The sequence below is a fragment of the Oncorhynchus gorbuscha genome, linkage group LG13 (genome assembly GCF_021184085.1).
Source record: "Oncorhynchus gorbuscha isolate QuinsamMale2020 ecotype Even-year linkage group LG13, OgorEven_v1.0, whole genome shotgun sequence".
NCBI classification, from domain to species: Eukaryota; Metazoa; Chordata; class Actinopteri; order Salmoniformes; family Salmonidae; genus Oncorhynchus; species Oncorhynchus gorbuscha.
Window position 1 is genome coordinate 6,288,313 of NC_060185.1, and position 70,667 is coordinate 6,358,979.

Sequence of the window (70,667 nt, forward strand, 5' to 3'; positions counted from 1 at the left end):
TTGCATTATTACATTTACATTTAAGTCATTTAGCAGACGCTCTTATCCAGAGCGACTTACATTCATTTATATTAATTTTTTCTTCGTTTTAAAATTTGTTTTAAAATGATTTTTTGTCATGTGTTTTTATTTGTCATTTCCATAATAATTTTAGATTTTTTTTTAACCCCGTTTTCTCCCCAACTTGGTAGTTAGTCTTGTCTCATCGCTGCAGCTCCCATGCGGACCCGGGAGAGGCAAAGGTCAAGAGCCGTGCGTCCTCCGAAACCCAACCCGCAAACTGGTTTTTAGAATAAAAAAAACAACATTTATAAAAATAAAATAAAAAACAGAAATACCTTATTTACATAAGTATTCAGAGCCTTTGCTATGAGACTCAAATTGTCCGTAGAGCTCCGAGACAGGATTGTGTCGAGGCACAGATTTTGGGAAGGGTACCAAAAAATGTCTGCAGCATTGAAGGTCCCCAAGAAGTTTAGAACCACCAAGACTCCTCCTAGAGCTGGCTGCCCGGCAAAACTGAGCAATCGGGGAAGAAGGGCTTTGGTCAGGGAGGTGCCCAAGAACCTCATGGTCACTCTGACAGAGCTCCAGAGTTCCTCTGTGGAGATGGGAGAACCTTCCAGAAGGACAGCCATCTCTGCAGCACTCCACCAATCAGGCCTTTATGGTAGAGTTGCCAGACAGAAGCGACTCCTCAGTAAAAGGCACATGACAGACTGCTTGGAGTTCGCCAAAATGCACCTAAAGACTCTCAGACCATAAGAAACAAGATTCTCTGGTCTGATGAAACCAAGATTGAACTCTTTGGCCTGAATGCCATGTGTCACATCTGGAGGAAACCTGGCACCATCCATACGATGAATCATGGTGGTGGCAGCATCATGCTGTGGGGATGTTTTTCATTGGCAGGGACTGGGAGACTGGTCAGAATCGAGGGAAAGATGAACGGAGCAAAGTACAGACAGAACCTTGATAAAAACCTGTTCCAAAGTGCTCAGGACCTCAGACTGGGGCGAAGGTTCACCTTCTAACGGGACAACGACCCTAAGCACACAACCAAGAAAATGCAGGAGTGGCTTCGGGACAAGTCTCTGAATGTCCTTGAGTGGCCCAGCCAGAGCCCAGACTTGAACCCAATTAAACATCTCTGGAGAGACCTGAAAATAGCTGCGCAGCGACGCTCCCTATCCAACCTGACAGAGCTTGAGAGGATCTGCAGAGAAGAATGGGAGAAACTCCCCAAATACAGGTTTGCCGAGCTTGTTCCATCATACCCAAGAATGCTCGATGATCTAATTGCTACCAAAGGTGCTTCAACAAAGTACTGAGTAAAGGGTCTGAATACATATTTAAATGTGATATTTACATTTTTTTTATTTGTAATACACTTGCCAATAATTCTAAAAAACAGTTTTTTCTTTGTTACAATAGGTATAGTGTGTAGATTGAGGAGAGAAAAACCCTATTTAATCCATTTTAGAATAAGGCTGTAACGTAACAACATGTGGAAGAAGTCAAGGGGTCTGAATACTTTCTGAATGTAAGCATGGTGTTACTTATGTGTGTGTTGTGTGTCAATGTGTGTATCTGCATGCCTACGTACTGTTTGTTTGTATTTGTGTGTGTGTGTGTGTGTGTCACGTGCGCTCCCTCTCCGGCCTCTAGGTCACCAGGCTGCTCGTTATGGCACACACCTGTCACCATCGTTACTCTCATTATGACACTCACCTGGACTCCATCACCTCCCTGATTACCTTCCCTTTATATGTCTCTCCCTTTGGTTCCTTCCCTATATATGTCTCTCCCTTTGGTTCCTTCCCTATATATGTCCCTCCCTTTGGTTCCTTCCCTATATATGTCTCTCCCTTTGGTTCCTTCCCTATATATGTCACTCCCTTTGGTTCCTTCCCTATATATGTCCCTCCCTGTGGTTCCTTCCCTATATATGTCCCTCCCTTTGGTTCCTTCCCTATATATGTCCCTCCCTTTGGTTCCTTCCCTATATATGTCACTCCCTTTGGTTCCTTCCCTATATATGTCACTCTCTTTGGTTCCTTCCCTATATATGTCCCTCCCTTTGGTTCCTTCCCTAAATATGTCTCTCCCTTTGGTTCCTTCCCTATATATGTCACTCTCTTTGGTTCCTTCCCTATATATGTCACTCCCTTTGGTTCCTTCCCTATATATGTCCCTCCCTGTGGTTCCTTCCCTTTATATGTCACTCTCTTTGGTTCCTTCCCTATATATGTCCCTCCCTTTGGTTCCTTCCCTATATATGTCACTCCCTTTGGTTCCTTCCCTATATATGTCACTCTCTTTGGTTCCTTCCCTATATATGTCCCTCCCTTTGGTTCCTTCCCTAAATATGTCTCTCCCTTTGGTTCCTTCCCTATATATGTCACTCTCTTTGGTTCCTTCCCTATATATGTCACTCCCTTTGGTTCCTTCCCTATATATGTCCCTCCCTGTGGTTCCTTCCCTTTATATGTCACTCTCTTTGGTTCCTTCCCTATATATGTCCCTCCCTGTGGTTCCTTCCCTTTATATGTCACTCTCTTTGGTTCCTTCCCTATATATGTCCCTCCCTTTGGTTCCTTCCCTATATATGTCACTCTCTTTGGTTCCTTCCCTATATATGTCCCTCCCTTTGGTTCCTTCCCTATATATGTCACTCTCTTTGGTTCCTTCCCTATATATGTCCCTCCCTTTGGTTCCTTCCCTATATAGGTCCCTCCCTGTGGTTCCTTCCCTATATATGTCACTCCCTTTGGTTCCTTCCCCAGGTGTCATTGTTTCTGTTTCATGTCTGTGTGCTGTTCGTGTTTCTTGTTTTGTATTATGGTCCATTTATTTTATTAAAACACTCCCTCCCTGAACTTGCTTCCCGATCCTCAGCGCACATCGTTACAATGTGCCTGTATATGTGTGTGTGTGTATGTATGTGGTTCTGTGTGTGTGTGTCTCTGCCGGTGAGTCCGTTCCTGTGCGTGCGTGCGTATGTATGTATGTATGTATGTATGTATGTATGTATGTATGTATGTATGTATGTATGTATGTATGTATGTATGTATGTGTGTGTGTGTGTGTGTGTGTGTATGTGTGTGTGTGTATTTGTGTGTGTGTGTCTCTGCTGGTGTGTCCGTTCCTGTGCGGGTGTGTGACTCACGTTGGGAGGGTCGGCAGGGGTCGCTGTGGTTGCTCACTGTCGTTTGGTTGCTGGAAACCGAGGAGACACTGGAGCTGCGTACAAAGCCGAAGGCGACCAGACGGGCAGGTGGCAAGGCCGAGAAGCCTGGGGGTCGCAGACGAGACTGACCCGGTTTAGGCAGCAGGGTCCTGGCAACGGTGGTCTCTGGACCTGGCGTCCTCTGGTCTGCTGGAGGGGGAAGGGGGTTTAGTGGAGGGGCAAAGTCATATACTGTATAAATGATCATGTGCAGATCTGAAAGGATTGAATAGGGATATGGAGGCAAATGGATTACAGAAGACAAGGTGGAGGGCTACTTGTGATTTAATCCCACGATTGCTAACACATCACTCCCCCTATCCATTCATTCATCCTATCGACTGGCCCCCTCAGGCCCTTCACCCATCTGGAATAGGGTTTAATTTGGGACGCAGCCCTGTGTGACCCCACTAGGGACCTGTGATGATATTCGTAGCTTCTACTCGGCTGTCGTGAGACCATGATCATCATCACCACAGATTATTCTGTTATAGGATGGAACGATTCACCGAAACACATCGATTCACCTGGTTCATTCGTTTTAGAATATAAGGGACTCCAAACTGATCCAGCACACAGAAAAATCGATTAAAACGAAGTTGGTTCACTATCATCTTTTTGCTCAAATTATTTTTCTTTCTAGCTCTCGAAAATAACTCTCATCCTTTGTGACAACTGATGTGTCCCCTCTTTCAGTGTCTAACTAAGCATGTCGCCAGTCATTGATCGACACGTCATTTTGCATGCCGAACAACCCCAGGCAATTTCAGTAGCACGCTGTACGCATCTTCCCTCATCAACTCATCTCTGACCACTGGCTGCATCCTGCATTCAAGATGGCCAGAGTCGCTCCCCTCCTCAGGAAACTAACACTCGACCCCTCTGGCGTTAAAAACTACAGACTTCTTTCTTTTCTTTCCAAAACCCTTGAGTGTGCTGTCTCTGACCAACACTCTAGTTATCTTCTTGACCCTAACCAGTTAGGCTTCAAGATGGAGTATTCAACTGAGGCTCGCCACTCTTTCAAAGCTGACTCTCTCTCCTCTGTTCTCATCCTCCTAGATCTATCCGCTACCTTCGACACCGTGAACCATCAGATCCTCCTCTCCATCCTCTTAGGGCGTCTCAGGCTCTGCACACTCCTACATCCTACCTGGCAGGACACTCCTACCAGGTGACGTGGAGAGGATCTGTATTTGCACCACGTACTCTCAGGTCTCCCCCAGGGCTCGGTTCTAGGCCCTCTTCTATATAAACACCGTCATATCCCCACATGGTCTCTCCTATCATTGCTATGCAGATGACACTCAAGTACACTTCTCCCTCCCCCCAACACTCTGTGTGCCTGGCAAACATCTCACCTCTGTAACATCTGCTTCCAACTAACAACCTCAAAAACCTAGATCCCCTAAACGCAGCTCACTCTCCAGATCCCCAATCACCCGATTTTCTGATCACCTGTTCACACACCTGTATGTCATTATCACGCACTGTTTAGTTCAGTTCTTTGCACCCCGTCACTGTGAGGTATTGTTTGTTTTGGGACACTTCTATTCTGTTTGTCCCGTGATTTACTCCTCCTGTGTTGATAGCTTTGACTGCCTCACTAACGACGCCTTTTGCCTATTCCCTGCCTGTACTTTAGCCTATCGGATGTCCTGTTATCAACCTCTTGCCTGATCTCCCAGACGACGTTACTAATCTTTTCCCTGCCTGTACTGTTGCCTTTTCTGTGTATGACCTTCTGCCTGCCCCTGGACCTGGACCCAGCTACCTGCCTCCTCCTGTGTATGACCTTCTGCCTGCCCCTGGACCCAGCTACCTGCCTCCTCCTGTGGTCCTTTACAAATAAACACCTGCTGTGCCCTGCGCTTGAAACCAGCTCTCTGTCTCCCCTCGTGTTCATTGCAGCCTCAAGCTCAACCTCGAAAAAACAGAGCTACTGTCCACCAGGCGAAGACCTGCCCGCTCCAAGACATCTCCATCATGGTTAACAACTCCAGTGTTGCCCTCCCAGAATGCAAAGAACCTTGGCGTGACCCTGGTCAACACCCTGTCGTTCTCTGCAAACAACAAAGCAGTGACTCGCTCCTGCAGGTTCATGCTCTACAACATCCGTAGAGTACGACCCTTCCTCATACAGGAAGTGGAGCTTGTCAGGTTCATGCTCTACAACATCCGTAGAGTACGACCCTTCCTCATACAGGAAGTGGAGCTTGTCAGGTTCATGCTCTACAACATCCGTAGAGTACGACCCTTCCTCATACAGGAAGTGGAGCTTGTCAGGTTCATGCTCTACAACATCCGTTCATGCTCTACAACAGTACGACCCTTCCTCATACAGGAAGTGGAGCTTGTCAGGTTCATGCTCTACAACATCCGTCAGATGCTCTACAACACGACCCTTCCTCATACAGGAAGTGGAGCTTGTCAGGTTCATGCTCTACAACATCCGTAGAGTCAGGTTCATGCTCTACCCTTCCTCATACAGGAAGTGGAGCTTGTCAGGTTCATGCTCTACAACATCCGTAGAGTACGACCCTTCCTCATACAGGAAGTGGAGCTTGTCAGGTTCATGCTCTACAACATCCGTAGAGTACGACCCTTCCTCATACAGGAAGTGGAGCTTGTCAGGTTCATGCTCTACACCAGAGAAACATTGCCTTACTGATAGTGGGGGGGTGGTAGATGCCCAGTTTACATTAATGTTGTCATGTTTGGTATTACAATCCTTGTAGGGACCTAAAATGTTTTTCCATTCAAAACCCTATTGTCCCTAACCCTAACTCCTCACCCTAATTCTAACCCCCTAAAACCTAAAATAGGTTTTGTTTTTGTAGGGAACCTGGGAAATGTCTCTAACGAGGGAGAATTTTCCTTGTTTTTACTATCCTAGCGGGGACTTCCGGTACCCACAAAGGTAGTAACACACACACACACACACACACACACACACACACACACACACACACACACACACACACACACACACACACACACACACACACACACACACCCCGATTCACTCCTCTAATCAAACCCAAATGCACAGAATCGTTACAGTGTCGTATCAGAGCCCATGTATCTATACTGAACAAAAAATACTGTATATAATAATAATATATATATAAAACGCAACATGTAAAGTGTCCCATGTTTCATGAGTTGAAATTATCCCAGAAAAAACACAAATGTGTTTACATCCCTGTTAGTGAGTATTTATCTGTTGTCAAGATAATCCATCCACCTGACAGGTGAGGCATATCCAGACGCCGATTAAACAGCGTGATCAAATCAATGTAAATAGTCCAGGTGACCATTTGATACATTGTTCAGAAGTCTAGCTTGGGGGTAGAAGCTGTTAAGGAGCCTTTTGGACCTAGACTTGGCGCTCCGGTACCGCTTGCCGTGCGGTAGCAGAGAGAACAGTCTATGACTTGGGTAACTGGAGTCCTCGACAACTTTTCTTTACCTTCCTCTGACACCGCCTGGTATAGCGGTCCTGGATGGCAGGAAGCTTGGCCCCACGGATGTATTGGGCTGTACACACAACCCTCTGAAGCACCTTACGGTCAGATTCTGTGCAGTTGCCATACCAGGCGGTGATGCAAACGCTCAGGATGCTCTCGATGGTGCAGCTGTAGAACTTTTTGAGGATCTGGGGTCGCATGCCAAATCTTTTCAGTCTCCTGAGGGGGAAAAGGTTTTGTTGTGCCCTTTCAATGACTGTCTAGGTGTATTTGGACCATGATAGCTTGTTGGTGCTATGGACACCAAGGAACTCGAAACTCTCGACCCATTCCACTACAGCCCTTTCGATTTGAATGGGGGCCTGTTTGACCCTCCTTTTCATGTAGTCCACGATCAGCTCCTTTGTCTTGCTCACGTTGAGGGAGAGGTTGCTGTCCTGGTACCACACTGATCACCGACTCTCATCGTTGTCGGTGATCAGGCCTACCACTAATGATGGTGTTAGAGTCGTGCTTAGCCACGCTGTCGTGAGTGAACAGGGAGTACAGGAGGAGACTAATAACGCACCCCTAAGGGCCCCCTGTCTTGAGGATCAGCATGGCAGATGTATTGTTGCCATTACCAACTGGGGGCGACCCGTCAAGGAAGTCCAGGATCCAGTTGCAGATGGAGGTGTCCCAGGGTCCTTAGTTCAGTTTAGTTTATTAATTCGCCCATAAAAAAAAAAAACAAGCACACATAAAACTTAAAAGCCATACATGCACATGAATAAAATCATGGAGGATAACACACAATAAAGTCTGGGACTTATTTCCATTGTGGTCCTCTTGAGACAAGATGGCTGGACAAGATGGAACACAGTATGGCAGTGAAATAATAAAGCAAAAACATAGAAGAACATTTATCTCATCAAAAACAGAGAAGAAGAACATCTATCTCGTCAAAAACAGAGAAGAACATCTATCTCATCAAAAACAGAGAAGAAGAACATCTATCTCGTCAAAAACAGAGAAGAACATTTATCTCATCAAAAACAGAGAAGAAGAACATCTATCTCGTCAAAAACAGAGAAGAAGAACATCTATCTCGTCAAAAACAGAGAAGAAGAACATCTATCTCATCAAAAACAGAGAAGAACATCTATCTCATCAAAAACAGAGAAGAAGAACATCTATCTCATCAAAAACAGAGAAGAACATCTATCTCGTCAAAAACAGAGAAGAAGAACATCTATCTCATCAAAAACAGAGAAGAAGAACATCTATCTCATCAAAAACAGAGAAGAAGAACATCTATCTCATCATTGCAGTTACATCTTAGGGGATATTCATACGGGCACAGAAGACATCAAACATATTTTTAAAGCTGCCCAGAGAGGACGTTGTTTTTATGGACAGAGGCAACTCATTCCATTCTTGAGTTCTCCAGTATACAAGAAAGTACCTTTCCCAGCATTACTCCTGAACCTGTATAAGCACACCTCAGCAACACTTGATATGGTGCTGTGATTGTGTGTGCATCCCTAACACGGGGAAAGTAATCACTTAGATATCTGGGTGCAGGACCATAAATACTCCTGTACACCAAACCTAGTCTAATCTGGGACACCCTATCCTCGACAGGCAGCCAGTTTAGTTCCTGAAAGCAGCTCCTGCCTATGTGAGTACGTGGACTCACCTTCAACACTACCCTGATCAGCTTATTCTGGGATATCTGGAGCTTCCCCTTCAGAAGTTTAGATAAGCCCCCAAACCAGGAAGTAGCTTAGTGATGAGCTTTGTGGGCACTATGATGTTGAACAACTGAGCTCGAGTCAATGAACAGCATTCTCACATCGTTGTTCCTTTTGTCCAGGTGTGAAAGGGCAGTGTGGAGTGCGATTGAGATTGCGTCATCTGTGGATCTGTTGGGGCGGTATGCGAATTGGAGAGGGTCTAGGGTGTCCGGGAGGATTCTGTTGATGTGAACCATGACCAGCCTTTCAAAACACTTCATGGCTACCGACGTGAGTGCCACAGGGCGGTAATGATTTAGGCAGGTTACCTTCGCTTTCTTGGGCACAGGGACTATGGTGGTCCGCTTGAAACATGTAGGTATTACAGACTTGGTCAGGGAGAGGTTGAAAATGTCAGTGAAGACACTTGCCAGTTGGTCCACACATGCGCTGAGTACAAGTCCTGTTAAACCGTCCTTCCCCGCAGCCTTGTGAATATTGACCTGTTTAAAGGTCTTGCTCACATCGGCTACGGAGAGCGTGATCACACAGTTGTCCGGGACAGCTGGTGCTCTCCAGCATGCTTCAGTGTTGCTTGCCTCGAAGCGGGCACAAAAGGCATTTCGCTAGTCTTGTAGGATCGCGTCACTTGGCAGTGCGCTGCTGGGTTTACCTTTGTAGTCTGTAATAGTTTTCAAGCCCTGCCACATTTGACAAGCGTCAGAGCTGGTGTAGTAGGATTCAATCTTAGATGATGAATATTGATGCTTTGCCTGTTTGATGGTTCGTCGGAGGGCATAGCGAGATTTCTTATAAGTGTCCAGATCAGTGTCCCATTCCTAGAAACCAGCAGCTCTAACCTTTAGCTCGGTGCGGATGTTGCCTGTAATCCATGGCTTCAGGTTGGGATATGTACGTACGGTCACTGTGGGAATGATGTCATCGGTGCACTTACTGATGAAGCCGGTGACTGGGGTGGTATACTCCTCAATGCCATTGGATGAATCCCGGAACATATTCCAGTCTGTGCTAGCAAAACAGTCCAGTAGCGTAGCTTCCGCATTATCCGCACTTCCGTATTGAGCGAGTCACTGGTACTTCCTGCTTTAGTTGTTGCTTGTAAGCAGGAATCAAGAGGATAGAATTATGGTCAGATTTTCCAAATGGAGGGCGAAGGGAGAGCTTTGTATGCATCTGTGTGTGGAGTAAAGGTGGTCTAGAGTTTTTTTCCTCTGGTTGCACATGTGACATGCTGGTAGAAATGAGGTAAAACAGATTTATGTTTGCCTGCAATAAAGTCACAGGCCACCAGGGGTGCTGCATGTGGATGAGCATTTTCTCGTTTGCTTATGACCTTATACAGCTCGTTGAGTGCTGGTCTTAGAGCGAGTATCGGTTTGTAGCGGTAAATAAACGGCTACAAAAAATATAGACGAAAACTCTCTTGGTAGATAGTGTAGTTTACAGCTTATCATGAGGCACACTACCTCAGGCGAGCAATACCTTGAGACTTCCTTAATATGAGACATTGCGCACCAGCTGTTATTGACAAATAGACACAGACAACCACCCCTCGTCTTACCAGACGTAGCTGTTCTGTCCTGCCGATGCACGGAAAACCCAGCCAGCTGTATATGATCCATTCAGCCACGAATCGGTGAAACATAAGATATTATAGTTTTTAATGTCCCGTTGGTAGGAGAGTCTCGAACAGAGATCCTCCAGTTTATTCTAAAGCGATTACACGTTGGCCAATAGAACGGATGGTAGAGGCGGGTTACTCACTTGCCGTTGAATTCTCCCAAGGCACCCCGATCTCCGCCCCCTGTATTTCAGTATTTTCTTCACGCGAATGATGGGGATTAAAGAAAAAAATCTTTGGCCGGTTCGAGGTGATTAATCGTGGTTCTGATATCCAGAAGCTCTTTTCGGTTATGAGAGACGGTAGCAGTAACTGCAGACCAGGCGTAACTACAGCAGCCCAGGACCTCAACATCCTGGCATCCTGACCCAGACAGCTGATGAAACTGAGCAGTATTTCTGTCTGTAATAAAGCCCATTTGTGCAGAAAAAAATAATTGTGATTGGCTGGGCCTGGCTCCAAAGTGGGTGGGCCTATGCCCTCCCAAGCCCATCCATGGCTGTGCCACTGCCCAGTCATGTGAAATCCATAGATTAGGGCCTAATTCATTTACTTCAAATCGACTGATTTCCTTATATGAACCGTAACTCAGTAAAATCGTTGAAATTGTTGCATGTTGCGTTAATATTCTTGTTCAGTATAGATATGTACTGAATCATCTTGACAGGGAAAGACGCACATCCTTACTCTGTTACTCTGTTCTCCCTTATGGCCGCAGGCTGACCATACAGCCGCTCAATCTCAGATCATGTGCCTACCGCCTGGTCCCTGTGATGACAGCCTTATTGATATGTCAGAGTCATTTCTCTCTCTGTCTGATAGAATGGAGGGATGGAGGGAGGATGAGACCGTGATGGAAAGAGCCACATGAATGATTACTCAAGGTTTTGAAATACTTTAGATATCTCCTCATTACAGAACGCTACATAACACTCTATAATGCTATATTACGCCCAATAATGTTATATAATGCTACATGACTCTATAATGCCTACATAATGCTCTATAATGCTATATGGTGCTAAATAATGCTCTATAATGCTACATAACACGCTACAGTACTTCATAATGCTTTATAATGCTACATAAAGCTCTATAATGCGACATAACACCCTATTATGCTACAAAACACCCTATAATGCTACATAACGCTCTATAATGCTACATAACACCCTATAATGCTACATAACACCCTATAATGCTACATAACACTCTATAATGCTACATAACACCCTATAATGCTACATAACACTCTATAATGCTACATAACAGCCGATAATGCTACATAACGCTCTATATATGCTACATAACACCCTATAATGCTACATAACGCTCTGTAACGCTACATAACACACTATAACGCTACATAATGCACTATAACGCTACATAATGCACTATAACGCTACATAACGCTCTATAATGCTACATAACACACTATAACACTACATAACGCTCTATAATGCTACATAACGCACTATAATGCTACATAACCCTCTATAATGCTACATAACACACTATAATGCTACATAACGCTCTATAATGCTACATATCGCTACATAAACATTCATGACGCTACATGAACAATCAGCGATCATGTGTTTGTAAGCTGAATAGATGAGCCAGTCAGTTCTGCCACAGTGAGAAATATTATGTTTTAGTTGGTACTTCTGTCAAGCGATGTACCAGTTCCACAGCTGTCGGTTATTTGTACTTCAAAGGCTGTAGGTGTCTGCAGTCAAGCCTCATTAATATTTGAATGACTTTTTCACATTTTTAAATGACTACGGTATTTTTACAATTAACTTCTAGAAAATAGATATGTCCATCTGCCCCAGGGCTTGGTAACGAGGACGATGCTGGCGAAGGTAGCAGAGAGGAGGAAAAATCCTTCAACATCAAAGTATTGCTGACTAAATTAAATTAACATAACCAGTCAAAGTCACTGAACCGTTCCACCAATTAGGTGCCTTTTGAGTAGTGGAAGTTGGTGGGGGGGGGGGGGGGGGGGGACACACATTTTATTTCACCTAATTTTAACATTCGGTCATAAAGAGCACACGTTTAACTTAATTTAAAAAACACATTTTCCCCATGTCAACAGGTTAAAGCCCCCATTTTAATGACATGTTTTTAACCATCACTGTTTGTCTAATAAATCATAGTGTGTGTTAATTTCATGAAAATATATATTTTTGTAATGTATTTCCCTTAGCTTCCTTTTGCCATTGAAATGCTCAGTCTGACTGTGTGGGAGTGTACAAAAATAGTATATATTTACATACACAGCCCCGATTGGCGGATAGGATCATGTAGACTCTCTAGAGCCTACCCAGCTCCCAGCTCCCAGCTTACCCCTTCATGTAGGAGGATAAATATGCAAATAAAAACGACTGGTCATTGGTCAGAATAATCAGATCAGATTGTGATGTCATGCTGTGTGCCATTTTTTTCCCTTCTTTCTTTAAGATCTACGCTAAAAAGGGCATTATTATCATTTTCCAGTGTTATTTCGACCTCAGTGTGGAATTATTTTTTTAAACTGGAAAATCAATCTAGTTTGACTTCCCCTTTAAATCAAATAAAAAGACTATAGTACATTCATACTAAATGGCAAATAAAGTAAGAGTTCACAACATCTTTAAAATCAGCCATCAATCCTCTTGTGACAGAGGGAAGCTTGTTGAGAGCAACAGGGAAGGCAATTGAATGAAAGCTTCACAAAAAAACATTGAAACTGTGAAAGCATTTTAAATTTTACCTTTATTTAACCAGGCAAGTCAGTTAAGAACATATTCTTATTTTCAATGACGGCCTGGGTTAACTGCCTGTTCAGGGGCAGAACGACAGATTTGTACCTTGTCAACTCGGGGGGTTTGGACTCGCAACCTTCCGGTTACTAGTCCAACGCTCTAACCACTAGGCTACCCTGCCACCTCCACACTCTAACCACTAGGCTACGCTGCCGCCTCTACACTCTAACCACTAGGCTACCCTGCCACCTCTACACTCTAACCACTAGGCTACCCTGCCACCTCTACACTCTAACCACTAGGCTACCCTGCCGCCTCTACACTCTAACCACTAGACTACCCTGCCACCTCTACACTCTAACCACTAGGCTACCCTGCCGCCTCTACACTCTAACCAGTAGGCTACCCTGCCACCTCTACACTCTAACCACTAGGCTACCCTGCCACCTCTACACTCTAACCACTAGGCTACCCTGCCACCTCTACACTCTAACCACTAGGCTACCCTGCCACCTCTACACTCTAACCACTAGGCTACCCTGCCACCTCTACACTCTAACCACTAGGCTACCCTGCCACCTCTACACTCTAACCACTAGGCTACCCTGCCACCTCTACACTCTAACCACTAGGCTACCCTGCCACCTCTACAATCTAACCACTAGGCTACCCTGCCACCTCTACACTCTAACCACTAGGCTACCCTGCCACCTCTACACTCTAACCACTAGGCTACCCTACCACCTCTACACTCTAACCACTAGGCTACCCTGCCACCTCTACACTCTAACCACTAGGCTACCCTGCCACCTCTACACTCTAACCACTAGGCTACCCTGCCACCTCTACACTCTAACCACTAGGCTACCCTGCCACCTCTACACTCTAACCACTAGGCTACCCTGCCACCTCTACACTCTAACCACTAGGCTACCCTGCCACCTCTACACTCTAACCACTAGGCTACCCTGCCACCTCTACACTCTAACCACTAGGCTACCCTGCCACCTCTACACTCTAACCACTAGGCTACCCTGCCACCTCTACACTCTAACCACTAGGCTACCCTGCCACCTCTACACTCTAACCACTAGGCTACCCTGCCACCTCTACACTCTAACCACTAGGCTACCCTGCCACCTCTACACTCTAACCACTAGGCTACCCTGCCACCTCTACACTCTAACCACTAGGCTACCCTGCCACCTCTACACTCTAACCACTAGGCTACCCTACCACCTCTACACTCTAACCACTAGGCTACCCTGCCACCTCTACACTCTAACCACTAGGCTACCCTGCCACCTCTACACTCTAACCACTAGGCTACCTGCCACCTCTACACTCTAACCACTAGGCTACCCTGCCACCTCTACACTCTAACCACTAGGCTACCCTGCCACCTCTACACTCTAACCACTAGGCTACCCTGCCACCTCTACACTCTAACCACTAGGCTACCCTGCCACCTCTACACTCTAACCACTAGGCTACCCTGCCACCTCTACACTCTAACCACTAGGCTACCCTGCCTCCTCTACACTCTAACCACTAGGCTACCCTGCCACCTCTACACTCTAACCACTAGGCTACCCTGCCACCTCTACACTCTAACCACTAGGCTACCCTGCCACCTCTACACTCTAACCACTAGGCTACCCTGCCACCTCTACACTCTAACCACTAGGCTACCCTGCCTCCTCTACACTCTAACCACTAGGCTACCCTGCCACCTCTACACTCTAACCACTAGGCTACCCTGCCACCTCTACACTCTAACCACTAGGCTACGCTGCCGCCTCTACACTCTAACCACTAGGCTACCCTGCCACCTCTACACTCTAACCACTAGGCTACCCTACCACCTCTACACTCTAACCACTAGGCTACCCTACCACCTCTACACTCTAACCACTAGGCTACCCTGCCACCTCTACACTCTAACCACTAGGCTACCCTACCACCTCTACACTCTAACCACTAGGCTACCCTACCACCTCTACACTCTAACCACTAGGCTACGCTGCCGCCCTGGTTCAGTTTTACACCACAAAATGCCCCAAAACTGCGGAACCAGTTCACCTGCTTTTACACTATGATTTGATTATTAGATGTTCAATGTCTCTTTAGAGAAAAAGTAGAATAATAAGTTTCACCGTATTAAAACGAGAGTCAACCCAGTTCATGTAACAGGGTTGACCTTAAAATGAGGGAAAGGTTTATTTTGTCTTTCTTAAAATGAATCACTAATAATATTAAATAAATAATGACTGTCAAAGAAACAAAATAACTAGGGCTTTACAATGATGGTAAAAACTGTTATAAATGTTGGGGTTAACTGGGTTAAAATCTTCATAGAATTCACAGAAGGTGCACAGCCAAAATGCTGAATGTTGGCACTTCAGCAAGTCTTTAATAATATTTTATTAATTTCCATCTAAATTATTATTATTTTTTATTTAACCTTTATTTAATAATTAGGCAAGTCAGTTAAGAACACATTCTTATTTTCAATGACGGCCTACCAGGGAACAGTGGGTTTAACAGCTTTGTTCAGGGGCAGAACGACAGATTTTTTTTTTATCTCGTCAGCTCAGGGTTTCAATCTGGCAACCTTTCGGGATACTAGTCCAACGCTCTAACCACTAGGATACCCTGCCCCCCCAATTAAAGGGGTAGTGCAGTCAAAAAAACTGATTCCTTATGTTTTATATATATATTTCCACACTATGTGGTTAGAATAATATTGAGAAATGTAAAATTATGATGATGCATTTTAGTGTGAGAGTTGTTTGAAAAGCCCCCCTGAGAATTTCAGCTTGTTTGACTGGGTGTTTTTTTGTTGGACCACCTGGTGACATCAGGTGTTAATAAACCAATAACAGTAAAGAAAGTTTGCCCTCCTCTGTCAATAACAGCTAGTTTTCATGTTACACATCCCTCCCATTAGGCTCCTCCAATTAGGCCCCTCTCTCAGACCACTCCCACACAGTCCTAGCGATTTTTTTTAATCAACATGATAATTCTAGAACACGCAGCAGGAATATATCAACATATCAACATGATAATTCTAGAACACGCAGCAGGAACATATCAACATGAGCATTCTAGAACACACAGCGTAACATTCCAGCAGCAACATACTGTAATTCTATAATGGTAAACAGCAGCTGTAGAGATGACTCTCCCTCCCCCTCTCCCCCTTTCCTTCCCCCTCTCCTCCTCCCCTCTCCCCCTTTCTCCCTCTCCTCTCCTCTCCCCTTTCCTTCTCTCCCCCTCCCTCTCCCTCCCTCCTCTCCCTCTCTCCCTCTCCTCCTCTCCCCTCTCCCTCCCCTCCTCTCCCCCTTTCCCCCTCTCCCCCTCCTCTCCCTCCCTCTTCTCCCCTCTCCCCCTCTCCCTCACCCTCCCTCTTACCCTCCAGCCTCCCCTCAGCCTCTTGGTCCCTGTCTCACCTGTGGAGTCGTGGTTTCCCTGGTTGTTCCCTGGCGGTGCCTGCTGCTGTCCCGGATGGCTGAGGGTCACGACCCCTGACCTCTGACCGGTCTGGCCCTGGAACATAGTCCTGTTCTTGGCTGCAGCAGGCTGCCGGGTGACGGCCCCTAACCCCAGCTGGGGCCCTCTGGGCCTGGGGGAACGGTAGAGGCCTGTCCCCTCCTGGGGACCCAGCTGTGAAGGTGCTGGAGCCAACTAGACCAGAGACAAACAACTTCAGTTAATATCAGTTCGCTTCATTTCCGTTTAGTTCAATTCATTAAATTATATTATATTTAATTCAAGTTTTGTATCAGTCAGAACAAAGAAAAGGATTTGATTTTCAAGCATGCGAACATTTGGCTTCTACAAATACACACAAGACTATACCACACCCTCTCACCTCATGCATGTATCTGTCAGGCAGGTCCCCATGAAAGCTCTCAGAGTTCAAAGAGAGGTTGTGAGGAGGAGGGTGGCTGGGAGGTTTGATGCCCAGCGACGTCATGCTGGTACCCGGGGGAAAGTATCCTGCCTTCTCCATCTCCTGCCGGTACTTATCAAATAGTATATTAGAGGAGCAGAGCACCTGTGAGGCCTTAGAATGGGGCCCTGTCTTGTGGGGCTTCCTGTGGGCTGTAGGAGGGCTGGGGTGGGGAGAGGACAGGCGGAGAGGGAGTGTCAAGGCTTCATTTGGGTCAACCTCCGTCCCCTGGGACTTCACCTGGGGGTTCTTACGGACGTACGTGATGATCTTTGGACGGGCAGGTTTGGGTTTGTGAGGAGAGGCCCTCCTAGGGTCCGCAGGTGGCTGAGGGGAGATGGGTTTGGGTGTGTGAGGAGAGGCCCTCCTAGGGTCCGCAGGTGGCTGAGGGGAGATAGGTTTGGGTGTGTGAGGAGAGGCCCTCCTAGGGTCCGCAGGTGGCTGAGGGGAGATGGGTTTGGGGATGCTGCTGATTACACATACCTTACTAGGTGCTTTGAGGCCACTGGTGGTACCCCTCTGTAGGGAATCGCTGCGGTCCTGGCTGGAGGCTTGGTTGCTGGCCTTGGCTGGAGAGGTGGAGGAGGCAGGTCTGGAGCTGGTCTTGGCGGGGGAGGAGGGGGCTGGTCTCCTGGGGGACCAGGGAGGGGTGGCGGGGCGGCTGGGGCTCCTGCTTGGGCTACCCCAAGGCTTCCTCCCATCCAGGCTAGAAGGACTGGAGCTGCGTTCAAACGAGCCCTGCTTCCTCAACGTTCTGTCGAAGGATGCCTCTTTCATCAACGTTCTATCTAAGAAAGGTTCTTTCTTCAAACTTCTATCAAATGAGGCCGACTTCTTTGTGGTGTTTTCAAACACGGTCGTTTTCTTTATGCTTTGTTCAAACGAAGTCGTTTTCTTCATGCTTTGTCCGAAGGATCCTTGTTCCTTTGAGGTTTTATCAAAAGAGCCATGCATCTTCAAGCTTCTGGTTTCAACAGATTGAATCCTATTTGTGCCTAACTTGGCAGGTGAGTTGTGGTTCATATCAGGGGGAATAACCTTGTGGTCCTCAACTGCCTTCCCCCCACTGCCTCTAGCATCTTGGTGTTCCTCAGCTGCCTCCCCCTCACTACCTCTAGCATCTTGGTGTTCCTCAACTGCCTTCCCCTCACTACCTTTAGCATCTTGGTGTTCCTCAGCTGCCTTCCCCCCACTACCTCTAGCATCTTGGTGTTCCTCAGCTCCCTCCCCCTCACTACCTTTAGCATCTTGGTGTTCCTCAGCTGCCTTTCCCCCACTACCTCTAGCATATTGGTGTTCCTCAGCTGCCTTCCCCCCACTACCTCTAGCATCTTGGTGTTCCTCAGCTGTCTTCCCTCCACTACCTCTAGCATCTTGGTGTTCCTCAGCTGCCTTCCCCCCACTACCTCTAGCATCTTGATGTTCCTCAACTGCCTTCCCTTCACTGCCTCTAACATCCTGGTACCTCTGCTCCAGATTCTGGTTGTGCTTTTCATTGCCCTGATCTTCCTCCATGTTCTGCTGACATTTACAACGACCCACTAGGACGTTGTTACTGACTTGTGCTTCCGGAACGACAACCTCCTCAGACCTAACAGTTGTGTTCTGGTTTAGATCGAGGTCAGCTCGTTGTATTGTGCTTTCAGATGGAGCCTGAGGTTGTTTGGATGGCTTAGAGGCCTCGGACTGGTCTGAGATGGTGGTACAAGACTGGGAGGCCAGGGTGAGATCCTCTAAGATGGTCCCGTCTGGTCCTGAGGGTCCAGAGGGGACGTGCCAGGAGTCTGTGGTGGTGGCCTGTGTCCGTCCAGCGGCGTCCAGAGCCAGACTCCCATCCGGACTGAACATAATGGACAGGCGGGACACCAAGACATGTTTCTCAGAGCTGAACTCTGTCCTCGTCCCTCTGGTTCCTCCAGAGTCCATGGTGGCGGCGCCCTGCCCGCCTGAGCCCTGTTGAATAGTCCTCCTCCCTCCTCCCTCTTTACTGTCAGAGACTAGATCCACTACGGAGACAGGCTGGTCCAGGAGGATCTGCCGTGCACCTCCTTTCACTCCTACTTCTACACATACCACCTCCTCCTCATCCTCCTCCTCTTCTTCTACCAGGTATGCCTCCAGCTCCTGACATTCCAACATCTCAAACTCGGCCAGCTCAGGGTCGTCACACTGAGAGTCTGTCCCCCAGATGACGATCTTGTTCTTCTGCTCCTCTGTGACTGACTGAGACACCTGTTCAGGTAAAAGGTTGATTCAACATCAGTATATAAATAGCATTAAAGACTTTTTTTTTAAAGAAGAGAGATACCATCTATGCGTACTATGTGGACAGGCATCGGGAGTGTAAAACAGTCAAATTAAGAAATAAATAGAATTCAGTGCTCTTGCTAAGAATGATCTTTGGTATGTGGCAGTCTGGCTTATTGGAATTGTGTATCGCTTAGTACTTCTCAGATCTATAAGTCACTCAGATCTATAAGTCACTCAGATGTTTCAGTCACTCAGATGTCTAAGTCACTCAGATGTCTAAGTCACTCAGATGTCTAAGTCACTCAGATGTCTAAGTCACTCAGATGTCTAAGTCACTCAGATGTTTCAGTCACTCAGATGTGTCAGTCACTCAGATGTCTAAGTCACTCAGATGTGTCAGTCACTCAGATGTCTAAGTCACTCAGATGTCTAAGTCACTCAGATGTCTAAGTCACTCAGATGTCTAAGTCACTCAGATCTGTAAGTCACTCAGATCTGTAAGTCACTCAGATCTGTAAGTCACTCAGATCTGTAAGTCACTCAGATGTCTAAGTCACTCAGATCTGTAAGTCACTCAGATCTGTAAGTCACTCAGATCTGTAAGTCACTCAGATCTGTAAGTCACTCAGATGTCTAAGTCACTCAGATCTATAAGTCACTCAGATCTGTAAGTCACTCAGATCTGCGAGTCACTGAGATGTGGAGAGTCATACCACAGTGGTCTGAGACATCAGGGGGGGCAGAGTGTCAACATCTCCTCCTGTACTCTCCCCTCCGCCGTCGCTGCCCCCCTCCCCCATCTGGATCATCTGGTTCGCATTAGCATCCCCATCGGGTATCACCGCTCCCACTCCCCCTCCCCCAGCCTGCTGGTTCTGGTTGTTGCTCTCGACCTCACCAACATGGCTGTTGTGGTTGTTGTTCCTGACCTCACCAACATGGCTGTGGCCGATGGCCGGCTCGCCTTGCTGATCACTCATTATGACCTCACGTCAGTTCTGTTCTGAGTTCCTTCTTTCACTTAGTCACTCTGCCATCCATTAGATAACGCTGTGTACCCACAACTCTCAGAGTCTGGGTCTCTGGGACTCTCTCTCGGGCCTTATAGCATGAGCCCAGAGCTGGCTTCACATCTCTCTCCTGTCCTGTGGGGTCCTGGAGGTCTAGGTATGGGCTGTCTCACTGAGGAGAGGAGGTGGGTCGCATGGCATCGGAGATCCTTAGCCTGATAGAAAACAAGACAAACCAATCATGTAGACATATCCTATTAACTACCTCTGTAGAATAATCTCACATCATGACATGCTACGTAAAGTTTTTATGACAACAGATTGACCCTTAAAAAGTTTGCAGAAAATTTCAAGACATTTTGATACAGAGGGGTTTTCTACTTCATAATAACCCCCCTCCCCTGAGTGGCACAGCGGTCTAAGACACTGCATCTCAGTGCAAGTGGCATCCCTGCAGTCCCTGGTTTGAATTCAGGCTGCATTACATCCAGGCCATGATTGGGAGTCCCATAGGGCGGTGCACAATTGGCCCGTATTTGGCTGGGGTAGGCCATCATTGTAAATAAGAATTTGTTCTTAGCTGACTTGTAAAAATATATATATATTTTTTTTAACACCCGTGTGACATCTCATCTGTCATCTGGAACGATAAAGGGTTCAATCAACCTAATAAAACCAGATGAAAATTATATCACAGCAATACAATGTAGCCTGAACCAGGGATGGCAGCATACTATAGCCATAACTCATATGACATCACTGTCACGGCCGTCGTTAGAAGGAGACCAAAGTGCAGCGTGGTGAGCGTACATTTCTCTTTTTATTTAAAACGTCACCAACAAAACAAGAAATGGAAAAACAACCGTGACGCTTACAGAGCTATAGTGCAACTAACAAAGATAACTACCCACACTGAAAGGAGGGGAAAAAGGGCTACCTAAGTATGATTCCCAATCAGAGACAACAATAGACAGCTGTCCCTGATTAAGATCCATAACCCGGCCAAAACATAGAAATAAAGAAACATAGAAAACAACACATAGAATGCCCACCCCACATCACACCCTGACCTAACCAAATAGAGAAATAAAACGGTTCTCTAAGGTCAGGGCGTGACAATCACTGTCCTGAATAGTGAAGTCTTGACCCTCTCATCTCCCACAGAGTTGTTAGGTAGTGCAAACTGTAAGTGCTTCTATCTTGACTCTAGAGATTTGTTTATGTGTAACTCTGTGTTGTTGTTGTTTTTGTCTCACTGCTTTGCTTTATCTTGGTCCAGGTTGCAGTTGTAAATGAGAACTTGTTCTCAACTGGCCTAGCTGGTTAAATAAAAGGTAAAATAAAAATAAATAAATATGGGACTTGCACAAGGACAGTATCTGTTTGTATCCTACAACAGTGACATGTGGTCCACAGGAAGTGAGTAACAACACCCTACAAAGAGATAACCACGGACCTATCCAACATGCTGACACCAGAGACGATAAGCAGGATATTTATAGCATAGGACACAGTATTTACTAGCCTGGTCCCAGATCTGTTTGTTCCGTCTATGAGAATGACCAAAGGTGCTGGCAAGACAGATCTGGAATCAGGTGTTCACTGCTCAGGGACTGCCCCTTTACTCCTACTGTGCTCCTACTGTTTACGGTTCTGGTCATGTCCCCATAAATTCTTAGGTTTTCGAAAAATCCTGGTTGGAGGATTCTGGATTTCCTGAGTTCAGGAATATTTCAACTGGGATTTCTGTAAAAACCTGGGAATTCCCGGGAAAGATTCAAACATTTTTCTACATTATCTTAATAATCCTCTCTCTGGAAGCCTCTCTCTGGAATCCTCTCTCTGGAATCCTCTCTCTGGAATCCTCTCTCTGGAATCCTCTCTCTGGAATCCTCTCTCTTTGCTCTGCAAGGGCCGTGGCTTTTGTGGAGCGATGGGTAACGATGCTTCGTGGGTGACTGTTGTTGATGTGTGCAGAAGGTCCCTGGTTCGCGCCCGGGTATGGGCGAGGGGACGGTTTAAAATTATTCTGTTACATTGATGCTGTTGACCCGGATTACTGGTTGCTGCGGAAAAAGGAGGAAGGTCAAAAGGGGGGTGAGTGAAACGGATGTGAAACGGCTAGCTTAGTTAGCGGTGCGCGCTAAATAGCGTTTCAATCGGTTACGTCACTTGCTCTGAGACCTTGAAGTAGCAGTTCCCCTTGCTCTGCAAGGGCCGCGGCTTTTGTGGAACGATGGGTAACGATGCTTCGTGGGTGACTGTTGTCAATGTGTGCAGAAGGTCCCTGGTTCGCGCGAGGGGACGGTTTAAAATTCTTCTGTTAGGAACGGCACAAAATTGCACGTCATGCAATGCAAGTCTCACCATCCAACTCTGCACTCACGCACTGTACAAAATATATGAACCCCCCCCACCAGACACAGTAAGTCGCTAGCTAGTACTGGCGAGAATTCTTTACAACAAAATGCACAAATATTCTCCAAAAACCGCTGCATCTTGTGTGTGAACATTTACAAACAATTTGATATAAATTGTACATTTAAATCATCAGTTGGGAGCATAAAATCACTGTTGACGTACGGTGCTTTGCAACCAACAACTTACCGCTGGTTTGGTGCTTGTTCACTGGGACGATTCTAACTGGAACATCCCCCCTCGTAAGCAAGCTACGCAAACCAGCCAATAAGATGCCATGTTGAGTAGGTGAAGGCAAGACAAACTCAAACCAAAAACCCATTGGCTTAACCATAAAGTGGCAAGGGGAATCACCAATATAACCCTGTTACACTATATTTAAATTTTATTTTTATTTCACCTTTATTTAACCAGGTAGGCAAGTTGAGAACAAGTTCTCATTTACAATTGCGACCTGGCCAAGATAAAGCAAAGCAGTTCGACAGATACAACGACACAGAGTTACACATGGAGTAAAACAAACATACAGTCAATAATACAGTATAAACAAGTCTATATACAATGTGAGCAAATTAGGTGAGAAGGGAGGTAAAGGCAAATGAATATGTTGCCATATCACTGGTTCTCCCTAGCAACGAGCATCGCTCCACCTCAGCAAATCCGTGGGAGGACATTCCCTAAGGTGTGTGTGCACGCACACACACACACACACACACACACACACACACACACACACACACACACACACACACACACACACACACACACACACACACACACACACACACACACACACACACACACACACACACACACACACACACCAACTGTCAGCAATATTCCAGCCAGCAGCCACCTTCAATGAATAAGCTACAGGAAACTACTGTAGGGTGTACAATGAGTGTAGGGTATGCTAACCTGCTAGCTGTACACTGGTCCACAAACACTGATATGCTAACCTGCTAACTGTACACTGGTTCACAAACACTGATATGCTAACCTGCTAGCTGTACACTGGTTCACAAACACTGATTGTCATGTTTTGTCATTGATTATCATGTCTTGTCCCTGTGCTTCCCCTTCTATTCGTTTCCCTCTGCTGGTCTTATTAGGTTCTTTCCCTCTTTCTATCCCTCTCTCTCCCCCTCCCTCTCTCCCTCTCTCGCTCTCTCTCTCTATCGTTCCGTTCCTGCTCCCAGCTGTTCCTCATTCTCCTAACTACCTCATTTACTCTTTCACACCTGTCCCCTATTTTGCCCACTGATTAGAGTCCCTATTTCTCCCTCTGTTTTCCGCTTCTGTCCTTGTCGGATCCTTGTTTGATGTTTGCTGTTCTGTGTCCTTGTTCCGCCCTGTCGTGTTTCTGCCTTCTTCAGATGCTGCGTGTGAGCAGGTATCTATCTCAGCTACGGCCTGCAGCTTCCCGAAGCGACCTGCAGTCTGTGGTCGCGTATCCAGTTGTTCCCCTCTACTGCCTAGAGGATTTCAGTTTTCCTGTTTGACTTTACCTGAGATTATCCAGGATTATCGTTTTTGTTATAGACTGGAATAAAGACTCTGTTTCTGTTAAGTCGCTTTTGGGTCCTCATTCACCAGCATAACAATGATATGCTAACCTGCTATCTGTACACTGGTTCACAAACACTGATATGCTAACCTGCTATCTGTACACTGGTTCACAAACACTGATATGCTAACCTGCTATCTTTACACTGGTTCACAAACACTGATATGCTAACCTGCTATCTGTACACTGGTTCACAAACACTGATATGCTAACCTGCTATCTGTACACTGGTTCACAAACACTGATATGCTAACCTGCTATCTGTACCCTGGTTCACTATCCCTGATATGCTAACCTGCTATCTGTACCCTGGTTCACTATCCCTGATATGCTAACCTGCTATATGTACACTGGTTCACTATCACTGATATGCTAACCTGCTAGCTGTACACTGGTTCACTATCACTGATATGCTAACCTGCTATCTGTACACTGGTTCACAAACACTGATATGCTAACCTGCTATCTGTACACTGGTTCACAAACACTGATATGCTAACCTGCTATCTGTACACTGGTTCACTATCACTGATAGCAGTAAAGCAAATTTTCTGAAGTAAACTGCATATTTTTTAACACACTGATTCATGTCTGAGGATGCTTTGAAAACAACTGTACCTGAAAACAAGGTACCATAAATGACCATGTCACTCTTTTTGATAAAACGGTGCTGCATGGGGAAATATTAGAGGGATTAAAAACATCCCGTGAAGAAATGTCTCTGGGGATTTAGACGGATTCAAAACATCCTATGAAGAAATGTCTCTGGGGATTTAGACGGATTCAAAACATCCTATGAAGAAATGTCTCTGGGGATTTAGACGGATTCAAAACATCCTATGAAGAAATGTCTCTGGGGATTTAGACGGATTCAAAACATCCTATGAAGAAATGTCTCTGGGGATTTCCCCCCTACCCCCTCCACTCTCCCTCTACGAGGTCTGCCCTAGTTTTCAAACACTCATCTTATTATTTCATCTCAAAATAATTATTTCAAAAAGAAGATGAAAAATATACCATAGGCATTTAGAGATCTTTTTGATGTTTGAGTGGCAGTACTTATGAAACACTGTAGCTCTCCCAAGGAGAAGACGTGTTTACTAACACAGGACTACATGAACAAGCCCACACACCTACTCAAATCTGGACACTATCTGAATAGAAACCATCAGGAACATTTTCAAGAAAACAAACATCTACAAACAAACATTTTCCAAAGAAACCAGAGCAGATCACACAGATGAATAGTTTGGGCTTTCTTGTCTGTCTGAAGTGATTACTGTATGTTCCCAGGCAGAAAACTAACCCTTCTATTGGTAGAAGCTTCCTAACAATGAGCAAACTACAGAATGTCAGAACATGACATTCACAGGAGTGGACAGGAGAGGAGAGGTGAGGTGAGGTGAGGTGAGGTGAGGTGAGGTGAGGTGAGGTGAGGTGAGGTGAGGTGAGGTGAGGAGAGGAGAGGAGAGGAGAGGAGAGGAGAGGAGAGGAGAGGAGAGGAGAGGAGAGGAGAGGAGAGGAGAGGAGAGGAGAGGAGAGGAGAGGAGAGGAGAGGAGAGGAGAGGAGAGGAGAGGAGAGGAGAGTTCAAAGCTAACCTCCATTTGACCAGGTTACCTGAGGAGCTACAGAACACACAGAGATTTTAAAAACGAATAGAGCCCTGTGCAACTGCCTCTTCAAACCCTTATGATCACATTTTCCAGACCAAATTTACTTTGATTTGATCTCAAATGTATTTTTCTGCAGCTAACCCACATATCCCGACACCATCCTCTCTGAAAGAAGTCGCGGCTCAGTTTAATGTCGTTATTTATTTGATCCTCCATTTTGTTTTGTTTTTATTTTTGAAAATAATGTTAGCTCTCTTGTCCAGTAGCTGTCCTTTATCATCTTACTGTAACGCTCCTGAGTTTAATTCCCATCAATCATACACATTTTTCTCCTATCATTCGTCAGTGCTGAACTAAATGGTATTGATAAGGCAATAATTATCACAAGGTACATACTACCACTTAAGAGAGAGAGCTTTTATGTTCAATAGAAAAGTATTGCGACACATTGACCTTTTCCACATTTTGTCACGTTACAGCCTTATTCTAAAATGGACAAAAATATATATATATATAATCCTCATCAATCTTAACGCAATACTCCATAATGACAAAGTGACAATTTTTGCAAATGTATTAAAATAAAATAAAACTGAAATACCTTATTTACATAAGTATTCAGACCCTTTGCTATGCGACTTGAAATTGAGCTCAGATGCATCCTGTTTCCATTGATCATCCTTGAGATGTTTACCTGTGGTAAATTCAATTGATTGTGTTTTCGAACCTTCCCTTGGTCGTATTCTCGCGGGGCAGAAATCTCAGAGACCAATTGGTAAACTCTGATTTACCACCCCAAGGTTTCCCTGAACAACATCTATTTGCGCCCCTACTGGATGGAAGTGTAATGGCTGTGCTCAATGCAATGGCACTTATAAATGTAGATCCTTCAAACACCCACAAACAGGGAAATCGATCCCAATAAAAGGTGTTATTACGTGCTCCACTAAGGCAGTTATTTATCTTATAACTTGTCCTTGTGGTAAAAATGATGTGGGTAAAACAAAGCGCGAATTACAAGTTCGTATCGCAGAGCATCGTAGCACCATTAGGTGTAAAAACTTTACTTATCCAGTTGCGGCCCACTTCTTGGAGGCAGGCCACTCGATTTCGTCTCTGCGTTATATTGGCATCGAACATGTCACCCTCTGTAGGAGACGGGGGTGACCTTGATAATGTATTGTTAAAACGAGAGGCTGCCCGTATCTTTAATTTAAAGATCCCTGCGCCCTTCAGTCTCAACGTAGACTTTGATCTGAAGCCATTCTTGTGATTGTTGTGACTTTGCCATTGTAATTGTTTGTAAGCTTGTGTAGTCTAAAATGAATCAATGACCTGTATGCTCTCCATTTGTTGTTTGTATGCTGTTCTTTGTATGACATTTTAATATTTGATAATTAACCAATGATATCAGGCCGCTCTTGGCCATGATTACAGACACCTGTTTCTTTTGACACTACATAAACGAGTCATCCCGCAGTGTTTGTGATTATACCCTGATGAAGACAGCTTGGCTGTCGAAACGTTGGTAATTAAATTATTGCATCTGAGCTCCTAGAGTGTGCGGCTCTCTTTTATTTTCAAGTTTTCTACTCCGCTAGCCAGCACCTCGTCTAAATAGGTGTGCGTTTCTTTTTCTTCTAGAAATTCAATTGATAGGACATGATTTGGAAAGGCACAAACCTGTCTATATAAGGTCCCACAGTTGACAGAGCATGTCAGAGCAAAAACCAAGCCATGAGGTCGAAGGAATTGTCCCCAGAGCTCCGAGAGAGGATTGTGTCGAGGCCCAGATCTGGGGAAGGGTACCAAAACATTTCTGCAGCATTGAAGTTCCAAGAACACAGTGGCCTCCATCATTCTTAAATGGAAGAAGTTTGGAACCACCAAGACTCTTCCTATAACTGGCCACCCGGCCAAACTGAGCAATCGGGGGAGAAGGACCTTGGTCAGAGAGGTGACCAAAAACCCGATGGTCACTCTGACAAAGCTCCAGAGTTCCTCTGTGGAGATGCGAGAACCTTCCAGAAGGACAACCATCTCTGCAGCACTCCACCAATCAGGCCTTTATGGTAGAGTTGCCAGACAGAAGCCACTCCTCAGTAAAAGGCACATGACAGCCCGCTTGGAGTTCGCCAAAATGCACAGAAAGGACTCCAGAAGATTCTCTGGTCTGATGAACCCTTTGGCCTGAATGCCATGTGTCAAGTCTGGAGGAAACCTGGCACCATCCCTACAGTGAAGCATGGTGGTGGCAGCATCGTGCGGTGGGGATGTTTTTCAGCGGCATGGACTGGGAGACTAGTCAGGATCGAGGGAAAGATGAACGGAGTAAAGTACAGAGAGATCCTTGATGAAAACCTGCCCCGGAGTGCTCAGGACCTCAGACTGGGGTGAAGGTTCACCTTCCAACAGGACAACAACCCTAAGCACACAGCCAAGACAAAGAAAGAGTGGCCTCGGGACAAATCTCTGAATGTCTTCAAGTGGCCCAGCCAGAGCCCAGACTTGAACCGGATCTAATTGCTGCGGGGAGACCTGAAAATAGCTGTGCAGGGACGCTCTCTATCCAACCCGACTGTGGAGATGGGAGAACCTTCCAGAAGGACAACCATTTCAACAGCACTCCACCAAATCAGGCCTGACAGAGCTTGAGAGGATCTGCAGAGAAGAATGGGAGTGTCCTGATCAGGTTCCAGGAGACCACAGCCCTACAGATTATCTCTCAACCCTAATAGAGGAGGAGAGATCTAGGTTGTCTGAAGATGTGCGGGTTTTATGACCCCTCGCGCCCCTGGTAAATCTTAGGCCACAGACAAATTCCTTTGTCCTGTTACCATGGAGAACCAGCCTCAGAACATTAAACATGAAATAAAGGGGCTTTGGAACAATGGTTTCCGTCAGACACAATGGTCGTCATGACGATAGATGGAATATGAGAATGTATGTCATTTGGTGGTCATGACGATAGATGGAATATGAAAATGTACGTCATTTTTGTTTTGTTATTAAAGGTTAATAGATGTCGTTATTACGAAAACATTGTAACGTTAAGAGTTTTCCTAGTATATGTTTGATGTTTATACATTGTACGTTGTATGGAAAATGTCCAAATCAAAGAGAATGTTTTGGGGGAGATGAAATGTGAAGTTAGTTGTCTAAAATTGGATTTGAGTAAAATCTAGACCTTGCCTCATTAAATTGGTACGCCCTGAGAATTGCCCTAAAGGCGGTTACGCCCACTTCTGACCCGAGGGTATAAAACCTGTGTAACGGGCAGATTTGCTCCTCTTCGTCTGAAGAGGAGTAAGGATCGGACCAAGATGCTGCGTGGTAAAGTGTTCATGACGATTTTAATAAGAAAAGCACTGAACACTATGAAATACAAAAACAATAAACGATAACGTGAAATAACCAAACCGAAACAGAACCGTGTGGCGACAAACACACACACGGAAAACAAACACCTACAAACCAACAGTGAAACCTTAAATATGGTTCTCAATCAGGGACAACGATAAACTGCTGCCTCTGAGAACCATACCAGGCCAAACACAGAAATAGAAAAACACATAGAAACACAAACATAGACTGTCCACCCCAACTCACGCCCTGACCATACTAAATAAAGACAGAACATAGACTGCCCACCCCAACTCACGCCCTGACCATACTAAATAAAGACAGAACATAGACTGCTCCCCCAACTCACGCCCTGACCATACTAAATAAAGACAAAACATAGACTGCCCACCCCAACTCACGCCCTGACCATACTAAATAAAGACAGAACAAACATAGACTGCCCACCCCAACTCACGCCCTGACCATACTAAATAAAGACAAAACAAAGGAAATAAAGGTCAGAACGTGACAGCCTGTGAGTGAAGAATTAACAGATCACGTGACCCGAGCTGCAGCCGAGGTTTAAAAAGTCAACTAACCCAAAACGCAAAATAAGTTTGGAGAAAAATAAATATTTTTCTACCCAAGCTACGGATGAGTAGCTGTGTCTCAGCGGGTGAATTCAAGTCAAACCACCTAGCCTCCACTCTCCATCGAATCGTGGTTACTACACTGTTTCATTCCTACGCTGTGAGCTCTAAGCTACGGAGCTGTCTGTCCTCAGAAGAGCCTTTCCAGAGCAAGGGCGAGGAATCAGACCACTAAGCCAAAAGGACACTGACATCGTGAGGACGACCAGAGAGTTGCGCCGGAGAAGTGTGTCATTGAGCAGCCTGGACGGTCCCAAGGAGAATCCACCGAGACCTTCCCCACGTAATTACATCATTATATTCTGACCCATAAGAGCGGCAGTTTGGGGCAAGGCTTGGGTTAGAATAAGCATAGCTGACAAATTCACCCAAATGTATATTTCTCTCGTGTACTTTCTCTTTGAAATCCCCATTTTGGGCAACACGCGCCATAGTGTGTTGGCCCGTTACACTAAAGTTCTAATCAATAGCCTAGAATGTGTTTTTGTGTATGTGTATCTTTGATCATCATTTTAGCTTTCTAGTAAATAAATACTCAACTAAGATTGGTGTGGTACGAACTCATTGGTGTGACCCGGGTCCGAACTCATTGGTGAGACCCGGGTCCGAACTCATTGGTGAGACCCGGGTCCGAACTCATTGGTGAGACCCGGGTCCGAACTCATTGGTGAGACCCGGGATTCGAACTCATTGGTGAGACCCGGGTCCGAACTCATTGGTGAGACCCGGGTCCGAACTCATTGGTGAGACCCGGGTACAAACTCATTGGTGAGACCCAGGTCGAACTCATTGGTGAGACCCTGGTTCGAACTCATTGGTGAGACCCGGTTGTGAACTCATTGGTGAGACCCGGTTGTGAACTCATTGGTGAGACCCGGGTCCGAACTCATTGGTGCGACCCGGGGTTCGAACTCATTGGTGAGACCCGGGATTCGAACTCATTGGTGGGATCCGGGTTCGAACTCATTGGTGAGACCCGGGTCCGAACTCATTGGTGAGACCCGGGGTTCGAACTCATTGGTGAGACCCGGGTCCGAACTCATTGGTGAGACCCGGGTCCGAACTCATTGGTGAGACCCGGGTCCAAACTCATTGGTGAGACCCGGTTGTGAACTCATTGGTGAGACCCGGGTCCGAACTCATTGGTGAGACCCGGTTCCGAACTCATTGGTGAGACCCGGTTGTGAACTCATTGGTGAGACCCGGGTCCGAACTCATTGGTGAGACCCGGGTCCGAACTCATTGGTGAGACCCGGTTGTGAACTCATTGGTGAGACCCGGGTCCGAACTCATTGGTGAGACCCGGTTGTGAACTCATTGGTGAGACCCGGGTCCGAACTCATTGGTGAGACCCGGGTCCGAACTCATTGGTGAGACCCGGGTCCGAACTCATTGGTGAGACCCGGGATTCGAACTCATTGGTGAGACCCGGGTCCGAACTCATTGGTGAGACCCGGGTCCGAACTCATTGGTGAGACCCGGGTCCGAACTCATTGGTGAGACCCGGGTCCGTGCAGCTCCTGGATCTTACGACGTTCAGAACGAGACTGTAGAGGAAACTGATTAATTAGCGGATGTTGTAAAATCGATATTCCGATATTCTTTGAGTTAATTTGGGAAATAGAAACTCAATAAAACTAGATTTCCCATGGTGCCCCAGGTTAATGAGTTAATAATTGCTTGATTCAGTTAATCACGTAATTAGAAACCTTTAAATCATTCGATGAGCAACAGTCGTCACATTAACTAATAGAACGTCACGACAGGAGAAACTCCTCAAATAAATGTGTATTTGTACTGAGTAAAGGGTCTGAATACTTATGGTCCAAATCGTGAAGCTATGGGCTTATGGTCCAAATCGTGAAGCTTTGGGCTTATGGTCCAAATCGTGAAGCTATGGGCTTATGGTCCAAATCGTGAAGCTTTGGGCTTATGGTCCAAATCGTGAAGCTATGGGCTTATGGTCTAAATCTTGAAGCTTTGGGCTTATGGTCCAAATCTTGAAGCTATGGGCTTATGGTCCAAATCTTGAAGCTATGGGCTTATGGTCCAAATCTTGAAGCTATGGGCTTATGGTCCAAATCTTGAAGCTTTGGGCTTATGGTCCAAATCGTGAAGCTTTGGGCTTATGGTCCAAATCGTGAAGCTTTGGGCTTATGGTCCAAATCGTGAAGCTTTGGGCTAGTTGGTAGAGCATGGCGCTTGTAACGCCAGGGTAGTGGGTTCGATCCCCGGGACCACCCATACGTAGAATGTATGCACACATTACTGTAAGTCGCTTTGGATAAAAGCGTCTGCTAAATGGCATATATATAAATATATGTGCCCTGAACAAAGACAAAGTTAACTTCCCCCAAAACAGGCTGGTAACTCTAATGCACTTATACTGCAGCAGAGGTAACTCTGGGTCTTCCTTTCCTGTGGTGGTCCTCATGAGAGCCAGTTTCATCATAGCACTTTTGCGACTGCACTTGAAGAAACTTTCAAAGTTATTGACATTTTCTGAATTGACTGACCTTCATGTCTTAAATTAATGATGGACTGTCGTTTCTCTTTGCTTATTTGAGCTGTTCTTGCCATAATATGGACTTGGTCTTTAACCAAATAGGGCTATCTTCTGTATACCACCCCTACCTTGTCACAACACAACTGAAGCATTAAGAAGGAAAGAAATTCCACAAATTAACTTTTAACATGTCACACCTGTTAATTGAAATGTACTCCAGGTGCTCTACCTCATGAAGCTGGTTGAGAGAATGCCAAGAGTGTGCAAAGTTTTCATCAAGGCAAAGGGTGGCTACTTTGAAGAATCTCAAATATAAAATATATTTGATATATTTATATATATAACACTTTTTTTGGTTACTAACATGATTCTATATGTGCTATTTCATAGGGTTGATGTCTCCTACAATGTAGAAAATAGAAAAAAATTAAGAAAAAACCCTGGAATGAGTAGGTGTCCAAACTTTTGACCAGTACTGTATGTTTCCCATGCCAATAAAGTCCCTTGAATTGAATTGAGAGAGAAGACATTTTGTGCAACACTGCCCACTGAATAAGGTGGAAACTGAGCTGTACTTCCTAACCATATTAGAGACACATGTTTCCCTCAGATTACACAGACCCACAAAGAATTTGAAAACAAATCCAGATTCTGATAAACTCCCATATCTTTTGGGTGAAATTCCACAGTGTTCCATCACAGCAGCAAGATTTGTGACCTGTTGCCACAAGAAAAGGGCAACCAGTGAAGAACAAACACCATTGTAAATACAACCCATATTTATGTTTAATTATTTTCCCGTTTGTACTTTAACTATTTGCACATCATTACAAAATTGTACATAGACATCTTTAGGAACTTTTGTGAGTGTAATGTCACTGTTATTTTTTTTATGTTTATTTCACTTTTGTTCATTATCCAGTTCACTTGCTTTGGTAATGTAAACATATGTTTCCCCCATAACAATAACTGTTTTGATAACAGACTGCCACTTAAATTGAAATTGAGAGAGGGAGAGAGATAGAGAGAGAGATCTAGAGAGAGAGAGAGAAGAGAGAATAGAGAGCTAGAGGGAGAGAGAGAGAGAGAGAGAGAGAGAGAGAGAGAGAGAGAGAGAGAGAGAGTGAGAGAGAGAGAGAGCGAGCTAGAGGGAGAGAAGAGAGAGAGAGAGAGAGAGCTAGAGAGAGAGAGAGAGAGAGAGAGAGAGAGAGAAAGAGAGAGAGAGAGAGAGAGAGAGAGACAGAGAGAGAGAAATATGGTTCTCCCCTGTGTTGTGCATAGAGCAGAACAGGTGTTAAATAATGACATAATAACAGCATGTTTTACCTCAGGTACAGCCTGTCCTGTTCCTTCTCCATAGCAACAAACTGTCTCACATTCACTCTGTGGGATTGACTGCTGAGACAGACAGCAGACTTAGAGTCTGTCACACCAATTCCACAATGCCGAATGTCTCTCTGTGGGAGAGTGTTATGCTGTCATGTGTTCTGTACGTGGTCCACTTGGGCCGTAACAGATTGATAGACTGCTGAGACAGAGGGAGAGACTACTGAGGAGTGTTACTGTGGAGGACGAGCCTGTTAGTGTGACTGTGGAGGAGGAGCCTGTTAGTGTGACTGTGGAGGAGGAGCCTGTTAGTGTGACTGCGGAGGAGGAGCCTGTTAGTGTGACTGTGGAGGAGGAGCCTGTTAGTGTGAAGGAGGGGCCTGTTAGTGTGACTGTGGAGGAGGAGCCTGTTAGTGTGAAGGAGGGGCCTGTTAGTGTGACTGTGGAGGAGGAGCCTGTTAGTGTGACTGTGGAGGAGGAGCCTGTTAGTGTGACTGTGGAGGAGGAGCCTGTTAGTGTGAAGGAGGGGCCTGTTAGTGTGACTGTGGAGGAGGAGCCTGTTAGTGTGAAGGAGGGGCCTGTTAGTGTGACTGTGGAGGAGGAGCACGTTAGTGTGACTGTGGAGGAGGAGCCTGTTAGTGTGACTGTGGAGGAGGAGCCTGTTAGTGTGACTATGGAGGAGGAGCCTGTTAGTGTGAAGGAGGGGCTTGTTAGTGTGACTGTGGAGGACGAGCCTGTTAGTGTGACTGGGAGGAGGAGCCTATTAGTGTGACTGTGGAGGAGGAGCCTGTTAGTGTGACTGTGGAGGATATGGGAGAACATCCAGACCTGAAAGGCCACAAAATCCTACTGACTGTCTGGATAACAGACTGACCAGAATCATACTGACTGTCTGGATAACAGACTGATCCAAATCGGTCAGACTGCCTGGATAACAGACTGACCAGAATCCTATTGACTGTCTTGCTGATACTGACCAGAATCCTACTGACTGTCTGGATAACAGACTGACCAGAATCCTATTGACTGTCTTGCTGATAGACTAACCAGAATCCTTTATCCTATCATACTGGCGTGTGACTAACAGCTGATGAGCAGCATGCCACAAACATGTGACATTGACTGTCACAGTCAATGAAATTCAGTTCAGGCTACTAACAATAAACAACATGAGTCTAACCACAAATCGTCTAGACTTCAGACCAGGCACAAATCATCTAGACTTCAGACCAGGTACAAATCATCTAGACTTTAGACCAGGTACAAATCATCTAGACTTCAGACCAGGCACAAATCATCTAGACTTCAGACCAGGCACAAATCATCTAGACTTCAGACCAGGTACAAATCATCTAGACTTCAGACCAGGCACAATAAGTCCTGTATAGAGCCCAGGTACAATAAGTCCTGTATAGAGCCCAGGTACAATAAGTCCTGTATAGAGCCCAGGTACAATAAGTCCTGTATAGAGCCCAGGTACAATAAGTCCTGTATAGAGCCCAGGTACAATAAGTCCTGTATAGAGCCCAGGCACAATAAGTCCTGTATAACTCCTTGTTATCGTTAAGTAAATGTATTGTGTTACCTTTTGATCTATTTCATTTTTTAAGTTGAGTTTATTTAGCAAATATTTTATTTACTATATTTCTTGTTATGCATTGTTGGTTAGGGGCTCGTAACTAAGCATTTCGCAGTAAGGTCTACTACACCTGTTGTATTTGGCACACGTGACAAATAAAGTTTCATTTGAATTGATTGATGCACCTGACATACAGTAGTCCATGAGCAGTAGTCCATGAGCAGTAGTCCATGAGCAGTAGTCCATGAGCAGTAGTCAATGAGCAGTAGTCCATGAGCAGTAGTCCATGAGCAGTAGTCCATGAGCAGGTGCCTATGAGCAGTCCATGAGTCTGTCACATGAGCAGTAGTCCATGAGCAGGTGCCCATGAGCAGTCCATGAGTCTGTCACATGAGCAGTAGTCCATCTTCTCTCCATGTATGATGAGGCAACCAGTGACTCTAGTGACGCTGCTATGTTCCCCTGAGTTCAGTTCCAGCTCATTCCACATTCACAGCTCTCCAACTGACCTACTTAAAGAGAGGAGAGGGCTGGCTGGTGCCTGTTATAACGGTACTGTGCTTAGTTGTTCAGCAGAGCTTGAACAGAGACTACTGGCAACTTGCCCGGCCCACCTGACAATCTGCCTTTTCCAGAGATGTATTTCCTGTTTGAGGGATCCACTTAAAGCTTCCTGGATTGTTTGTTTTCACTTGACTCCTGCCACTCTTTCATACTGTTGCTTGTGCCTGTCGTTTTTTCATCCCGTTAACTTTACAAGCTCGGGAATGTTTCCTATGACCTGTCAAACACACTCCCGGTAATGGTTGAAATGGGCTCGATGGAATACACTGGTCTTTCCGTTGAATCTATGAAAACGAAACTCTTAAGGATAGGACCCTTTTTTTTCTTCTTCAAATTTCCGCCTAAAATGACATACCAAAATCTAACTGTCTGTAACTCAGGACCTGAAGCAAGGAATATGCATATTCTTGATACCATTTGAAAGGAAACACTTTGAAGTTTGTGGAAATGTGGAATGAATGTAGGAGAATATAACAGAATAGATCTGGTTGATCTGCGTTTTTTTTATTTTGTTTTTGTACCATCATCTTTGAAATGCAAGAGAAAAGCCATAATGTATTATTCCAGTTAAGGCGCAATTTAGATTTTGGCCACTAGATGGCAGCTGTTTAAGTGCAAAGGTTTAGACTGATCCAATGAACCATTGTATTTTTGTTCAAAATGTTGTATCAAGACTGCCCAAATGTGCCTAATTGGTTTACTAATGCACTTTCAAGTTCATAATTGTGCACTCTCCTCAAACAATAGCATGGTATTATTTCACTGTAATAGCTACTGTAAAGTGGACAGTGCAGTTAGATTAACAGGAATTTAAGCTTTCTGCCCATTTCAGATATGTCTATGTCCTGGGAAATGTTCTTGTTACTTACAACCTCATGCTAATTACATATATCTCATCATTTAATCATTTAATAAAGATAACTTTATTTTGATGGGTGTTGATTTTGTAGAAAAAAACAACAAATTTAATAGAGTTGAAATGTTTACAAAATAGATAAGATTAATTTATTTGTATTTATTTTATTTTATTTAACCTTTATTTAACTATGAGCTGAAATAAAAGCAACTTCCGAAAAATGAACATTCACATTATGGGGATATTATGTCTGATCTGGCAAACAATGTAAAGTATGTTTAGAGGTGTAATCTAGAGCCAAACCTGTAGATTGTTCATCTGAGGGTATCCTGCTAATAACACACTTGAATTATACAAGAGAGCGTGACCACAACAGTAATTAATGAGGCAGTCTAAACAGAGCAGGTGAGTGCAGGCAGGGTAGACAGAGCAGGTAGGGTAGACAGAGCAGGTGACTACAGGCAGGGTAGACAGAGCAGGTGAGTGCAGGTAGGGTAGACAGAGCAGGTGAGTACAGGCAGGGTAGACAAAGCAGGTGAGTACAGGCAGGGTAGACAGAGCAGGTGAGTACAGGCAGGGTAGGTAGAGCAGGTAGGGTAGACAGTACAGGTGAGTACAGGCAGGGTAGACAGAGCAGGTGAGTACAGGCAGGGTAGACAGAGCAGGTGAGTACAGGCAGGGTAGGTAGAGCAGGTAGGGTAGACAGTACAGGTGAGTACAGGTAGGGTAGACAGAGCAGGTGAGTACAGGCAGGGTAGACAGAGCAGGTGAGTGCAGGCAGGGTAAACAGAGCAGGTGAGTGCAGGCAGGCAGGGTAGACAGTGCAGGTAGGCAGGGTAGACAGAGCAGGTGAGTACAGGCAGGGTAGACAGAGCAGGTGAGTGCAGGTAGGGTAGACAGAGCAGGTGAGTACAGGCAGGGTAGACAGAGCAGGTGAGTACAGGCAGGGTAGACAGAGCAGGTGAGTACAGGCAGGGTAGACAGAGCAGGTGAGTGCAGGTAGGGTAGACAGAGCAGGTGAGTACAGGCAGGGTAGACAGAGCAGGTGAGTGCAGGTAGGGTAGACAGAGCAGGTGAGTACAGGCAGGGTAGACAGAGCAGGTGAGTACAGGCAGGGTAGACAGAGCAGGTGGGTGGACAGAGCAGGTAGTACAGGCAGGTAGGTAGAGCAGGTAGGGTAGACAGAGCAGGTGAGTACAGGCAGGGTAGACAGAGCAGGTGAGTACAGGTAGGGTAGACAGAGCAGGTGAGTACAGGCAGGGTAGACAGAGCAGGTGTACAGTACAGGCAGGGTAGACAGAGCAGGTGAGTGCAGGCAGGGTACAGACAGAGCAGGTGAGTACAGGCAGGGTAGACAGAGCAGGTGAGTAGACAGTACAGGGTAGACAGAGCAGGGTGAGAGCAGGTAGGGTAGACAGAGCAGGTGAGTACAGGTAGGGTAGACAGAGCAGGTGAGTACAGGCAGGGTAGACAGAGCAGGTGAGTACAGGTAGGGTAGACAGAGCAGGTGAGTACAGGCAGGGTAGACAGAGCAGGTGAGTACAGGCAGGGTAGGTAGAGCAGGTAGGGTAGACAGAGCAGGTGAGTACAGGCAGGGTAGGTAGAGCAGGTAGGGTAGACAGAGCAGGTGAGTACAGGCAGGGTAGACAGAGCAGGTGAGTACAGGTAGGGTAGACAGAGCAGGTGAGTACAGGCAGGGTAGGTAGAGCAGGTAGGGTAGACAGTACAGGTGAGTACAGGCAGGGTAGGTAGAGCAGGTAGGGTAGACAGAGCAGGTGAGTACAGGCAGGGTAGACAGAGCAGGTGAGTACAGGTAGGGTAGACAGAGCAGGTGAGTACAGGCAGGGTAGACAGAGCAGGTGAGTACAGGCAGGGTAGGGTAGACAGAGCAGGTGAGTGCAGGCAGGGTAGACAGAGCAGGTAGGGTAGACAGAGCAGGTGAGTACAGGCAGGGTAGGTAGAGCAGGTAGGGTAGACAGAGCAGGTGAGTACAGGCAGGGTAGGTAGAGCAGGTAGGGTAGACAGAGCAGGTGAGTACAGGCAGGGTAGGTAGAGCAGGTAGGGTAGACAGAGCAGGTGGTACAGGCAGGGAGGTAGAGCAGGTAGACAGGTAGGGTAGACAGAGCAGTACAGGAGTAGGTAGAGCAGGCAGGGTAGACAGAGCAGGTGAGTACAGGCAGGGTAGGTAGAGCAGGTAGGGTAGACAGAGCAGGTGAGTACAGGCAGGGTAGGTAGAGCAGGTAGGGTAGACAGAGCAGGTGAGTACAGGCAGGGTAGGTAGAGCAGGTAGGGTAGACAGAGCAGGTGAGTACAGGCAGGGTAGGTAGAGCAGGTAGGGTAGACAGAGCAGGTGAGTACAGGCAGGGTAGGTAGAGCAGGTAGGGTAGACAGAGCAGGTGAGTACAGGCAGGGTAGGTAGAGCAGGTAGGGTAGACAGAGCAGGTGAGTACAGGTAGGGTAGACAGAGCAGGTGAGTACAGGCAGGGTAGGTAGAGCAGGTAGGGTAGACAGAGCAGGTGAGTACAGGCAGGGTAGGTAGAGCAGGTAGGGTAGACAGAGCAGGTGAGTACAGGCAGGGTAGGTAGAGCAGGTAGGGTAGACAGAGCAGGTGAGTACAGGCAGGGTAGGTAGAGCAGGTAGGGTAGACAGAGCAGGTGAGTACAGGCAGGGTAGGTAGAGCAGGTAGGGTAGACAGAGCAGGTGAGTACAGGCAGGGTAGGTAGAGCAGGTAGGGTAGACAGAGCAGGTGAGTACAGGCAGGGTAGGTAGAGCAGGTAGGGTAGACAGAGCAGGTGAGTACAGGCAGGGTAGGTAGAGCAGGTAGGGTAGACAGAGCAGGTGAGTACAGGCAGGGTAGACAGAGCAGGTAGACAGAGGGAGTACAGGCAGACAGCAGGTGAGTACAGGTAGGGTAGACAGAGCAGGTGAGTACAGGCAGGGTAGACAGAGCAGGTGAGTACAGGTAGGGTAGACAGAGCAGGTGAGTACAGGCAGGGTAGGTAGAGCAGGTAGGGTAGACAGAGCAGGTGAGTACAGGCAGGGTAGGTAGAGCAGGTAGGGTAGACAGAGCAGGTGTTTGGTGGTTGCAGTCCTTTTCCATCCCTTTATGTTAATGAGTTCATATATGCAAATACACCACGTGTATTTTTGCGAATTAGGCACATTTAATTTACTTTGTTTAAAAAAATACCTGATACAATAAGAACATTCATATATGAGTGCTTTCTAAGAAAAAAATATGTGAAATTCTACAATAAATTGAATAACTGAATTTCATTATAATTATTATTTGTCCGTGTCAGGAAAATGTTTATGCGTTATAATTGAGTCAGGATGGATTATACAAATTCTAAAGTCTGGAATATCTTCATCCATTGTCCAACTGTTGCATTTATTTGAATCGTTTTAAAAACCTTCGAACAATTTCGATGACCGTTGCTACCCAACCACAGCACCTCTATCGAGCCATACTGGAACCTGTTTACTGGGTTAACACAGCCCCTCTGCCAGATAGCGAGCCATACTGGAACCTGTTTACTGAGTTAACACAGCCCCTCTGCCAGATAGCGAGCCATACTGGAACCTGTTTACTGGGTTAACACAGCCCCTCTGCCAGATAGCAAGCCATACTGGAACCTGTTTACTGAGTTAACACAGCCCCTCTGCCAGATAGCGAGCCATAATGAGACGATGGCTGTCTAATTGTGTTAGTTTTGGTAAATCTCTCTCTCATTAAAGAGTCCTTTTGTTGTTGTCACACATTAGGGATTTTGTCTGTTGATTCAGGGGGAAATGCAATAGCCATTCCTGGGCGATTCCACACCAGCAACCAACATTTTTGGTTGTAACTATATACTCTTGGAACACATCACATTTCCAGAGTGTTCTCTGGTACTTTTAATGATGTGACCCATTTTATACATAGAAATTGACAGGTCAACCCTCATTTAGGATGGCATATTCAGCAAATATGTATATTTCAACTGCAAATGGCAAATGCGCTAATGACCGGAAATATTAATGCAGGGAAATGTTTGCAGCACTGTGTTTTTTGTCATTTAGCTAGCAAGCTAACACTCTTACTTCATGATGAATTCAAGCACATGGCGCCAGTCACAGATCGCTAGCTAGCTAGGCTTATTACCTTACTGGCTAGCTAGAGGCTGTCTACAATGACGGCGAGCTAGCCAGCTAACACTCTTACTTCATGATGAATTCAAGCACATGGCGCCAGTCTCAGATCGCTAGCTAGTTAGGCTTATTACCTTACTGGCTAGCTAGAGGCTGTCTACAATGACGGCGAGCTAGCCAGCTAACACTCTTACTTCATGATGAATTCAAGCACATGGCGCCAGTCACAGATCGCTAGCTAGCTAGGCTTATTACCTTACTGGCTAGCTAGAGGCTGTCTACAATGACGGCGAGCTAGCCAGCTAACACTCTTACTTCATGATGAATTCAAGCACATGGCGCCAGTCACAGATCGCTAGCTAGCTAGGCTTATTACCTTACTGGCTAGCTAGAGGCTGTCTACAATGACGGCGAGCTAGCCAGCTAACACTCTTACTTCATGATGAATTCAAGCACATGGCGCCAGTCTCAGATCGCTAGCTAGCTAGGCTTATTACCTTACTGGCTAGCTAGAGGCTGTCTACAATGACGGCGAGCTAGCCAGCTAACGTTAACTAAGTGAAGATGTGATGAGGATAGGGCTGTTTAGTTTGGTGAAGTGTACTTCCAATACGCTGCCGCTGGCTGTGGCAAACTACTCACCGTCAAACCACTCTCTCTCACAAAGTGACTCGCGGGCTGAATGATGTTCAATGAGCAGCTCGGAGAGTACCTCAGGTAACCATTGAACATTTCTAAAAAATGACCGCAAATGAGCAGACGTACAGTATTTGTTCATTCTATAATCTGTGGAATAATTACCGATACAAATATTTCTGTGAAAGGCTAACGAGCAGCTAACCCTTCATTTAGCTAGTCAGTGTCTGGGAACCCTGAATTCCTGGTTGAATGGTTACAATCAGTTAATTTGCACTGGCAACATTTATAAAAACAATTAATATTATTTTATGCACACACTGCATTCTTTTCAGGTTCACAGTCAGATATAAGAAAACATGGGTGCTAGAGGAGGGCAGGAGGAAAAGAGGAGAGGAGGGCAGGAGGAGAGGGGGAGAGAGGAGAGGAGGGCAGGAGGAGAGAGGAGGAGAGAGGAGAGGAGGGCAGGAGGAGAGGAGGAGAGAGGAGAGGAGGGCAGGAGGAAAAGAGGAGGAGGAGGGCAGGAGGAGAGGAGGAGAGAGGAGAGGAGGGCAGGAGGAAAAGAAGAGAGGAGGGCAGGAGGAGAGGAGGAGAGAGGAGAGGAGGGCAGGAGGAGAAGAGGAGAGGAGGGCAGGAGGAGAAGAGGAGAGGAGGGCAGGAGGAGAAGAGGAGAGGAGAGGGGCAGGAGGAGAGGAGGAGGAGGAGAGGAGGCAGGAGGAGAAGAGGAGAGGAGGGCAGGAGGAGAAGAGGAGAGGAGGGCAGGAGGAGAAGAGGAGAGGAGGGCAGGAGGAGAAGAGGAGAGGAGGGCAGGAGGAGAAGAGGAGAGGAGGGCAGGAGGAGAGGAGGGCAGGAGGAGAAGAGGAGAGGAGGGCAGGAGGAGAAGAGGAGAGCAGCTGCTTCAGCACCTGCAGTGCAGAACGAAAAACCATACATCAGAATAATTGACTATACACACCTGCTTCTCTCCTCCCTAATTGACTATACACACCTGCTTCTCTCCTCCCTAATTGACTATACACACCTGCTTCTCTCCTCCCTAATTGACTATACACACCTGCTTCTCTCCTCCCTAATTGACTATACACACCTGCTTCTCTCCTCCCTAATTGACTATACACACCTGCTTCTCTCCTCCCTAATTGACTATACACACCTGCTTCTCTCCTCCCTATTGACTATACACACCTGCTTCTCTCCTCCCTAATTGACTATACACACCTGCTTCTCTCCTCCCTAATTGACTATACACACCACACCTGCTTCTCTCCTCCCTAATTGACTATACACACCTGCTTCTCTCCTCCCTAATTGACTATACACACCTGCTTCTCTCCTCCCTAATTGACTATACACACCTGCTTCTCTCCTCCCTAATTGACTATACACACCTGCTTCTCTCCTCCCTAATTGACTATACACACCTGCTTCTCTCCTCCCTAATTGACTATACACACCTGCTTCTCTCCTCCCTAATTTATAATACACACCACACCTGCTTCTCTCCTCCCTAATTGACTATACACACCTGCTTCTCTCCTCCCTAATTGACTATACACACCTGCTTCTCTCCTCCCTAATTGACTATACACACCTGCTTCTCTCCTCCCTAATTTACTATACACCACACCTGCTTCTCTCCTCCCTAATTGACTATACACACCTGCTTCTCTCCTCCCTAATTGACTATACACACCTGCTTCTCTCCTCCCTAATTTAGAATACACACCACACCTGCTTCTCTCCTCCCTAATTTACTACACACACCTGCTTCTCTCCTCCCTCTACCAGGCTACTATTTCATACAAGAGAATTGTACTGATGCAGAATGTACCTAACTATCCATCCTGTATTCAATCAAACATGTAATTACTTAACGGTTCTCTCCTCCCTAATTGACTATGAACACCTGCTTCTCCTTAAAACACAATATTCAGTATTTAATACAGCAGATTTACTGTAACAAAAGGTGACATGTTGTAAAATTAGGTTGTATTTCAGGAGAGGGGAAAAATGATTCTCTATCCATCCGGTACCATTGATTACTGGCCCGAGTACCCCCTCTCACGCAGCCCCTTTATCAATTACTACCTAAATAAAAATCCATATTGGACAGACCACCAGTGCTGATACCTAAACCTACGGCTCTAGAAAGAGACAACTCCCATGAGTTGGTGCAGTTAGAGATGAATTAACATGATCAATTCCTCTCAGAGCTCAAGAAAACAGATGAAAGAGGGAAAGGTTGCATTTGTGTAATAGTTCTACGGACAAACTCTCCTTTTAGAAATTATGTTTTCCCCATTAGAAACCAAGCCAGAATCAAAGACATAAGAGATATGTTTTCCCCGTTAGAAACCAAGCCAGAATCAAAGACATAAGAGATGTGTTTTCCCCGTTAGAAACCAAGCCAGAATCAAAGACATAAGAGATGTGTTTTCTCCTCCCTAATCAAAGACATAACAGATGTGTTTTCCCCATTAGAAACCTCCAGAATCAAAGACATAAGAGATGCTGTTTTCCCCTAATTAGAAACCAAGCCAGAATCAAAGACATTCGATGCCTCCCTAATTTATAGCATCTCAAAAGGCCCCCTTCTCCCTCCCTAATTGACTATTTTACACACAGAGCCCTTCTCCCTATTCCCTAAGTTTATTTTAGACACCTATGGCACCTGCTTCTCTAGTGCACTAATTTTAGACCACAGCCCTTCTCCCCTTCCCTACCAGGCTACTATTTCAGACCAGAGAACGGCACCCTATTCCCTACGTAGATGCAGAATTTAGACCAGAGCCCTATCCATCCTGTATTCAATCAAACATGTAATTTTAACAGGCCCTAAAAATCTATTCCCTACTAGATTTTTAACAAAAGGTGACATGTTGTAAAATTAGGTTGTATTTCAGGAGAGGGAAAAATGATTCTCTATTCCAACCGTAGTACCATTGATTACTGGCCCTATGGCCCCCTATTCCCACGTAGCACTATTTTATCAAGCCCTACCTAAATACAAATCCATATTGGACAGACCACCAGTGCTGATACCTAAACCTACGGCTCTAGAAAGAGACAACTCCCATGAGTTAGTGCACTATTTTAGACCAGAGAATTAACCTGATTCCCTCTCAGAGCTATTTTAGAAACCAGATGAAAGAGGGAAAGGTTGCACTATTTTAGACCAGAGCCCTTTTAGAAATTATGTTTTTTAGAAATCAAAGACATACGGACCCCTATTCCCTACGTAGTGCACTATTTTAGACCAGAGCCCTACGGAACCCATTCCCAGAGTCAATTTTAGACCAGAGACGGTTTTCCCTACGTTAGAAACTAAGACCAGAATCAAAGACATAAGAGATGTGTTTTCCTATTTTAGACCAAGCCCAAAGACATAAGAGATGTGTTTTCCCAAAGCAGAATCAAAGAGACCAGAGCCCTGTTAGAAACCAAGCCAGAATCAAAGACATAAGAGATGTGTTTTCCCTGTTAGAAACCAAGCCAGAATCAAAGACATAAGAGATATGTTTTCCCTGTTAGAAACCAAGCCAGAATCAAAGACATAAGAGATATGTTTTCCCCACTGTTAGAAACCAAGCCAGAATCAAAGACAGAGATGGTCCCCTATTCCCATTAGTGCACTATTTTAACCAGAGCCCTATGGCACCCTATTCCCTACGTAGTGCACTATTTTAGACCAGAGCCCTATGGCACCCTATTCCCTACGTAGTGCACTATTTTAGACCAGAGCCCTATGGCACCCTATTCCCTACGTAGTGCACTATTTTAGACCAGAGCCCTATGGCACCCTATTCCCTACGTAGTGCACTATTTTAGACCAGAGCCCTATGGCACCCTATTCCCTACGTAGTGCACTATTTTAGACCAGAGCCCTATGGCACCCTATTGCCTACGTAGTGCACTATTTTAGACCAGAGCCCTATGGCACCCTATTCCCTACGTAGTGCACTATTTTAGACCAGAGCCCTATGGCACCCTATTCCCTACGTAGTGCACTATTTTAGACCAGAGCCCTATGGCACCCTATTCCCTACGTAGTGCACTATTTTAGACCAGAGCCCTATGGCACCCTATTCCCTACGTAGTGCACTATTTTAGACCAGAGCCCTATGGCACCCTATTCCCTAAGTAGTGCACTATTTTAGACCAGAGCCCTATGGCACCCTATTCCCTACGTAGTGCACTATTTTAGACCAGAGCCCTATGGCACCCTATTGCCTACGTAGTGCACTATTTTAGACCAGAGCCCTATGGCACCCTATTCCCTACATAGTGCACTATTTTAGACCAGAGCCCTATGGCACCCTATTCCCTACGTAGTGCACTATTTTAGACCAGAGCCCTATGGCCCCCTATTCCCTACGTAGTGCACTATTTTAGACCAGAGCCCTATGGCACCCTATTCCCTACGTAGTGCACTATTTTAGACCAGAGCCCTATGGCACCCTATTCCCTACGTAGTGCACTATTTTAGACCAGAGCCCTATGGCCCCCTATTCCCTACGTAGTGCACTATTTTAGACCAGAGCCCTATGGCACCCTATTCCCTACGTAGTGCACTATTTTAGACCAGAGCCCTATGGCACCCTATTCCCTACATAGTGCACTATTTTAGACCAGAGCCCTATGGCACCCTATTGCCTACGTAGTGCAGTATTTTAGACCAGAGCCCTATGGCACCCTATTCCCTACGTAGTGCACTATTTTAGACCAGAGCCCTATCAAATGCACTACTTTAGACCAGGGCCCTATAGAACCCTATATATAGTCTCTCTCTCTCTCTCTCTCTCTCTCTCTCTCTCTCTCTCTCTCTCTCTCTCTCTCTCTCTCTCTCTCTCTCTCTCTCTCTCTCTCTCTCTCTCTCTCTCTCTCTCTCTCTCTCTCTCTCTCTCTCTCTCTCTCTCTCAGATCAGGGATATTTCCTCTGAGTATTGAAGCAGGTCAGATCAGGGATATTGTCTCTGCGTATTGAAATATGTATTGTCTCTCCCCCCTCTCCATTTCCTGTCATGGTCTCCTTCCTGCTGCTGCTGACAGCACTGTTGGCGCGACACAATAACGGCACGAGGGAGACGGAGAGAATTTACGCTCTCCGTTTCAACATGCTTCCATGCCTGTGTGCTAGCCTGCTAGCATGTCTGCTACCCCCCCAACCCCCTGCACATGCCTGCTAATACAACATGCTTCCATGCCTGTCTGCTAGCCTGCTGGCATGCCTGCTATCCCCCCCCACAACCCCAGCACCTGTCTGCTAATAAAACATGCTTCCATGCCTGTCTGCTAGCCTGCTAGCATGTCTGCTACCCCCCTCCCCAAACCCCTGCACCTGCCTGCTAATACAACATGCTTCCATGCGTGTCTGCTAGCCTGCTAGCATGTCTGCTATCCCCCCCCCAACCCCTGCACCTGCCTGCTAATACAACATGGGCTGGGGGGAAACCGTCCCTGATGCATGTTCCCCCCGTGTCCTTTTGTGTGTGTGTGGGGGGGTGAAGCCCCCTCTGACTTCCCCGCTTCCCCCTCCACGTTTTAGATGATAAATCCCATTCCTCTCTACTCTCTCAACTGGATGAAATCTCTCCTCATTAAATATTAAAAGGATGGAGGGAATATCGACGTATGGCTTCTCTTCCCTAATCTCCTCCCTCGTTTAATCTGCCAACTCCCCCTTCCCTCTTTTCTGGCATCTTCCTTATATTCCTCCTTCCACTCTCCCTCCACCATCAGTGTCCCTCTCGTAATACCTCCCATCTCCACTACTACCTTCTCCCTATGTCTCCACGACTACCTTCTCCCTATGTCTCCACGACTACCTTCTCCCTATGTCTCCACGACTACCTTCTCCCTATGTCTCCACGACTACCTTCTCCCTATGTCTCCACGACTACCTCCTCCCTATGTCTCCACGACTACCTCCTCCCTCGGTCTCCACGACTACCTCCTCCCTCGGTCTCCACGACTACCTCCTCCCTCTGTCTCCACTACCTCCTCCCACTGTCTCCCCACTACCTCCTCCCACTGTCTCCACTACCTCCTCCCTCTGTCTCCACTACCTCCTCCCTCTGTCTCCACTACCTCCTCCCTCTGTCTCCACTACCTCCTCCTCCCACTGTCTCCACTACCTCCTCCTCCCACTGTCTCCACTACCTCCTCCTCCCACTGTCTCCACTACCTCCTCCTCCCACTGTCTCCACTACCTCCTCCTCCCACTGTCTCCACTACCTCCTCCTCCCACTGTCTCCACTACCTCCTCCTCCCTCTGTCTCCACTACCTCCTCCTCCCTCTGTCTCCACTACCTCCTCCTCCCTCTGTCTCCACTACCTCCTCCTCCCTCTGTCTCCACTAAACTCCTCCCTCTGTCTCCACTAAACTCCTCCCTCTGTCTCCACTACCTCCTCCCTCTGTCTCCACTACCTCCTCCTCCCTCTGTCTCCACTAAACTCCTCCTTCTGTCTCCACTACCTCCTCCCTCTGTCTCCACTACCTCCTCCTCCCTCTGTCTCCACTACCTCCTCCTCCCTCTGTCTCCACTAAACTCCTCCTTCTGTCTCCACTACCTCCTCCCTCTGTCTCCACTACCTCCTCCTCCCTCTGTCTCCACTACCTCCTCCTCCCTCTGTCTCTACATCCTCCTCCCTCTGTCTCCACTACCTCCTCCTCCATCTGTCTCCACTACCTCCTCCTCCCTCTGTCTCCACTACCTCCTCCTCCCTCTGTCTCCACTACCTCCCCCTCCCTCTGTCTCCACTACTGTCTCCCTCCTCCCTCTGTCTCCACTACCTCCTCCTCCCTCTGTCTCCACTACCTCCCTCCCTCTGTCTCCACTACCTCCACCCTCCCTCTGTCTCCACTACCTCCTCCCTCTGTCTCCCTCCTCCCTCTGTCTCCACTACCTCCTCCCTCTGTCTCCACTACCTCCTCCCTCTGTCTCCCTCCTCCCTCTGTCTCCACTACCTCCTCCCTCTGTCTCCACTACCTCCTCCCTCTGTCTCCACTACCTCCTCCCTCTGTCTCCACTACCTCCTCCCTCTGTCTCCACTTCCTCCTCCCTCTGTCTCCACTACCTCCTCCCTCTGTCTCCACTTCCTCCTCCCTCTGTCTCCACTACCTCCTCCCTCTGTCTCCACTACCTCCTCCCTCTGTCTCCACTACCTCCTCCCTCTGTCTCCACTACCTCCTCCCTCTGTCTCCACTACCTCCTCCCTCTGTCTCCACTTCCTCCTCCCTCTGTCTCCACTACCTCCTCCCTCTGTCTCCACTTCCTCCTCCCTCTGTCTCCACTACCTCCTCCCTCTGTCTCCACTACCTCCTCCCTCTGTCTCCACTACCTCCTCCCTCTGTCTCCACTACCTCCTCCCTCTGTCTCCACTTCCTCCTCCCTCTGTCTCCACTACCTCCCTCCCTCTGTCTCCACTACCTCCTCCCTCTGTCCTCCACCTCCTCCCTCTGTCTCCCTCCTCCTCCCTCTGTCTCCACTACCTCCTCCCTCTGTCTCCACTACCTCCCCTCTGTCTCCACTACCTCCTCCCTCTGTCTCCACTCCCTCCTCCCTCCCTCTGTCTCCACTACCTCCTCCCTCTGTCTCCACTACCTCCTCCCTCTGTCTCCACTTCCTCCTCCCTCTGTCTCCCACTCCCTCCTCCACTACCTCCTCCCTCTGTATACCCCCTACCTGCTCTCTCCCTGTCTATTTTGTCTCCCTAGTGAAGCCACACTCTACACCACTCAGAGTTCTCAGAGGTGGCAACTAGACTACAGAGTCAGCATGGACCTGCCAGCCCGCCTACAGTCCAACGCACAGCACAGAAACATTCATCATCTTTCAAAGCAAGTAAAGCACATAAAACCCATTTCAAATGCATGCTGAGAAAATGTGCTAACACTGAGGAATGGGAAAAATGTATGTTCACGGAGCGGGGCTTTACAAGTTACCCGACACTGAAATGTCCTATTAGGGTGTTTAGAGTGGTTCTATACTGAATGGACATAGAGAGGAGTTGTTCCATAAGTCTGCACTAAGATGTCAGTCACTCAGCCAGCCAGTCAGCCAGCCAGTCAGTCACTCAGCCAGCCAGTCACTCAGCCAGCCAGTCAGCCAGCCAACCAGCCAGTCAGTCAGTCAACCAGTCAGCCAGCCAGTCAGTCACTCAGCCAGCCAGTCACTCAGCCAGCCAGTCACTCAGCCAGCCAGCCAGCCAGTCAGTCAGCCAGCCAGTCAGTCACTCAGCCAGCCAGTCAGCCAGCCAGCCAGCCAGCCAGCCAGCCAGCCAGTCAGCCAGCCAGCCAGCCAGCCAGTCAGTCATTCAGCCAGTCAGCCAGCCAGTCAGCCAGTCAGCCAGTCAGCCAGTCAGCCAACCAGCTAGTCAGCCAGCCAGTCAGCCAGTCAGCCAGTCAGTCCGTCAACCAGCCAGTCAGCCAGCCAGTCAGCCAACCAGCCAGCCCGTCAACCAGCCAGTCAGCCAGCCAGTCAGCCAGCCAGTCAGCCAGCCAGTCAGCCAGCCAGTCAGCCAGCCAGTCAGCCAGCCAGCCAGCCAGTCAGCCAGCCATAACATTAGCCAGTCAGCCAGCCAGTCAACCTGCCAGTCAGCCAGCCAGCTTCAGCCAGCCACAGTTAGATAACATTGTGATCCAAAGTCAACCTGTCTTCCAGCTTCCCAACATTCAACCTGTCTGTGTCTTCCCAACATTCACCTGTCTGTGTCTTCCCAACATTCACCTGTCTGTGTCTTCCCAACATTCACCTGTCTGTGTCTTCCCAACATTCACCTGTCTGTGTCTTCCCAACATTCACCTGTCTGTGTCTTCCCAACATTCACCTGTCTGTGTCTTCCCAACATTCACCTGTCTGTGTCTTCCCAACATTCACCTGTCTGTGTCTTCTCAACATTCACCTGTCTGATCCTTGAGTCAATTATCTACCTCTGTATCTATATAGAACCTCTGTATCTATGTTATAGAACCTCTGTATCTATGCTATAGAACCTCTGTATCTATGCTATAGAACCTCTGTATCTATGCTATAGAACCTCTGTATCTATGCTATAGAACCTCTGTATCCATGCTATAGAACCTCTGTATCCATCTAGAACCTCTGTATCTATGCTATAGAACCTCTGTATCTATGCTATAGAACCTCTGTATCTATGCTATAGAACCTCTGTATCCATGCTATAGAACCTCTATCCATGCTATAGAACCTCTGTATCCATGCTATAGAACCTCTGTATCTATGCTATAGAACCTCTGTATCTATGCTATAGAACCTCTGTTTCTATGCTATAGAACCTCTGTATCTGTATCTATGCTATAGAACCTCTGTATCTATGTTTCATCCTCTGTATCTATCTATAGAACCTCTGTGCTATCTATCTAAAAATCTATGCTATAGAACCCGATCTATGCTATAGAACCTCTGTATCTGGCTCTGTTCTGTTATATAACCTCCATGAGAACTGAAATAATCTGGGAAGTCTAAGTTATAGAAGCTCTGTATATGCTATAGAACCTCTGTATCTATGTTATATAACCTCTGATGCTATAGAGCCTCTGTATCTATGTTATAGAACCTCTATCTGTGTTATAGAAGATCTAAGTTATAGAAGCTCTGTATCTATGTTTCATCCTTCAAAACAGCAGCCGACTCATACTGGCTCTGTTCTGCCATGAGAACTGAAATAAGGGGAGTCAAATCTTTGTGAGAGAAAGAGAGAGAGAGAGAAAGAGAGAGAGGAGAGAAAGAGGGGGAAGAGAGAGAAAGAGAGAAGGGGAAGAGAGAGAGAGAGGGGGAAGAGAGAGAAAGAGAGAAGGGAAGAGAGAGAGAGAGAGAGAGAGAGAGAGAGAGAGAGAGAGAGAGAGGGGGAAGAGAGAGAGAGAGAGAGGGGGAGAGAGAGAGGAGGGGGAGAGATAGAGGGGGGAGATAGAGAGAGCGAGAGGGGGAAGAGAGAGAGAGAGAGAGAGAGAGGGGGGGAGAGAGGAGGGGGAGAGAGAGATAGAGGGGGGAGATAGAGAGAGAGCGAGAGGGGGAAGAGAGAGAGAGAGAGAGAGAGAGGGGGAGAGAGAGAGGAGGGGGAGAGAGAGATAGAGGGGGAGAGATAGAAGAGAGAGAGAGAGAGAGAGAGAGAGAGGGAGAGAGAGAGAGAGAGAGGAGGAGAGAGAGAGAGAGAGAGAGAGAGAGAGAGAGAGAGAGAGAGAGAGAGAGAGAGAGAGAGAGAGAGAGAGAGAGAGAGAGAGAGAGAGAGAGAGAGAGAGAGAGAGAGAGAGAGAGAGAGAGAGAGAGAGAGAGAGAGAGAGAGAGAGAGAGAGAGAGAGAGAGAGAGAGAGAGAGAGAGAGAGAGAGAGAGAGAGAGAGAGAGAGAGAGAGAGAGAGAGAGAGAGAGAGAGAGAGAGAGAGAGAGAGAGAGAGAGAGAGAGAGAGAGAGAGAGAGAGAGAGAGAGGGGGAGAGAGAGAGAGAGAGAGAGAGAGAGAGAGAGAGAGAGAGAGAGAGAGAGAGAGAGAGAGAGAGAGAGAGAGAGAGAGAGAGAGAGAGAGAGAGAGAGAGAGAGAGAGAGAGAGAGAGAGAGAGAGAGAGAGAGAGAGAGAGAGAGAGAGAGAGAGAGAGAGAGAGAGAGAGAGAGAGAGAGAGAGAGAGAGAGAGAGAGAGAGAGAGAGGGAGAGAGAGAGAGAGAGAGAGAGAGAGAGAGAGAGAGAGAGAGAGAGAGAGAGAGAGAGAGAGAGAGAGAGAGAGAGAGAGAGAGAGAGAGAGAGAGAGAGAGAGAGAGAGAGAGAGAGAGAGAGAGAGAGAGAGAGAGAGAGAGAGAGAGAGAGAGAGAGAGAGAGAGAGAGAGAGAGAGAGAGAGAGAGAGAGAGAGAGAGAGAGAGAGAGAGAGAGAGAGAGAGAGAGAGAGAGAGAGAGAGAGAGAGAGAGAGAGAGAGAGAGAGAGAGAGAGAGAGAGAGAGAGAGAGAGAGAGAGAGAGGGAGAGAGAGAGAGAGAGAGAGAGAGAGAGAGAGAGAGAGAGAGAGAGAGAGAGAGAGAGAGAGAGAGAGAGAGAGAGAGAGAGAGAGAGAGAGAGAGAGAGAGAGAGAGAGAGAGAGAGAGAGAGAGAGAGAGAGAGAGAGAGAGAGAGAGAGAGAGAGAGAGAGAGAGAGAGAGAGAGGGAGAGAGAGAGAGAGAGAGAGAGGGGGAGAGAGAGAGAGAGAGAGAGAGAGAGAGAGAGAGGGAGAGAGAGAGAGAGAGAGAGAGAGAGAGAGAGAGAGAGAGAGAGAGAGAGAGAGAGAGAGAGAGAGAGAGAGAGAGAGAGAGAGAGAGAGAGAGAGAGAGAGAGAGAGAGAGAGAGAGAGAGAGAGAGAGAGAGAGAGAGAGAGAGAGAGAGAGAGAGAGAGAGAGAGAGAGAGAGAGAGAGAGAGAGAGAGAGAGAGAGAGAGAGAGAGAGAGAGAGAGAGAGAGAGAGAGAGAGAGAGAGAGAGAGAGAGAGAGAGAGAGAGAGAGAGAGAGAGAGAGAGAGAGAGAGAGAGAGAGAGAGAGAGAGAGAGAGAGAGAGAGAGAGAGAGAGGGAGAGAGAGAGAGAGAGAGAGAGAGAGAGAGAGAGAGAGAGAGAGAGAGAGAGAGAGAGAGAGAGAGAGAGAGAGAGAGAGAGAGAGAGAGAGAGAGAGAGAGAGAGAGAGAGAGAGAGAGAGAGAGAGAGAGAGAGAGAGAGAGAGAGAGAGAGAGAGAGAGAGAGAGAGAGAGAGAGAGAGAGAGAGAGAGAGAGAGAGAGAGAGAGAGAGAGAGAGAGAGAGAGAGAGAGAGAGAGAGAGAGAGAGAGAGAGAGAGAGAGAGAGAGAGAGAGAGAGAGAGAGAGAGAGAGAGAGAGAGAGAGAGAGAGGGAGAGAGAGAGAGAGAGAGAGAGAGAGAGAGAGAGAGAGAGAGAGAGAGAGAGAGAGAGAGAGAGAGAGAGAGAGAGAGAGAGGGAGAGAGAGAGAGAGAGAGAGAGAGAGAGAGAGAGAGAGAGAGAGAGAGAGAGAGAGAGAGAGAGAGAGAGAGAGAGAGAGAGAGAGAGAGAGAGAGAGAGAGAGAGAGAGAGAGAGAGAGAGAGAGAGAGAGAGAGAGAGAGAGAGAGAGAGAGAGAGAGAGAGAGAGAGAGAGGGAGAGAGAGAGAGAGAGAGAGAGAGAGAGAGAGAGAGAGAGAGAGAGAGAGAGAGAGAGAGAGAGAGAGAGAGAGAGAGAGAGAGAGAGAGAGAGAGAGAGAGAGAGAGAGAGAGAGAGAGAGAGAGAGAGAGAGAGAGAGGGGGAGAGAGAGAGAGAGAGAGAGAGAGAGAGAGAGAGAGAGAGAGAGAGAGAGAGAGAGAGAGAGAGAGAGAGAGAGAGAGAGAGAGAGAGAGAGAGAGAGAGAGAGAGAGAGAGAGAGAGAGAGAGAGAGAGAGAGAGAGAGAGAGAGAGAGAGAGAGAGAGAGAGAGAGAGAGAGAGAGAGAGAGAGAGAGAGAGAGAGAGAGAGAGAGAGAGAGAGAGAGAGAGAGAGAGAGAGAGAGAGAGAGAGAGAGAGAGAGAGAGAGAGAGAGAGAGAGAGAGAGAGAGAGAGAGAGAGAGAGAGAGAGAGAGAGAGAGAGAGAGAGAGAGAGAGAGAGAGAGAGAGAGAGAGAGAGAGAGAGAGAGAGAGAGAGAGAGAGAGAGAGAGAGAGAGAGAGAGAGAGAGAGAGAGAGAGAGAGAGAGAGAGAGAGAGAGAGAGAGAGAGAGAGAGAGAGAGAGAGAGAGAGAGAGAGAGAGAGAGAGAGAGAGAGAGAGAGAGAGAGAGAGAGAGAGAGAGAGAGAGAGAGAGAGAGAGAGAGAGAGAGAGAGAGAGAGAGAGAGAGAGAGAGAGAGAGAGAGAGGGAGAGAGAGAGAGAGAGAGAGAGAGAGAGAGAGAGAGAGAGAGAGGGAGAGAGAGAGAGAGAGAGAGAGAGAGAGAGAGAGAGAGAGAGAGAGAGAGAGAGAGAGAGAGAGAGAGAGAGAGAGAGAGAGAGAGAGAGAGAGAGAGAGAGAGAGAGAGAGAGAGAGAGAGAGAGAGAGAGAGAGAGAGAGAGAGAGAGAGAGAGAGAGAGAGAGAGAGAGAGAGAGAGAGAGAGAGAGAGAGAGAGAGAGAGAGAGAGAGAGAGAGAGAGAGAGAGAGAGAGAGAGAGAGAGAGAGAGAGAGAGAGAGAGAGAGAGAGAGAGAGAGAGAGAGAGAGAGAGAGAGAGAGAGAGAGAGAGAGAGAGAGAGAGAGAGAGAGAGAGAGAGAGAGAGAGAGAGAGAGAGAGAGAGAGAGAGAGAGAGAGAGAGAGAGAGAGAGAGAGAGAGAGAGAGAGAGAGAGAGAGGGAGAGAGAGAGAGAGAGAGAGAGAGAGAGAGAGAGAGAGAGAGAGAGAGAGAGAGAGAGAGAGAGAGAGAGAGAGAGAGAGAGAGAGAGAGAGAGAGAGAGAGAGAGAGAGAGAGAGAGAGAGAGAGAGAGAGAGAGAGAGAGAGAGAGAGAGAGAGAGAGAGAGAGAGAGAGAGAGAGAGAGAGAGAGAGAGAGAGAGAGAGAGAGAGAGAGAGAGAGAGAGAGAGAGAGAGAGAGAGAGAGAGAGAGAGAGAGAGAGAGAGAGAGAGAGAGAGAGAGAGAGAGAGAGAGAGAGAGAGAGAGAGAGAGAGAGAGAGAGAGAGAGAGAGAGAGAGAGAGAGAGAGAGAGAGAGAGAGAGAGAGAGAGAGAGAGAGAGAGAGAGAGAGAGAGAGAGAGAGAGAGAGAGAGAGAGAGAGAGAGAGAGAGAGAGAGAGAGAGAGAGAGAGAGAGAGAGAGAGAGAGAGAGAGAGAGAGAGAGAGAGAGAGAGAGAGAGAGAGAGAGAGAGAGAGAGAGAGAGAGAGAGAGAGAGAGAGAGAGAGAGAGAGAGAGAGAGAGAGAGAGAGAGAGAGAGAGAGAGAGAGAGAGAGAGAGAGAGAGAGAGAGAGAGAGAGAGAGAGAGAGAGAGAGAGAGAGAGAGAGAGAGAGAGAGAGAGAGAGAGAGAGAGAGAGAGAGAGAGAGAGAGAGAGAGAGAGAGAGAGAGAGAGAGAGAGAGAGAGAGAGAGAGAGAGAGAGAGAGAGAGAGAGAGAGAGAGAGAGAGAGAGAGAGAGAGAGAGAGAGAGAGAGAGAGAGAGAGAGAGAGAGAGAGAGAGAGAGAGAGAGAGAGAGAGAGAGAGAGAGAGAGAGAGAGAGAGAGAGAGAGAGAGAGAGAGAGAGAGAGAGAGAGAGAGAGAGAGAGAGAGAGAGAGAGAGAGAGAGAGAGAGAGAGAGAGAGAGAGAGAGAGAGAGAGAGAGAGAGAGAGAGAGAGAGAGAGAGAGAGAGAGAGAGAGAGAGAGAGAGAGAGAGAGAGAGAGAGAGAGAGAGAGAGAGAGAGAGAGAGAGAGAGAGAGAGAGAGAGAGAGAGAGAGAGAGAGAGAGAGAGAGAGAGAGAGAGAGAGAGAGAGAGAGAGAGAGAGAGAGAGAGAGAGAGAGAGAGAGAGAGAGAGAGAGAGAGAGAGAGAGAGAGAGAGAGAGAGAGAGAGAGAGAGAGAGAGAGAGAGAGAGAGAGAGAGAGAGAGAGAGAGAGAGAGAGAGAGAGAGAGAGAGAGAGAGAGAGAGAGAGAGAGAGAGAGAGAGAGAGAGAGAGAGAGAGAGAGAGAGAGAGAGAGAGAGAGAGAGAGAGAGAGAGAGAGAGAGAGAGAGAGAGAGAGAGAGAGAGAGAGAGAGAGAGAGAGAGAGAGAGAGAGAGAGAGAGAGAGAGAGAGAGAGAGAGAGAGAGAGAGAGAGAGAGAGAGAGAGAGAGAGAGAGAGAGAGAGAGAGAGAGAGAGAGAGAGAGAGAGAGAGAGAGAGAGAGAGAGAGAGAGAGAGAGAGAGAGAGAGAGAGAGAGAGAGAGAGAGAGAGAGAGAGGGAGAGAGAGAGAGAGAGAGAGAGAGAGAGAGAGAGAGAGAGAGAGAGAGAGAGAGAGAGAGAGAGAGAGAGAGAGAGAGAGAGAGAGAGAGAGAGAGAGAGAGAGAGAGAGAGAGAGAGAGAGAGAGAGAGAGAGAGAGAGAGAGAGAGAGAGAGAGAGAGAGAGAGAGAGGGAGAGAGAGAGAGAGAGAGAGAGAGAGAGAGAGAGAGAGAGAGAGAGAGAGAGAGAGAGAGAGAGAGAGAGAGAGAGAGAGAGAGAGAGAGAGAGAGAGAGAGAGAGAGAGAGAGAGAGAGAGAGAGAGAGAGAGAGAGAGAGAGAGAGAGAGAGAGAGAGAGAGAGAGAGAGAGAGAGAGAGAGAGAGAGAGAGAGAGAGAGAGAGAGAGAGAGAGAGAGAGAGAGAGAGAGAGAGAGAGGGAGAGAGAGAGAGAGAGAGAGAGAGAGAGAGAGAGAGAGAGAGAGAGAGAGAGAGAGAGAGAGAGAGAGAGAGAGAGAGAGAGAGAGAGAGAGAGAGAGAGAGAGAGAGAGAGAGAGAGAGAGAGAGAGAGAGAGAGAGAGAGAGAGGGAGAGAGAGAGAGAGAGAGAGAGAGAGAGAGAGAGAGAGAGAGAGAGAGAGAGAGAGAGAGAGAGAGAGAGAGAGAGAGAGAGAGAGAGAGAGAGAGAGAGAGAGAGAGAGAGAGAGAGAGAGAGAGAGAGAGAGAGAGAGAGAGAGAGAGAGAGAGAGAGAGAGAGAGAGAGAGAGAGAGAGAGAGAGAGAGAGAGAGAGAGAGAGAGAGAGAGAGAGAGAGAGAGAGAGAGAGAGAGAGAGAGAGAGAGAGAGAGAGAGAGAGAGAGAGAGAGAGAGAGAGAGAGAGAGAGAGAGAGAGAGAGAGAGAGAGAGAGAGAGAGAGAGAGAGAGAGAGAGAGAGAGAGAGAGAGAGAGAGAGAGAGAGAGAGAGAGAGAGAGAGAGAGAGAGAGAGAGAGAGAGAGAGAGAGAGAGAGAGAGAGAGAGAGAGAGAGAGAGAGAGAGAGAGAGAGAGAGAGAGAGAGAGAGAGAGAGAGAGAGAGAGAGGGAGAGAGAGAGAGAGAGAGAGAGAGAGAGAGAGAGAGAGAGAGAGAGAGAGAGAGAGAGAGAGAGAGAGAGAGAGAGAGAGAGAGAGAGAGAGAGAGAGAGAGAGAGAGAGAGAGAGAGAGAGAGAGAGAGAGAGAGAGAGAGAGAGAGAGAGAGAGAGAGAGAGAGAGAGAGAGAGAGAGAGAGAGAGAGAGAGAGAGAGAGAGAGAGAGAGAGAGAGAGAGAGAGAGAGAGAGAGAGAGAGAGAGAGAGAGAGAGAGAGAGAGAGAGAGAGAGAGAGAGAGAGAGAGAGAGAGAGAGAGAGAGAGAGAGAGAGAGAGAGAGAGAGAGAGAGAGAGAGAGAGAGAGAGAGAGAGAGAGAGAGAGAGAGAGAGAGAGAGAGAGAGAGAGAGAGAGAGAGAGAGAGAGAGAGAGAGAGAGAGAGAGAGAGAGAGAGAGAGAGAGAGAGAGAGAGAGAGAGAGAGAGAGAGAGAGAGAGAGAGAGAGAGAGAGAGAGAGAGAGAGAGAGAGAGAGAGAGAGAGAGAGAGAGAGAGAGAGAGAGAGAGAGAGAGAGAGAGAGAGAGAGAGAGAGAGAGAGAGAGAGAGAGAGAGAGAGAGAGAGAGAGAGAGAGAGAGAGAGAGAGAGAGAGAGAGAGAGAGAGAGAGAGAGAGAGAGAGAGAGAGAGAGAGAGAGAGAGAGAGAGAGAGAGAGAGAGAGAGAGAGAGAGAGGGAGAGAGAGAGAGAGAGAGAGAGAGAGAGAGAGAGAGAGAGAGAGAGAGAGAGAGAGAGAGAGAGAGAGAGAGAGGGAGAGAGAGAGAGAGAGAGAGAGAGAGAGAGAGAGAGAGAGAGAGAGAGAGAGAGAGAGAGAGAGAGAGAGAGAGAGAGAGAGAGAGAGAGAGAGAGAGAGAGAGAGAGAGAGAGAGAGAGAGAGAGAGAGAGAGAGAGAGAGAGAGAGAGAGAGAGAGAGAGAGAGAGAGAGAGAGAGAGAGAGAGAGAGAGAGAGAGAGAGAGAGAGAGAGAGAGAGAGAGAGAGAGAGAGAGAGAGAGAGAGAGAGAGAGAGAGAGAGAGAGAGAGAGAGAGAGAGAGAGAGAGAGAGAGAGAGAGAGAGAGAGAGAGAGAGAGAGAGAGAGAGAGAGAGAGAGAGAGAGAGAGAGAGAGAGAGAGAGAGAGAGAGAGAGAGAGAGGGAGAGAGAGAGAGAGAGAGAGAGAGAGAGAGAGAGAGAGAGAGAGAGAGAGAGAGAGAGAGAGAGAGAGAGAGAGAGAGAGAGAGAGAGAGAGAGAGAGAGAGAGAGAGAGAGAGAGAGAGAGAGAGAGAGAGAGAGAGAGAGAGAGAGAGAGAGAGAGAGAGAGAGAGAGAGAGAGAGAGAGAGAGAGAGAGAGAGAGAGAGGGAGAGAGAGAGAGAGAGAGAGAGAGAGAGAGAGAGAGAGAGAGAGAGAGAGAGAGAGAGAGAGAGAGAGAGAGAGAGAGAGAGAGAGAGAGAGAGAGAGAGAGAGAGAGAGAGAGAGAGAGAGAGAGAGAGAGAGAGAGAGAGAGAGAGAGAGAGAGAGAGAGAGAGAGAGAGAGAGAGAGAGGGAGGGAGAGAGAGAGAGAGAGAGAGAGAGAGAGAGAGAGAGAGAGAGAGAGAGAGAGAGAGAGAGAGAGAGAGAGAGAGAGAGAGAGAGAGAGAGAGAGAGAGAGAGAGAGAGAGAGAGAGAGAGAGAGAGAGAGAGAGAGAGAGAGAGAGAGAGAGAGAGAGAGAGAGAGAGAGAGAGAGAGAGAGAGAGAGAGAGAGAGAGAGAGAGAGAGAGAGAGAGAGAGAGAGAGAGAGAGAGAGAGAGAGAGAGAGAGAGAGAGAGAGAGAGAGAGAGAGAGAGAGAGAGAGAGAGAGGGAGAGAGAGAGAGAGAGAGAGAGAGAGAGAGAGAGAGAGAGAGAGAGAGAGAGAGAGAGAGAGAGAGAGAGAGAGAGAGAGAGAGAGAGAGAGAGAGAGAGAGAGAGAGAGAGAGAGAGAGAGAGAGAGGGGGAGAGAGAGAGAGAGAGAGAGAGAGAGAGAGAGAGAGAGAGAGAGAGAGAGAGAGAGAGAGAGAGAGAGAGAGAGAGAGAGAGAGAGAGAGAGAGAGAGAGAGAGAGAGAGAGAGAGAGAGAGAGAGAGAGAGAGAGAGAGAGAGAGAGAGAGAGAGAGAGAGAGAGAGAGAGAGAGAGAGAGAGAGAGAGAGAGAGAGAGAGAGAGAGAGAGAGAGAGAGAGAGAGAGATTAACAATGTTAACATCAGCCAATAAAACCCTTAAATTGAAAGAGAGGGAAAGCGAGACAGAGAGAGAGAGAGGGAAAAGGAGAGGGAGAGAGAAAGAGTGTGAGAACGAGAAGAGAGAGGTAGAGAGAGAGAGAGAGAGAGAGAGAGAGAGAGAGAGAGAGAGAGAGAGAAAGAGTGTGAGAACGAGAAGAGAGAGGTAGAGAGAGAGAGAGAGAGAGAGAGAGAGAGAGAACCACTAATGAGAGGTTTTGGATTTGTCCTTGCAGCTCGATGATGCAGTGCTTATCATAGCCCTGTTCCAAGTGGCCGCCTGTTCCCTATATAGAACACTAGACCTACTTTTGATCTGAAACCAAAGGGCCCTGGTCAAAAGTAGGGCACTTTATAGGGAACAGGGTGCCATTTGGGATAAGGGCCGATTACATTAGCATGTGTTTGGCTGATTAGAGACACTGGTTAGGAAGTCAAGGGTTTCTTCTGACAGCAGACACACAGCAGGCTGCTGTGACAGCAGACACAAACACAAGACCATGTTTGAGTTTGGCTATTATTAGCATTAGCTATCTAAGTCTAATGGGAAAAATTCTTCAAAAAGACAGTCACAGACTGCTATTTCAGCCTAAGTTATGGTAGGCTACACAGCTATTGACGGTTAGAATACCTGAAAGGTAAACCATTTGCCAGATGGCATAATGTGTGCATAGGGTTTAGCACCTAATATACATTTCCCACCAAAGCGGTCGGTTATTTTATAGATTCAAAGCGGAGTGTGAGCTGTGATTGCCTATTAGGCAATTCTAGTGTAAATCAACGTGACAGTAGTGTATTGTATAACGATGCCTCCGCCCCTCCGCTATATATCCATCCCATATCGAACAGAAATTCACCTTACCTTTAAATCCACGGAGAGTCCGTGTGAAATAGCCTCAAGTCTTCCTCAAAACTGTACATCCAACCTTACACCTGAGAGGTACGGAACATTCTGCAGCATCACAAGAAAACAGAGGAGACGGCGCGGGGATGGAGAAGTGCGAAGGGAACCGCTCGTGAGTGGGGGGTTTAAACGCCCAAATGAGGAGTGAGTTTAGAGCGCCGCCCTGTGGCATAAATCGGTAATTCTACACACCCACCTGCAAACATATGCTATGCCAGACCCCAGGAAGTAGTATGGAGGGATTGGGTGCTGTATTTATCATTTTCAGAGGCGGGGTGCTGAACAAAGATGTTTGCCTGCGCTACAGACGTTATAGCTAACGCCTCCATCACACTGACCACTTTTTGCATTTTGCGTCCACAACAGAAGTACATGTATGTGCAATGTAATGCTGCGTTTGCCTTGCATAGTCAGTTGCAGCACGTTCTGTGTGGCACGTACGTTGGATTTATCGAACGTACGCGTCAAAACTGTACGCGTGGACGTCTTTGACAGAAATGGTAGCAGAAGGTGAATGTTAAACTTTAGTTGTACACGTACCCAGATGATGCGGTTTACTACTTTACGCCATGTGATCGAGACATAAGACATTAACTATTAAAGGCCCAGTTCACAACTGTTGTGAAGAAGGAAAAAAAAACAATGCGCCCACCACAATAAAATATTTTATTCACATTTCTTTTTTATTGTGATTTTTCAGGGGGTGCTGCAGCACAAAAGGAACCCTATTTCCCGTGGCTATGGCCTACACCTGTCATATCCTTGTTTAAAAAAAAAAAGTTTATTGTCCTATCGTATTAGTTGATGTAAATAGAAGGCCTCATTTAAAAAAAAGTTTATTGTCCTATCGTATTAGTTGATGTAAATAGAAGGCCTCATTTAAAAAAAAGTATCAATATGGGCTGAAGTAACCCGCACAGCTGTTCTCAATTGCAACCAACCCTGCCTACGGATTGGCCACTCCCTAATGCATACGCCCAGGTTATAGTCTAGTCCTGGTCGCAGCCAATCAAGACTATTTCGCCTTCTGGTTGGTATTATCATCATCGGAGCAATGTAGTCATTATGAGCAGACTAAGGGCGAATCATCTATTTGACAATAATTTCATACAACTGTTTTTAACAAACAGCTGTCTAAAATGGTCAAGTCTTATCAAGATCATGCAAGACCGGCTCTAGCCTTTTTTTGGGGGCCTAAACGAGATTTCCTGGTTGCTAAAATTCTAATAGTTCACCTAATTTCAGTTTATGTGACAAAACAAGCAAGAATAATGGAGAGAATCATTGTACCATCTAAAACACTGTGAAATATATTTTCCATAACCAAAAAAATATTGTATTTTCAGCTGTTTGAAGCTGGTGTACAAAACCGAATGTGAAAGACGCAAAAAATAAAACTTAAGAACGGGAAGCATAGAAATAGCGCACATAGAACATATCTTCCGCTTCTTAGACTGGCTTTCAATGAGAATGACAGATCTATAACTCACATTTCTATGTGCATTTTTGTCGGTCGCTCAAAAAGTTTGGTATTACTGTTTTTCTGCTGTTTTACACACTTTGCCACGGGACAGAGAGAAAAGGTCTGTACATTTTCTAACAAATTTTATGCAATTCTTACCATTCTAAAATTTGACATGACTAACTGACTGTCAGTGACTGACATTAACAAGAGAAACATTTCTAATGCGCAACCAAATTTCTATCTTGCACCTTGTGTAATCTCCATTTTGAAGTACCTCATTTTCTTCTTCAACTACTTCCATGAATTGATAAACAAATTAAAAAGGTTGCACACTGCCAGTTGGAAGGACCCTGCCTGTGTCCTTCCTAGGTTTTGGCCTTTCTAGGGAGTTTTTCCTAGCCGCCGTGCTTCTACACCTGCATTGCTTGCCGTTTGGGGTTTTAGGCTGGATTTCTGTACAGCACTTTGACATCGGCTGATGTAAGAAGGGCTATATAAAGACATTTGACTGATTGATTGATTGACTGATTGATTGACTGACTGATTGACTGATTGATTGACTTGACTGACTGACTGATTGACTAATTGACTGACTGACTGATTGATTGACTGACTAATTGACTGACTGATTGACTGACTGATTGATTAACTGACTGACTGACTGATTGATTGACTGAATAATTGACTGACTGACTGATTGACTGACTGATTGATTAACTGACTGACTGATTGATTGACTGACTAATTGACTGACTGAATGACTGACTGACTGATTGATTAACTGACTGACTGACTGATTAACTGACTGACTGATTGATTAACTGACTGACTGACTGACTGATTGATTAACTGACTGACTGACTGACTGATTGACTGACTGATTGACTGATTGATTGACTAATTGACTGACTGACTGACTGACTGATTGACTGACTGACTGATTGACTGACTGATTAACTGATTAACTGACTGACTGACTGACTGATTGACTGACTGACTGATTAACTGACTGACTGACTGATTAACTGACTGATTGATTAACTGACTGATTGATTAACTGACTGATTGATTGACTGACTGATTGATTAACTGACTGACTGACTGACTGATTGATTAACTGACTGATTGATTAACTGACTGATTTACTGACTGATTAACTGACTGACTGACTGATTGACTGCCTGACTGACTGATTGACTGACTGATTAACTGACTGACTGACTGACTGACTGACTGATTGACTGACTGACTGATTGACTAATTGACTGACTGACTGACTGACTGATTGACTGACTGCCCAAAATCTGTCTTCTCCAGCGGGAGGTGTTTTTTCCCGCCCAACAAGCAAGTCGTTTTTGTATGGGGGTCAATGAAAGTGTCAAATTTGTTTAACAAAAATTGTAATGGATGATTTGATCGATTTCAAGTTTCGTAATGATTAGGTTGCTGCAGGTGTACTGATATGAATAGGAGTAGTGATATCACGGCAACTTGGAGAAATAGCTCTTCATATTAGAGTCGTGCCTAGTCATTGTCAGTAGTTACCACATCCACAAAGTCATAAACCCTGCCCATTTCTACAATTGATCTTCTAAAAAAAGGTGATTTTAAACCTAATTACACTGCTAACCTTGTACCTAACCATAACCTTATATTAGGACCAGAAATATAGTTTTTTGTTTACATTAATTTTCACGATATAGACGATTATGACTTCGTGGCTGTGGTAACTAATGGAAAAAAAGTTGTGCCTGTTCTTCACATGCCTGTACCTGTCCTCTCATTGGCTAGAATGGTCCCACCTGATCTTGCCTCCTCCCAACTGCCTTTCCATTTTTAAAGACATTTTTTTGAGGGCGGTATCTGGTCAATATTAATCGATAATCTGCGGCGTCGAGAAAATTTGGATAAAATCCACGGAAAATAGATCAATTTCCAAACCTTTAATGTGGAAATGAGAAGTCTTTACCATCTACAGTAAAACATGTTGCCTATTGAAATGAAGGTGCCATCGAAACGTCTCGTTTGAATTCAAAACACTAAAACAATTGTAAGCCTACAATCAACACACACACTCATGGTGAAAGAAGGTGCAAGTGTTTGCAATAGATCAGTAAGGAACGTACTGTAGCAGATAAAACATTGTCTGAATCCCAAATGGCACCCTATTGTCTATAGCGAACTACAAATGGGCCCTACGTATAGGCAACAGTGGTCAATTTGGGACGTCCCCATCGATTCCCTTCTACCCTACAATACTTTTTGTTATAATACCAGACAAAAATGTAACCGTTTTACGTATTTGAAAAGACAGAATGTCATGTCATCGATATCATAAAATGTCTCAATTAATGCTCTTAAAAAAATAAAATAGATGACTTGTTCAAATGATCTAAAATGACAAAAAAAAACTATCATGATCTTCATTTACCTCACTCAGCAAATCAAACTAGTGATGGATGGGCGAATGAAAACATGACTGAACAGATAAATGGGCTAAGTGGTTTCCTGAGATTCATGAATTCAAATGAATGAATTAATGCAAAGAGAGATGATGGTCAAAGTCTCTTGGCTGTGTGCTCGGTATTGTGCACCTACAGAGAATCTCAAATTTAGTGACAAAATACTGGATTCAAATTGAATGGCTATTATTTTAAGTGAGAAACATTCTATTTTAATTGAATGGATATATTTTAAGTGTGAAACATTCTATTTTAATTGAGAAACATTCTATTTTAATTGAATGGATATTATTTTAAGTGAGAAACATTCTATTTTAATTGAATTGCATATTAAGCTTATGACAAATACTGTATTTAAATTGAATGGCTATTTGCATGGAAATATTATGCTGGATATTAGTTACAGGGCAGCTAAAAAGCACATGTCAATGTAGTCCTTCTGTAGCTCAGTTGGTAGAGCATGGCGCTTGTAACGCCAGGGTAGTGGGTTCGATCCCCGGGACCACCCATACGTAGAATGTATGCACACATGACTGTAAGTCGCTTTGGATAAAAGCGTCTGCTAAATGGCATATATTATATTATTAGTCAGAAAGAGGTCCACATCCTACACCCTAACAGGTATGCATACTGTCACAATAAATATCATGGGGGAAGGGGGGGGTACATGCATCCTGAAAACGTTACAGTAAATCCCTTTCAAAAAGGGGTTTGTGACCAGGGTTGGTGTCCTGCTGTCACGATACTGTGTTGTAATCCCACTGAGCTAAAGTCTATTAGGTTCATACACAAAGTCCTTCAAAAGTGTCTTAAAAAAAACAAACAAACATGTCATTCTGCTCCACTTCAATTTTCAGACTGATTAGACTTTTCCGTGCTTCTACACCTGCATTGCTTGCTGTTTGGGGGTTTTAGGCCATAACGCTCCACCGTGCTTCTACACCTGCATTGCTTGCTGTTTGGGGGTTTTAGGCCATAACGCTCCACCGTGCTTCTACACCTGCATTGCTTGCTGTTTGGGGGTTTTAGGCCATAACGCTCCACCGTGCTTCTACACCTGCATTGCTTGCTGTTTGGGGGTTTTAGGCCATAACGCTCCACCGTGCTTCTACACCTGCATTGCTTGCTGTTTGGGGGTTTTAGGCCATAACGCTCCACCGTGCTTCTACACCTGCATTGCTTGCTGTTTGGGGGTTTTAGGCCATAACGCTCCACCGTGCTTCTACACCTGCATTGCTTGCTGTTTGGGGGTTTTAGGCCATAACGCTCCACCGTGCTTCTACACCTGCATTGCTTGCTGTTTGGGGGTTTTAGGCCATAACGCTCCACCGTGCTTCTACACCTGCATTGCTTGCTGTTTGGGGGTTTTAGGCTGGGTTTCTGTACAGCACTTTGAGATATCAGCTGATGTACGAAGGGCTATATAAATACATTTGATTTGATCCTTCTCTAGTGCACTACCTTTTGACCAGAGCCCTATAGGGCTTGGTCAAAAGGTAGTGCACTGAATAGTGTGTCATTTGGGACGTACACTGAGACAGTGAATAACAGTGAGAGTTCATCTGAGCCATACAGTATAGAGTTATATCCAATAACAGATCTATATTATCTATAGAGTTATATCCAATAACAGATCTATATTATCTATAGAGTTATATCCAATAACAGATCTATATTATCTATACAGTTATATCCAATAACAGATCTATATTATCTATACAGTTATATCCAATAACAGATCTATATTATCTATACAGTATAGAGTTATATCCAATAACAGATCTATATTATCTATAGAGTTATATCCAATAACAGATCTATATTATCTATACAGTATAGAGTTATATCCAATAACAGATCTATATTATCTATAGAGTTATATCCAATAACAGATCTATATTATCTATACAGTATAGAGTTATATCCAATAACAGATCTATATTATCTATAGAGTTATATCCAATAACAGATCTATATTATCTATACAGTATAGAGTTATATCCAATAACAGATCTATATTATCTATAGAGTTATATCCAATAACAGATCTATATTATCTATAGTCTATACAGTATAGTTATATCCAATAACAGATCTATATTATCTATACAGTATAGAGTTATATCCAATAACAGATCAATATTATCTATACAGTATAGAGTTATATCCAATAACAGATCTATATTATCTATAGTCTATACATTATAGAGTTATACCCAATAACAGATCTATATTATCTTTACAGTATAGAGTTATATCCAATAACAGATCTATATTATCTATAGAGTTATATACAATAACAGATCTATATTATCTATAGTCTATACAGTATAGTTATATCCAATAACAGATCTATATTATCTATACAGTATAGAGTTATATCCAATAACAGATCTATATTATCTATAGTCTATACATTGGAGTTATATACAATAACAGATATATATTATCTATAGTCTATACAGTATAGTTATATCCAATAACAGATCTATATTATCTATAGAGTTATATCCAATAACAGATCTATATTATCTATAGTCTATACAGTATAGAGTTATATCCAATAACAGATCTATATTATCTATAGTCTATACAGTATAGAGTTATATCCAATAACAGATCTATATTATCTATAGTCTATACAGTATAGAGTTATATCCAATAACAGATCTATATTATCTATAGTCTAGACAGTATATGGCTCAGAATTTATATGTTGCTATGTAGCGCTAGGCAGTTCTCTGGGGCAGGTTGAGGTTGGGACAGCCTTGGGGCAGGATGGGACAGCACTGGGGCAGGATGGGACCGCCTTGGGGCAGTTCTCTAGGGCAGGTTAAGGCAGTGGTGTGGCTGTGATTGGGTCTAGGGCTGTGCTGGTGGTTGTGGTATAGGCAGGGGTTGGGGCTGTGATTGGTTCTAGGGCTGTGCTGGTTCTGGTGGTGTAGGCAGGGGTTGGGGCTCTAAGCTCTCTGGCTTCAGTCCCAGGGGGAGGCCGGGAGAGGAGAGGGGGAGGCTGGGGGAGGCCAGAGTGTTGAGGAGGGCTGAGACAGAGACGTCAGGAGACTGGAGCTTGGATAGGAGCTGTAGCTGGTCCTGCTCATGACAGACCCCTGCCTCGTTGCAGACGCTGTGACACAACCCTGTCAGACTCTGTAACATCTCCTCCATGTTCCTCTGCAGATGGGCCTGCTCCTCCAGCAACCTCTTCTTCTCTCCTCTCTGTGGGGCAGAACAGGATGTTACATCACAACCCACTGGACCAATACAACACAGCTCAGCTATGAAGGTCATTGTGTAATTAGTCACATAAGAGGCTAATTATTTATGCGTTGCTCAATTTACTAAACTCCAGTTGAACTATCCGCTATAACATGTATTGCTGAAATGTTTACAATTAAATCAAATTGCCAGATTATAAATAAGATTATAATGCTATATTATGAGATTATAAATGACAAGAGTAGGGTTGGCGTCAATTTAATTTAAATTCCAGTCAATTCAGGAATTACACCGAAATTGGAATTTGGTTTACCTTCTGAATGGACTGGAATTGAAATGGAATTGACCCAACTCCGCAAGAGAGACGATAGCAAACACAGAACACAGAACACAGAACACAGAACACACCAGTGTGCCGATCTCCGTCTGTAGTTGACTGATGCCTTCGAGCTTCCTCTTGCGACAGCGCTGGGCGGCCACGCGGTTCTTGCTGCGTCGTCGGACGTCGTGGACGAATTCCAGCTGTTCGTGGGTCAGCTGCTGGCATCGGAGGAGCTGTTGGAAGGCACTACGACTCACTGACGAGATCTGAACCACCGGGAAGGGCAGACGAACCTGGAGAACACACCACGGATGGGTGTTAAAAGACAGATGGTCTCTGGTCAAAAGTATTTGGGAACTCATTACACCGATACACTGTGACCTTTCAGTAAGAACTCTGACCTCTTGTGCTCTCCTGTTGTTGGCCTCTCTCTCCGTGTCTCCGTCTGTGTCCAGGTCTCCGTCTGAGTCCTCTCCTGAGTTGAGAGATGACATGTAGGGACTCATCTCAGACTGGGACAGGCTGTGGTTCCCACCGGGGGTCTGGGCCTCCCCGGTCTCCTCCACCCCACCCATCACACCAGTCTGTCCTACCTTACCCATCTCCCCCACCCCCCCTACCTCTTCCATCCCCTCTGCCTCTCCTGTCCCCAGGTCTCTAAGGAAGGGACAGTCTGCTGGATTAGAGTTCAGGTCTAGCTGCCAGGGGAAGTCTGTAGCCTTCCCCAGACCCCCGTGCTCCATGGTGTCCAGATTAGGAACTCTCCCCAGACCTCCGTGCTCCATGGTGTCCAGATTAGGAACTCTCCCCAGACCTCCGTGCTCCATGGTGTCCAGATTAGGGAGACTAGGGAGAGGTTCAGTCTGTGAGGGGTATAAATCAGGCCAGAAACCCTTGGCCAGATGTTCAGCCACCTCCCTCTCCACGCTGCTCCGCTCTCCATACCCCCTACCATCAGGGGTAAGACCACAGAGGGTGGGGTCAGAGAGGGAGGGGTCAGTGAGGGCGGAGTCAGGGAGATGACCCTCAACAACCACGCTGCCATCCAGACCAGGGTTTTTCTGCATTAACACAGGTAGCTGATCTACTTGACCTAATCGTCGTGACTTTGGGAGCATAAGGCATCCACCATGGCTCTCCCCCTCACTATTTTCTGAGTTAGGGCTTTTGTGTATTGCCAGGAGATCCAATACAGGTAGCTGAAGCTCAGCCTCCTCTACCACCCCTGAGCCTCTCAGTGGGCACGTGCTACAGGAACCTGGGTTACACCCAGCTTCTTCAGCCATCAGACTCCCAACAACAGGCTGGTCATCATCCATCTCTCCAACCGTTGCCTCAATAAGGTCTGATGGGCTCACGTCGTCATGGGACAGTTCACAGGAGAGTGGGCAATCTCTCAGACTCCCCTCACCCATCGTCATGGGACACACCGCTGCCTCCATTCCTAGGATGTCTCTATCACTGAAAACGGCATCGGGGTCTGGCTTACGGTCAACACCACCAGGACACGGCATGGCCAGGATGGGACAGACACCAAGACCACTGGAGGACGGCAGTCCCCCGAGGGATAAGGGTGACATGTTGGGGCCACAGGTCTGTAAACAGAACTTCTCCCGACCACTGCTGACCGGGTTGACTAGTAAGGCCAGGCTCTTTGGACATCGGGATGACGACAGAAAGTTTATTTGTACGTTTCCGTCCGAAGGCACTGTTAAACTCTGGTGTGACATTGTTCCACTTGGTTGGCAGTTGAACACTGTGCCCTGACGTCACTTCCTATGTTCCTGACATCACTTCCTGTTGTCTGGGTTGGGCCCGTGTTCTGGGGATGAGGTAGAACCTGCTGCTCTCGATCTCGGTTTGTGTCTGTATTGTGGGATAAACTGCCACTAGGCAACATGTCCTGGCTGGGGGTCATGTCACTGGGCAACATGTCCTGGCTGGGGGTCATGCCACTGGGCAACATGTCCTGGCTGGGGGTCATGCCACTGGGCAACATGTCCTGGCTGGAGGTCATGCCACTAGGCAACATGTCCTGGCTGGGGGTCATGCCACTGGGCAACATGTCCTGGCTGGGTGTCATGCCACTGGGCAACAAGCCCTGGCTGGGTGTCATGCCACTGGGCAACATGTCCTGGCTGGGTGAAATGCTCTGGTTGGGGGTCCTGCTTTGAGACTGGCAGCCTGTACAGTGGGCTGAATCGACACTGGGGGACCTCCTCTGGCCGGGGGACCTGCCACTAGGCAATCTTCCCTGGTTGGAGGACCTGATCTGGGACCTGCCCTGACAGCAGCCTCCTCTTCTTCTTCTTCTTGCCTCCTGGGCTGTAATGTTGCTACCCTCCAGGAACTTTGGCAGAAGGAAGTCGAAGCAGCTCGTCTCCAGGTTGTGAAACCCCAGGAGCCCGGCACACCTGTGGATGGCCATGATATTGTCTTTGGTGAAGAGCAGCTTGGAGGTGTAGCAGAACTGTAGCAATGGTTCAAACCCCTCTGCTGTTACCTGGAGAGGAAAATATGTTAATATCTAACCTGTACCACAGCACACTGACTCAGTACCGGTACCCCCTGTATATAGCCTCCACATTGACTCTGTACCGGTAGCCCCTGTATATAGCCTCCACACTGACTCTGTACTGGTACCCCCTGTATATAACCTCCACACTGACTCTGTACTGGTACCCCCTGTATATAACCTCCACACTGACTCTGTACTGGTACCCTCTGTATATAGCCTCCACATTGACTCTGTACTGGTACCCCCTGTATATAGCCTCCACACTGACTCTGTACCGGTACCCCCTGTATATAGCCTCCACACTGACTCTGTACCGGTACCCCCTGTATATAGCCTCCTCATTGTCTCTGTACTGGTACCCCCTGTATATAGCCTCCACACTGACTCTGTACTGGTACCCCCTGTATATAGCCTCCA

General features: G+C 46.5%; 2 protein-coding genes across 2 annotated transcripts; both read right to left on the minus strand.

Annotated features, from left to right (window-relative positions):
* Positions 1-3,169: 3,169 nt before the first annotated feature.
* LOC123994115 (microtubule-associated tumor suppressor candidate 2-like) lies at positions 3,170-60,350 on the minus strand (the record flags this gene model as incomplete). The annotated part of the gene is given in 5 exon segments (XM_046296624.1): positions 3,170-3,379; positions 16,259-16,493; positions 16,681-18,993; positions 19,725-20,236; positions 60,223-60,350. Coding segments are annotated over 4 exon segments (3,025 nt in total), but the record flags the coding sequence as incomplete, so codon positions are not given.
* A 5,801-nt stretch (positions 60,351-66,151) lies between these two features.
* bach1a (BTB and CNC homology 1, basic leucine zipper transcription factor 1 a) lies at positions 66,152-69,609 on the minus strand. The gene is made up of 3 exons (XM_046296328.1): positions 68,134-69,609; positions 67,819-68,025; positions 66,152-67,410 (listed from the first exon to the last, which is right to left on the minus strand). The coding sequence occupies exons 1-3, from the start codon at positions 69,460-69,462 to the stop codon at positions 67,108-67,110; spliced, it is 1,839 nt and encodes a 612-aa protein (XP_046152284.1). The 5' UTR covers positions 69,463-69,609; the 3' UTR covers positions 66,152-67,107.
* Between the last annotated feature and the right edge of the window lie 1,058 nt (positions 69,610-70,667).

Coding starts and splice junctions, on each gene's coding strand:
- bach1a (XM_046296328.1), bottom strand. CDS start 69,462: ATGTCACACCAGAGTTTAACAGTGCCTTCGGACGGAAACGTACAAATA. Junction 68,026..68,133: donor ACAACAGGAGAGCACAAGAG/GTCAGAGTTCTT, acceptor TGTGTTCTCCAG/GTTCGTCTGCCCTTCCCGGT. Junction 67,411..67,818: donor AGACGGAGATCGGCACACTG/GTGTGTTCTGTG, acceptor TCTGCCCCACAG/AGAGGAGAGAAGAAGAGGTT.